General features: G+C 32.5%; 4 protein-coding genes and 1 non-coding gene across 8 annotated transcripts; 1 reads left to right on the plus strand and 4 right to left on the minus strand.

The window, feature by feature from the left end:
• Nucleotides 1-4002: 4002 nt before the first annotated feature.
• Nucleotides 4003-6587, minus strand: MSP2 (microspore-specific promoter 2). The gene is made up of 4 exons (XM_029271519.2): nucleotides 6455-6587; nucleotides 6146-6292; nucleotides 5089-5286; nucleotides 4003-4294 (listed from the first exon to the last, which is right to left on the minus strand). Exons 1-4 carry the CDS (start codon nucleotides 6578-6580, stop codon nucleotides 4136-4138), a joined length of 630 nt encoding a protein of 209 aa, XP_029127352.2. The 5' UTR covers nucleotides 6581-6587; the 3' UTR covers nucleotides 4003-4135.
• A 5011-nt stretch (nucleotides 6588-11598) lies between these two features.
• Nucleotides 11599-11683, minus strand: TRNAM-CAU (transfer RNA methionine (anticodon CAU)). The gene is given in 2 exon segments: nucleotides 11599-11634; nucleotides 11646-11683. It is a non-coding gene; the product is annotated as a tRNA-Met (tRNA).
• A 107-nt stretch (nucleotides 11684-11790) lies between these two features.
• LOC109799861 (FAM50A-like protein) lies at nucleotides 11791-14796 on the plus strand. Of its 4 annotated transcripts, none has more exons than XM_083066591.1 (3): nucleotides 11791-11949; nucleotides 13151-13251; nucleotides 14129-14796. In XM_083066591.1, exon 3 carries the CDS (start codon nucleotides 14149-14151, stop codon nucleotides 14644-14646), a length of 498 nt encoding a protein of 165 aa, XP_082922717.1. In that variant the 5' UTR covers nucleotides 11791-11949; nucleotides 13151-13251; nucleotides 14129-14148; the 3' UTR covers nucleotides 14647-14796. The 4 variants fall into 4 exon arrangements, with proteins under 4 accessions (XP_082922717.1, XP_020216089.1, XP_020216088.1 ...); XM_020360500.3 differs by having other exon boundaries at nucleotides 11792-11949; nucleotides 14083-14796; XM_020360499.3 differs by lacking the exon at nucleotides 13151-13251 and having other exon boundaries at nucleotides 11793-11949; nucleotides 14083-14796.
• A 5841-nt stretch (nucleotides 14797-20637) lies between these two features.
• Nucleotides 20638-21372, minus strand: LOC109801424 (uncharacterized). Its single transcript, XM_020362485.3, has one exon. It carries the CDS (start codon nucleotides 21186-21188, stop codon nucleotides 20850-20852), a length of 339 nt encoding a protein of 112 aa, XP_020218074.1. The 5' UTR covers nucleotides 21189-21372; the 3' UTR covers nucleotides 20638-20849.
• Nucleotides 21373-31164: 9792 nt separating this feature from the next.
• Nucleotides 31165-33737, minus strand: LOC109800173 (transcription factor MYC2). The gene has a single exon (XM_020360905.3). The coding sequence runs from the start codon at nucleotides 33469-33471 to the stop codon at nucleotides 31507-31509; it is 1965 nt and encodes a 654-aa protein (XP_020216494.1). The 5' UTR covers nucleotides 33472-33737; the 3' UTR covers nucleotides 31165-31506.
• Nucleotides 33738-60273: the final 26536 nt, after the last annotated feature.

Consider the following 60273-nt stretch of genomic DNA (forward strand, 5'->3'; position numbering starts at 1 on the left):
TCCAATCCCACAGTGTTGCGCTGTTGCGTTAGGTCAACACAGCAAGTTGCAGAAACTACCCACCTCTCTAAGATTTTATTTTATGTAATTACATTCATGGATCCACATGACTAATATTCACAATAAATAATATTGGTTACACAATAATTTCTATATTTCATTTTATCTCTCTTTTCACTTATTATATCACCTATGTTATTACATATTTTTATCTCCTCTCGTCTAATTATGTCTCTTGCGTATAACATCATTCAAATAATATTATATTAATTGGAGTGTGACATTGATTGTTTAATTTACCAAAAGTAGATTAAAAATACTAAGTAGTTGCTCTAATAATGGATTTGACTACATCATGCAGCCAAAATCAAAGAGAAATTAAGTTGACTAATTAATAAATACACCTATAGAGGTATTAGTGTAGTTATTCTCTGACTCAGTTATTTGAAAGCAATTAGATTAATGTGCTACAGAACAATTCTAGAAGAATCTGATGACAGTATTTTATGAAAAAAAAATAAAAGGTGAAATAATTAAGGGAATATATTATTGGATCAACTGAGGATTATCATTGTTCTGGGTATTAATAATGGTGCTAAAATAATAAAATTTTGTAGACATTGAAACAATTTCATTGGTTGGTGTCTATCCAAAAGATAACTAAAGTCTAAAGATGATGTTCACGGCACAACTAGAAACTGTCTGCTTGTAGCCACCATTTGATTCCATTAATTATTATGAAGTGAACTCTTTAAATTTTTTTAAAGATTTTTATTTTCCATAGCGATAAAAACTTTGCTGTGGCTGTATTATGATTTATGAGGTCATCTGAATTAGACACATTAATTCTCCAAAATTAAGACAAAAGAGGATTGAAGCTGGCGTGGATTCCTCTTTCAAAACTAAAAAAATGGATGTCCCAACCATTCCACGGATTTTCCAGCTAAGCCCAAATTTCGCTCTTGTCACACGTTCATTCCATGACTATCACGCTAATATACCAATATTAATTGTATGGGTGTAGATAATCACATTTGTTAAATATAGTCAAAGGTTTGATTTTTAAGTGTTATATATAAAAATATTTGTTGAGAAAAATTAGTCCTAAAATAAGTATTAGTATTAGTGATAGAATCATGGAATCTGTATTGGGTGTTAAAAAAAACTACAAAAGTAATTAACATTAATAACAAAGTAATTATGTATTTTTAAAATTTCGGCATTAGAGTTTTACACCAATATTAGTGATGAAAAAGCAACTTTCATAACTATCAAGTTAGGTTTTCTTTATTGTAGAGAAAAGAATAATGTAAAATTTTTATTTTTCTTTCCCTTTAACAAATAAAAATATTCTACCACAAAGTGTGTAAATTAATTGACACAAAGTTGTGTCAACTTAATGAATGGTCTTGAATTCAGATGGGAGATAAATACCTTATAAGATATAATTTTTACTAGTTAATCATTATTTATATATTACATATGATAATGTTGAATGATTCTCGAACAAAATTATTTATCATATAAATTATACTAGTCTCTAAATTGAAATGTTTTCCTTATTTTATTTTCATAACTAAATAGGAATAAATTTACATAATGAATAATTTTTTTTTGATAAATCATGTTATAAGTGTGAGATATCTAGGTTAAATTGTATTTTTATTCTCTTATTTTTGTTAATTAATAATTAATTTGAATCTTTTTATTTTAAAATAAAAATATTTAATTTTTTATTTTAAAAATATAAAATTTTAATCTTATCGTCAATTTGATATTTATTAATTATTAAAATTTAATATTATTTAGTGATCTTTTACCACTTAAGCAACTTGATATTTAATGAAATCACATATAAAGATAAAAATTAAAAAATAACAAAAAAAAATTTATTTGTATATATTTTAACTAATAATTAATGTTTTTATTAAAAAATCTTATTTACATATTTTTTTAAATTTTTTTCATCTTTAAATGTCATATTATTGAATGTCACATCATTTAAATATGAATAAATATTAAAATTTAATAATTAATAAATGTTAATTTGATAAAAAGTCTAAAACTCCATATTTTTAAGATTAAAAAAATCAAATGTTTTTATTTTAAATAAAAAGACTAAAATTAAGGATAAAAAATAAAGAGATAAAAAAAATAATTTTGTCAACAAATAATTTCGGTAAAAAAAATGCTTGATTATGCGTAATATTTCTTTTTTCTATTTGTACCCTTTTCTATAAAACTCAATTCTTCAAATCTTATTAAAATATTCAGGTCCAATTCCAAGGAATGAACAATATAATATTTACATCCCTTCTTCTTTAAATGTTTACAAAGTGAGAACATTATTGCATTTATTTGCACGATAAAATTAAATAAAATTTGAACGCAGAGAATATCTATCTCATTTAAATTTCAAGATTCACGAATGATGACCACAAATAAGTATTTAACATTTTAAATTTGGTGGTCATGAAAAGGTCTCCTAGCCGGCATGGCGGCCAGTAATAGCAGGCCTTATATGCTGTTCATCAGTTCCTTTTTCATTAATACCATCAAAAGTTATAAGCACAATGCCAGATATTCGAAACTTTTTAACTTATTATATATATGTCATTGTTGAGGCATGTTCTCTTTAGGCCTTTCATTAGTGGGTGTATCTGATTCCAAGTACTCCTTAACAAATTCATTTTCAATTGCACTTTTCTTTGCCTCTCACTGCTCACTATGATTTGTCCTTCAGTATAGAGTATAGACAGACATCCATAACAAACAACCGTAGTAGCTGTTTTTTTTTTTTTTTCCTCAAAGAAATTGTATTTATTTTATCTTTATAAAAAATAAAAAAATAAAAAAAAAGAAGACATTATGTATCATTTCCCATATTTACTTAAATCAATGCTTAGTGTAACTTTTTGGGTCTATATTTAAAACTGTGGCATGTGATAACAATATTTTAAGGAGTTTTCTTGTTCATTCAAGTCAAAATGAAGTTAAACAATCCCCAAAAAAAAATTGAGAAAAAGTAGTTTAATAAATATTTGTTATCTAATAATAAATCACTGAAAATTTGTTAATTTTTAAAATAAATAATTAAAATTATACTAACAATAACTTTTTATTGATTGATAACATAAAAATATTTTATACTATTGGCGCTTACTTATTAAACACTAAAAATATATTGACATAATTGATTATATAATTTAAGATAATTAGTGAAATTATTTAAGATTTAAATATATTTTAATCTCTTAAATTTAAAATAAATTTATTTTTAATCTCTTAAAATTAACATTCTAAGTTCATGAAAATCTATAAAAAAAAATATTTTAATTTTTTAAGTCACAATAATATATATAAGCGTAAAAATTTATTATAATTATGCATATCAATCTGATTTAATATTATATTTTTACTAATAATGAATTTAGTAAGTAAATTTAATGTAATAATATATGAGAAGTTTATAAACAAAATATAAGATTAAAGATCAAAGTAAAATTTTTCTAATTAGAAAGACTAAAAATGTTAATTTCAAATTTGAGGAATTAAAAAAATTATACAAATTTAAAAGATCAAAGACATTTAAACTTTATTTTTATTACGCCAATCATTTTCTAAGGAGTTATTTAATCTCATTTTTACTTGAAATAAGTTAAACCAACTCATATCTTAAGTAGCAAATAATAACAAACTGTTCGTACAACAAATTTGTTGATTATTCCCTAAACACATCTTTATTTATATCAAACAAACATTTAAAAACTCTAGGTCCGTACAAACGATGAAATCGATGGCATCCATCTTCCAATAATTCGACTTAAACAATTATAAACAGTGGATTGTCTGAATCTGGAACCAAACTTAGTGTTATTACAGTTCATGATTTCACATGGCCTTCTGTCCCTTAAAAATTGTAATGGTTCATTTCCCTAAGCACGCCGAGCACTAGCAATATGTTTACATACATAAGAATTTAAAAGTAGTTGAATATCTATCTACCAAAATCTAATTAACCTCACATACTTTATTATTATTACCACAAAGTTGAAACCCAACGACATAAATGTCTATTAATGCCCAGGGTATAGACAAAAGCAGTAGAAAAAGAAATTAAGCAATGTTAATAGCATCAACAACCAAATAGTTTTAAATGTGGCCAACTAACAGGAGAAATCCGTTTCTTCTCAACTTTGCATTTCTTTTCATTCTTCTTCGGTCTATTGTTCACCACTTGCTGCTTAGGAGGGCCCGAGTTTTTAATTAGTTGCTTTTCACTCTCACATTTTTCCTGCACCAATATATTTGTCAAACATAGATTCTCATGTATATTTGTTCCAATAATAGTATAGGATTCTGTAACCAACAGAAACACCATGTAAATGGCTTGTATGATTCCGTAACCATTAGAAAATATGCTGCATAAGATGTTGCCCAAGGTAATAGTAATATAAAACATAAAGGTTATATACACATTATTGCGTATGATGTTGCCCATAATTGATACTAATTTCTGCTTAATAAACTAATTGCAGGCTCTTTGGACTTTACTGTTTAATTTATTTAGATACAACCAAAAAGGAAAATATAACATACTAGAAGCTCCATTCATGATGCACATGATTGTTTCTTTTATCTGCACGAGCATACACACTATTTAGCAAACAGTTGCACACTAAGTGGTCCTTTCAAATTTTCATGTTAGGTATGCCTTGTACAAATTAAAAGCTCAAATCGAGTATTCTAATCTAATTGGATTGGAATTGGGTTCATTTTTCCTGGTGAAAGAGACATTCTGCTAATATTTTATCTCATATCGAGAAGTTACCATTTTATTTTTTATTCTTGTTATAACAGGACAATATTAAGATCTGGGGCCGAAACTCCAAGCACTGATTGTAACATAAGAATTAAGAAAGAAAAGAAAAAAGTGTATGAAATTTAGTTTGCCCAGTGGATGGTGACAGTTGATAAAAGAATTTACAGGGTTTAGCTGTGAGCCTCTAAACTATAATGTAAACATTTCATTTTTCAACAATCAATTCAACATATAAGAAATTCACAACTCGAAAGTAATGGACTTACCTGTGATATTTCTAGTGTCTGAATATGGTTTTGAGGCACTAATCCTTTCTCTACATTATTTGGGAGATTGTTGAAAGTTGGAAATGAATAACATATTTCTCTCTTGGAACCCTTGCTGGACGAAGACTCCCCAAAAGTTTGTGTGGAATCACGTGACAAAGGGTCAGAACTGCCACTCGAATCCATCTCTACGTAAAGCTAAGGGAACAAGTACATTGGTGTATTAGCTTCCACGGTGGATAAAATATTAAAATGTTAGAATAATTATATTCTTGTACTAATACATAACACATCTCATCGAGAACGTATATAAATCTGATGATATGACAAAGTTTATACACAAAATTAGCGATGATTATATTCTCACCAATATAGGTGTGAGTGTGACCGTATGATGGTGTTGTAAAATAATTGTTGCTCAGTAATTGATGCGTACGTGTGAAAGGGTGTCATTTTCTTAGGCATATTCCAGCTACATGTAGATGAGTTTAAGCATTGTTTTCATGAGCTACTTGAATTGATTCCCTAAATGATAAACTTATTTTTTTGCAAGTGGTTTATGTCATCACAGTTGTGGGCTTCTCACTTTCCTATTTCTATGATTATCTCAGGAAGTATGCTCATCACCAATCAAGATATATTCCCTTTTAATCAAGACAGCATCTGGTGATGTTTGTTGTCTAATTATGGAAAATGATTTTCTTTTAATAAAAAATAATAATAGTGTACAGAAACATATATTTTAAGTGTTATTTTAAATTATAAGTTGTTGACTCATATAAGTAAAGTAGTATTTTTAATTATATATAATTTCTTGTACAAATCAAAACTTGATTGGTAGTTAGTGTATAGGAATTAAAAAAATATAGATGGAATTATTATTGAGAAAACACTTCACAAGAAAAAAAATAATATCAAAAGAGATAGTTTTAATAAAGTTAAAATTTTGAAGGAGACTAATTTTTAACAAAATTGAAAAATACTCTGCTGATACTATGTTATAAAAAAGATAGAAAATAAAAAAAATAAAAACCCTAGACCAAATTTAATTTTTAACCTGAAAAAGTCTGCGTTCAAGAGAGGTCACTCGATCCAACAATGTTCCTTTATAGAAATCCTCTTTCGTGGCAAAATTCAAAGATTGTTTGCCTTTGTCAGCAAGAACATTGCTGCCACATCTTTGTTTCCTTTCTAAATATTTCATCTGTCATGACATCCATAAACATGTGTAAAGAAAAATTGATACATATACACGAGCATATATAAATGTTTGAGAATATAAGGATAAGAAAGATATGTCACAGAACTGATGTGAATATGACAATTTAAGTTAATTAGAAGAAGGTTTGGAGAGTGAAAAGCTCACAATGAACTCCAAATGATCGAGCCTAGCAATGAGAGAGATGGAGGAATCATGAGAGGGTAGTTTGGGGTCATCCATTTGCCACTTTAGGATTGTTTTGTGTTTGATAAAGTAAAATGATGTGTACATATATATCAAGTGCTTTCTTTTCTCACTCAACAAACAAGAGAAGAAAATCAACAGAGCTTTCTACTGCGACATTTACTCGTTCCCTCGTTTTCCTTGGACCGAGATTTTTTGAGGGGTCATACATTAACATTAGTTTGTTATGTTACGTGGCAGCCACAATTTCATGCAGTTTGTTTGTTTCCTTCCTATTATATGTATAATAATAGTTTCATTGGGGTGGATAGAATAAGATAGGAATAGGATTAGGGGTGTGATGTGTTGTGAATAATAGGGTAAGACTTGGTCTTATGAATGAATTCATATTTTTTTATAATCCGTAAATGAATTGATAATTTGATACAGAAGGAATACTTTGTTTTGCAAATTTAAAGGTGGGTTTGCGGGTTTGTCATAACTTTTCACATTAAATTTGTTAATTTTAGGCGTATTTTAGGCTATATTGTAGAATCTTTACTTAAAAGAAGGTTATATGCTCAAAACATGAATACATAATATTTATTGTGTTTTAATGATATAATACGCAGTTGTAAAAAAAAAATGTTACTCCTGTAGAACATTACTTTCATTTTTTTTTGCCTAAAATTCAGATACATAATTAAACTTTGTGCGTAAAATATATCAAATTATTTAAACATTCGATACAACCATACTGTAGCGTGTTTTATAAAAAATAATTAACAAATTTACCAATAACTCGATCCTTTTATGTAGAATATATTAGAGTTATTTAGTTTAGAAGGGTAATTTTATTTACATTATTTTTTGATTTTTTAATTCTTGTGGGACTCTTTTACAAATATTTTATGTAAATAAAATTGTTTTGAAATACATTACGTTTTTAAGATTGTTTTACATAGTGTTACTGTAGTCCACAACAACACTTATAACACTTTTTTTTTTTGAGCCATTAAGCTTGAGCTGCTGCAACCCAAAATGAGTCGTTGTAGTTTATAGTGACTCAATCTGACTTGATTAAGGATTGTTGGAGTTTACAGCGATGTAGTTATATTTTTTTGTGTTTGTGTATTGTTGTAGGTCATAGTTACACTTTTTTTTTATTTTTTGTGTGTTGTTATGTGCCACAATTATACTAATTTTTTTTTATGTCATTGTAGGTTATAGTTACACTATCTTTTTTGTGTTTGTGTGTTGCTGTGAGCAATTGCTATATTTTTTGTTTTTTTTTTTTTTACGTTTGTGTGTCACTGTAGTCTATAGTTACACAATTTTTTATTTAATTTTTTTTAGAACATATATTTTAAAAGAGAAACCAACTAAGGGATGAGATCCTTTTTATAAAGGGGTAAAAAAATTATTTTTTCATTATTTGGAGTCATGTGATCACACATTATGATTGGTAGAATGTGTGATAAAAAAAAAATTTAAGAAAAAAGGTTAACCAGGGTCGTTATAGCTCACAAGGATCCCAAAAAAAATTGAATGTTAGTGTCATGTGACATATTCTAATTGACAAAGTGCATTATGAAAAAAAAAAAAGTTAAACCAAGGCTATAGTGGCTCTCCTACGTGTAAAATAAAAGGACGTTGTAACCCACAGCGACCTAAAAAAATTAATGGGGGTACTATAGCCCACAACGGCCCCCCTAAAAGTAAAAATTAAAAAATAAATTCAAGGAGACATTATAGCCCATAACGACATATGTTGACTTTAACTAAATTTATTGTAATTCATAGCGACTTTTGTTGGCTCAAAAATAAAATGTTACAATGTTATTGTAGCTCATAATGACACTGTTTAAAATAGTTCCAAAGATGTAATATATCTCAAAACAATCTCATTTTGTAAAAAGTTTATAAAAGAGCCTCACAAGGGTCAAAAACTCAATTTCTTATGGTTCTGTTGTGTTCATTACACACAAAAAAACCTATTGATTTACTTATTAGACACATCATCAACTTGTAAGTTTTTACTATCAATCTTTGTCAAAAAAAATTATAATTTTATGAAACAAGTAAATATTGTATCGTTTAACTATTTTTTGTTTATCATTTGCTTTCATAGGTCTCTAAAAGAAAGCTTGAGGTTGTAGGGACTTCCTCTTAAATCTAAGAAGCTTTTAGCATATTACTCCCAAGGTAAGTCAATTATCAACCAAATAGTAATTAGAATTTAATTAAAATATATTCTAAATATAATTTATTTATGTTTTATATTATAGTACCCAAATCAAGTCGATAATCATGAGTGTGACTATTGCATGATGAAACTTACGCTTACCGGCCATCATTACCAATAACATTAGGGGCTTATGTAGAGAAGTAATACATTTTTAATTCAAATTTATTATTTTAAATGATTATATAACAATATAATGATCAACTAATTTTTAATTTATCACTATCTTAAATTAATTGTTTAGATATTTAAAAATTCACATCCATTTTCTCAAGACGGCATGGAAAATATTCACATAAGATGAACATCTTTTTTTAGACTATTCAGGATTGATTTATGTTTTTGTACATTATTTTAGTTTTATTTATATATATTGGCTACATATTTATGTTTTAGTTTTATCCTTTTGGTACATATATATTTGTGTACATTATTTTAATTTTATTGGTGTACATTGTTATTAACTAATGACAATTATTATTATATTTAGGATTGATTGCTATGAAAGTTAATTTATATATTATTTCAATTTAAATGATAGATATTGCATATATTATATAAATTAGTATTAAACTAGACAATAATACGTTGAATTGAATTATTTGGAATGTACTAGAATATTTATCTATTATGCAAGTTTGAAAAAAATTGATAAAATGAACAACACATTAAAAAAACACCCACATCCTATAATAGATAATGTCATATACCTGTGAATATATTAAATTTTCATATTTTGTACTCCTACTATGACACATGTTGACCATCCAATATAGAATATAAATTTCTTATATCACATGTTAACTTGTGATAGAATGTATGAATATATATATTATCGAGATCTATGTTACATCTTGACATGTCCAAAACATTTATTATGAAATATCCATTATACAGTAATTACATTTTACTATCTAATTTTACTCTTAATATAATCATATTACAATGATATTTATTCTAAGTCACGATTTCAATTCAGCAAATTATTTGTGTAAAATCTTTTTATATGATTCTATAATTTATCTAATCTACCACTTTCCTTTGTGATTTACAATATGTCTGGACTTTTCATTCCATACTTTCTCCTTTATTATGTATTATATATTGTTATCATATACTATTGCTTATGTTAGTATTATATACGATTAATACAAGTGCAATGAGTGAATTAATAAATTAAAAGTTGGTATTTAAATCAATCCATTTTGTCATTGTGTTTCAAATGAACCAATTTGAAACATTTTGTCATTGTGTATGAACCAATTTGAAACTATTTGACACTATAAATTTAAGTCTAAATATTTGTTATTATATATTAAGTATTAAAATCGATCTAATATAAAAGATTAGAGTAATATATAAAGATTTTTAAGTTTGAATCTTAATATCATTATTGTAATTTTAATGGATAAAAAAAATCATGCTTATTCTTGACCATTTTGAAAGCAACAAGAAGTGCATGGTTATAGTAGTTCGTTCTATATCAATTTCAAAATGTGTTCCACAATCGCTGTTTGTAGGATTATAATCCACGTGCACTTTATTAGAAGCTGGGTGCTCTTTAGCATATCAAGAAACAAATGCCAATTGTATCTGTCAGGTCTTCAGCCACCTATATTACCCATGTCTCCGATGCATATCTCCTTCCAAGTCAGAATATACACTTTTTTTTTACATTTTTCTTATAAATTCAAATTATCTGCGGCTATCATTTATTCATGGATTATTTTGAACTAATAATAACTTTTCGGTGGAATAGTAATATTATGTATAATATCATCACTTTCAATAGTTGTATACAAGATTATATAACATAGATAACACAGATAAGCAGATGGCCTTACATGTAGTGAACCAAATTCTCATTGGTTTGTAACACATCGCTGAACATAGATTATAGAACCCACATCAACGTTACATGAATTAGGAGGGCCTAAAGGCCCAAAACAACCAAGCAAATCTGGCATGAAAAGGCCCGTAGCTTTTTCCTCCAATGCTGAATAGTTGTTTCAATATTATTGCACCCCTGACCCTGGAGAATGAGATTGACAGCAATCAAAGGAAGTTCATATTATTGGACCAATCCATTTGAGGAGCTGAAAGCATTCCTCAAAGTTCAGCTACAATGGAGTTTGATGATCCAACGTTCCTCTGAAATCCAATTAATTATTGCAGAAGCTGCTTTGGTACACTTATTGTGGATAGATCCATCAGTACTATTCTTTTCACTGTTGCATTTAATCCAACCAAGAGACAAGGAATTTTGAATGAAGGAACTTTCATGAGCATTAAACCTTTGTTTATACTTGGGAGTTGGCAGCTTTGAGCAAGAGTCCCATCTATTAGTTCACAGGACTTTCTTGCTTTATCTTTTTTTGACTTAACTAATTAATTGATTGTTCAATTTTATCTAACATAAAGAATATAAATAAAAATAGTAAACTAAGGGAGCAGTGGTTCTCTTGAGCAATCAACTGATTAATTTTCGACACTACACGAGTTTCTTCTGTTAGTGATGTGTTGTTACATTAAGAAATTTTACATTACACACAAACTTATCATAAGTTTGAGTGTTTGACGTGTAAATGATTTATGTATTTTATACTTTATTTATTTTATTATTGTTGAATTAATTTTATCTAAATTAACTTAATTTTGTATAATATTTTATTTACAAGATAATTAATTTTAAATAAACTAAAATTTTAAAAAAAATTATACAAACAACATTAAATTTAAAAGGAGCTTTAAAACTAAAAAAAAATAAGAAAAAAGAAAACAACAACTTTCAATTTTACTTAAAGATTTTATTTTTAACTCAAAAGTAAAACAATTTGGCACGTCTCAACAGTTTTTTAATTGTGTACAGGTCAAAAATCATTGGGGTGAGAGAGGCTCGAACTCTCGACCTCAGGATTACTCAGAAGCTATGAGACCTACGCGCTAGCCAACTGCGCCACCACCCCATCTTGTCATTCAGGTGACATGTGTAAATAACAAAAGAATGTAAGCGATATTATATTATCACACGTGTGATTTCTTTCTCAGGAAACTGTGTCTGTGTCCTAAGCAAGACCAACTGTGTTAGACTGAGAGTTGTCATAATAATTTGTTTTGTCTTGACGAACCTAAACAAACACAAACATCGTCTCTCACCATTCGTTGCAGTTTCAAACACTTGTTCCTCTTCTCACTTCTCACTTTCTTTCTGTGTGGATCTGCATCTACCAAGGTAGCTAACTCAACACCTTTCTCCTCTGCATTTTCTCCACCTTTCAATCACTCACTTAATATACATCTACATAACCATTTCACCTTGGGAACCTCAAAGCTTGTCTGTTTCGGAGCCACTTTCTCCGTGTTTTAAATCTAATTTGAGGATGAAACCCCTTTCACTTTAAACCCTTTAGGTGGCTAATTTTCAAGGGTTCAATTGCAATCTGTTTGCTGCTTAACCCTATGACAGTATCCGTGTTGTCACAAATTAAAGTTCTCTTTTTTACTTGCATGATTTCTTCCCAGTGCCACATTATAGACTGTTACTAGGATAACTATGTAGTTCATACCCTTTGACTCAGATTCTTTGCTTTTTTATGATCTGGATTTCTGGGATAATTTACTTGTTGATTACTGAAATGTAGGGAATGTATTCTATGATAAACTTTTAAAACCTTTCCCACAGGGGCTGCTTCTCAAATGGCTCTTGGGATTGCCTTTTCCAAATCTCACTGAAGTGTTTTCGCTTGTACTTCTAGTTAACCTCCTTAATAACAGAAAGGGGGAATAATTCTTAGAATTGATCCACGCTATGTCCGCAGATTTCCTTATTGTTTGGAAGGAAATACAGAATGGAACCTACTTGCTCAATTATGATAAAGCATTTGGGTGAATTTGCAGTTAAATGCTTGTGTTTACGTTTGTTACATTTTATGTCCAATGAAGCCTCTACGGATAAGATGAGTGGTTGATGACATAAGATGATCGCACAGGAGTGTATGACCAAATTATCCTTTATAAAATAGCTTGGGCAATTTTCTGTCCTTGAACTATTTTTTTCTGGATGAATTAGTTCTAGTGCATTCCCATCTAATGCAAGCTTTTGAAAGTATCTCAACTTTGGCATCGTTAGACATTAGGTGGGATCATAGGAGCATTGAAATTGAATAATTATTATCAGGCCACATTTGTCTCTAAGACAACTTTGGAGGGATTTAACCTTTTCCTAGACCTTGTCGCTTGCACCTTCTAGTTGTGATATTCTTCTCATCTTATATGTGCTAATATAGTTTCCATCATCCTATGTTGTCGTAAGACTGATTAATCATCAGGGAAAGTTCACCTCTTCTTATTAGTGACTGCCGCTAGCCCGCTAGTCTCTAGAGCAGCTAAATCAGAAGTCTCACTTTAGTATTTCTTTTGCATGGAACTTTCAGAAGGAGGCAGGAAAGAAGTTATTCATAATGTTAACTACATATTAGGGCTTGGCTTAGTTTGATTTGTTGCATCTTCCTTTTGCTGGAGATTACATCTGTCAGTAAGTTTCAATTCTTCAAATCATGCATTTCTTTATTTTCTGATTTTCACTTCTGGTAAATTAAATAGCATTCAATACAAGAAACATTAGGTCTCTCTTTTCTGCCATCTCATTTGGTAATTTCACTTATCTAAAAAGTCAATGAACTCTATAATATATACATGTTCGGCAAGAGTCTATACGATTCCATGTTATGAAATTGCAGTTTCAGATTTGTAAGCATATGATCAGACCAGGTAGTCAAAGGCAAAAGCATCTTTAAGGCACTAGAGGGATTTTAAAACCTTGAAGCAAGGGGTTCCAGAAAGTGCATGCCATACCAATGAAATGCATAAACATTAGAAAAATAAAACAGTAAAATACCTTAGGCCTCGTTTACTTGTGTTTTTTTCATTTTGTGGTTTCATTTTCTGAAGGATATTAATGAAGAGGGAATTGTCATTTTGTATCATTGGCAGGGTAGTTTTTACATTTTGCGGAAGTGCTATAAAATTTTGTTTTCTAATTTTATGGTTGTTTGTGATTTGTTCCATGTTTTCAAGAAACAAATTTGTTATCTGCATCTCTTTGGCTTTTATAACGTGCGTTTGTTTAAAAACTTAACCTATCCGTTTTACCTTGAGGTTGTAGTTGTAGATGATGCCCTGACAGAAAAGTGTCTTCTCAATGAAGTGAAGGCACTTTTGGAGTAGTTTTTCTCAACTGTATTTGCTGGTTATTATATAATATGATTAATTGTGATACTGAAGAGGCTGCTAAAGCCGAAACGGATGCAATATAGACTAAAATGTTAGCTTGCTCTAATGAAATTATCTGATGCCTGCATCACAGGGAATGATTTTCTAGATTCCATCCTTAGGTGACTTGATTACTGCAGATGCTTTCCCTATTCTGAAAATGGAAAATAATCAGAGTGCCGCTGGAACACAAGATGGTTCTATTATGAAGTCTGTTGATCAAAGAGCGCGCAGCAAAGGGCGTAATGACATAATGACTCGACGACTGAAGAATCGAGAGAGACAACGAAGATATAGGGCACGTAAGCGTCTAGAAGCTGAAACAAAGAAGTCTTTTGTTGTGGAAGAGGCAGCACCTGTGCAAGTAGAGTTACAACCAAACGGGAATCACAACAACTTCATGACCCGTGTATATTGTACTCGAGACTGGAAAAAGGATGCAAGACGGGCTCATGTTTTAAAGCGTCAAGAAATGAATGGATCTATTGATCCTCCAACCGTGTCTGAGGTGACATCCTTAGCCATTGGAAATAAGTCAGAAACAGTGCCAGGGAGGGGAATTCTGTCTGTATCTTCTAGCATTGTTAATAATGAAACTCCTAGAGTGGTGCTGAGTCGAAGAGATTGGAAAGCAGAAGCTAGAAGAAAGAAAAACTAGTTGACTCTTCATTTCTTCTTATTAAAAGAGTACTCATCCCAGTGGACTTTCTGTTGTATTATATACATTATATAATGTAAAGAATGCTGGATAACCGATGTTCCATTACTTGCAGGCTTTGAAATTGTAAGCACCGAAGAAAATCTCTCATTTTCCACGTTATTCATTTCATTGCAGAAGTAGAAAGGGCATTAAAGAACATACCTAGCTGACTTGGTCATTGCTTGATCTTTGGCAGAGCTAAATCAGAATGCCATCTCTACAGTGATACGATATTTATAAGACATGCCATTTAAGCATGGACTTTCCTTAGGGCAAAGCATGTTTAAGAGACAAACTACCATCTTAACAATTATAAATCCAATTAGTTCTCCATGTATTTTTTCCACCTAAAACACGTCTATTAAATAACATGAAATAAACCTCCGTTGGGAAATCAATTTCTAACAATTTAACAAATACTTAGGCATGTGTATGCCATTTTTTATGCACTTTTATGCCTATCCATTCTCTCCTGAATATAATATGTATCATTCAATGTCTAACATTCAATTCTCATTTCAAGTAAGAACATGGAAAAACTACCAAAAAATATTTGGGTATAGACTTTCCATCTTTATGGTTATACATATTTTATATAAACAAACTCTTCTAAGATCATATCCAACTTTCATTTTCAATTTGTTGGATCCACTCGACATTATGGGACTCGAAACGTTGGATTGATAGCGCTGCCCGAAAAATAAAGGTCAAGTTAACACATGCTGAGAACCTGACAAACCCCACGTGGGTGTGCTCGAGATAGAGTCGAACAAGAAAGAAGGATTACTCGAGAATAATCGAAGTGTTGAGACTCTCCCAGAACCAGTACGTAATTAAGCCATAGCGGTTACCAAAAAATCAATCGAAGAAACAAAAGACACGTGGGAAGAGTGGTTAAAGGAAGTTACAATTCATGACCACGTAGCAAGCATAATGGATAGCGGTTATGAGTTAGAGGCGTACATGCACAAAAGTAACCACTCTTGATTGTTCTATAAATACAAGGATTACGTACCTTTACAATGGTCGGAAAACTCATACTCTAACCAAATTCTGAAGCATTCTCTGCCTGCACATATGGCTTCCATGCAAGGAATCATCTTTGGGTATGATTACTTCTCGGCCACTTGTCTTTTCTCTTTTTAGGAGTAGGATTAGTGTAGTCTTTCTTTTCTCTTCTCTCCCTTTAATTACGTAGTTATAGACTTTAATCTTGTAATGCTTGAAGATTATGTAATTTGAACATGATTTGTATTGCGAATGTATACATTGTTCATTCTATTCATATTGTTATTTGCATGCGGGAACATTGCTTGTTTGTTTTAATCGAAGAACATTTCGAAACAAGTAGTTGCTAAGACTTTTTCATCCTACTCTTCATTCTCGGTAACACGATAACACAGTAAAGCACCTAAATTGAAATACGTTCGTGTGCTAGTCTAAATAAAAAGAACCCAGGATTTGATGGTTAATTCCACCGTAAACAAATTGGCACGCCCGGTGGGACCCGTTTAATTCAGAACATAATTGGACTAGTTTAGGTGTGTGAATTGCATGAGATTAAGGAGTGGGAGAACTATGTCTACGTCTAATAATCCGAATGCAAGCCATAATAATGCAAATGTAGAACAGCCTAACCCCAACCCTGATAGTGCTACTAATGTGACCGGGGGGGCAAGGTCTCCTCCTGTGTTACTCGAAAACACAACAAGGCCAAATAATGTAACTCAGGAACTGGTAGATGTCACGAGGGAGTATCCTTGGGGTATGCCACCTAATTGGCGAAGTACCCAACCTATACATGCTGATATGCCAGTACCCTTGGGGTAACACGATAACACAGTAAAGCACCTAAATTGAAATACGTTCGTGTGCTAGTCTAAATAAAAAGAACCCAGGATTTGATGGTTAATTCCACCATAAACACAAAATTTTTTAATCTTATCCAACTTTTAAAATAACAATATGTTGCAAGCTTAATAAAATTAATAAATACTTAAAAGACTAAATTTTAAATGAGATTTATTTATATATTATTTTTACTTATAAATCCAAAACTAAATTATAAACTTGAATCATTACGTACACGAGTTTACGATTAAGATAATTTAAGTATAATAGTCTATATAATTGACTAATTATTAATCTAAAGTTTTGAATATTGAGAGTATTTAATTACAAAAATTGAACCGTGTCAAAAAATTAGGATTTAATAGTATTTCATAATTCTATAATTGAGCTAATTATATATTTTAATGTTGAGATTTTCAGTTAAGTGTGCCAAGTATATGTAATATAAAAAATAAATACAGGTTGCCAAACCTCATTGACTTGAAAGATATTGAGAATCTCTATTATCCTTGGTAAAACTTGAAAAAGAAAGATTTGCGTCAACTATAAACATGTTTGTTGTTCATATAATTATTAAATTTGTAAAAGAGAAAACAAGTAGGCAAGTGAAAAATTAGAAGATAACAATTTAGAAAGTTGTTGGGATTAAACTTCACTAATCTCACCTTTATGTGTTTCTAAGACATCTATATATGATTTCTATTATTTAATATCATTGAGTTCATTAAATTCATTCCAAAACAATTCCTAGAGCTTAGAAATTCTAAGGATTCAACTTAACAAATGATTCCTCTATTTATTGAGTTAAAAACCTTGCATTAAATATAAGAACATTTTCAACTAATAGTTCCAAATCGATTCCTAGTCTTTAAAGTTATTGGGTGATTTGATTTAGAACCAAATTTAGAAAATGTTTCCCAACTGAAATCCAAACCAAAAATCAAAGATACGTGATCAAGTTACCTTATCATTAAGAACAAAATCAAAATCATTAATATTGAATAATAGATCATCATATATATAAATCAAAAGGAGTATATGAGAATTTGATGATTTACATTTAATCCCAATAAAAGAAAAGATCAGTCACTCATTATGATGAGAGCCAATCCAAAAATACATGGAGAAAGTGTAAAAGAGAGAAAGAAAGACCCTAGAGCCCTCGTTCCCAACTGATTCTTGGACTCCTTACTTGCTCTATACTTTTCCACAAGTCTCCACTTTATTCCCCTCTGTTTCTCCTCCTTAGTCCTTATATATATGCAACAAATAAAATAGAGTATAGAGAAGAGAGAGTAAACCGTTCAGCCCTTTTTCCAAACAATTGAGTGGTTTGAATAAGTCTCCATGGTAAAGGAACTCCATAAGCTGAGTCCTTGGGAATCCATTGAGCCCCTAGGAGACCAAAATTCTGCATCCCTTGAGAGTCCTTTCCAAACGGCTGAGCAGTTTGGCCTCTGGTTATATCTTGCTTTTGACCTTTGAAGGGTTCAATCCTTTTGAAATAGCTCAATCTTTTCAAAAGGGTCCAATCCCTTTCCAAACACCTTAGCAAATTGGAGGATTTTATGACTTTGGATCTTCATTGAATCCTACAAGACATAAAACAAGAGTTTAAGTAAAATTTTCATCAACTCTTTATAAACTAACTAATTTACACAACTCTTTTAAATTTTGTAATAGTTTAGGGGTTATATAACACAAATTTCTTTCAAAACTAGTTAAATAAATGTAAAAAAAAATTTAAGTCATTTCAATAAAATTGACACTTATCACTTCACTTCAACTTTAATTATAGAATTTAAATCGTCTATACAATTATTAAAATAATCATTAGTTTTGAATATTTTCTACTTTAATTATAGAATTTGAGCCGTTTACATATCTTAACCAGTAAAGATATCTTTGAGCTCTTTTTTTTTAAGTAGAATCAATTCTCTCTTTTTTATTATTCAAGGAGTTATCATTTGGTCCCCCCCCCCCCCCCCCCAAAAAAAAGTTGAAAGTTACTAAAACTATTATGTCATTTCCAATGGCATTTGATAACGGTCAAAACATGTAATATGATTTATGATTTTTAACATATTAGCTAATGGCACGCCTTCATTAATGAAGAGTTGTTGTTTTAAATTTTAAATGCCTTTTTAAACTTCACATGTTTTTGGCATATATAATCATGTTCTGTATGATATTTTTACGGCTCGTACCAGTGTGAAAATAGAAACAACATATTTGATTTTTAATGTGGTTACTAGAAGGATAGAATGGAAACTAAAAGTACGAATAATTTTGCTCTAACATTTACCCGAGCACAACAATCTAAATGAAGTCAAAAGTATTGAGATGTTGCTTCTAGATGAAAAGGTATATATTTTATTTGTCAAAATCATTTTATTTATGCTTTCATTGAAATCCATAAGACCATTTCTTAACTATGTGAATATTATTTTAATAGTATGTCAAAATTCATGCTTCCGTGAAAAAGAAGTTGATACCTAAGTTCAAGTCAATTTTAGAAGAAGGAACTATCTTATTTATTGAAAATTTGTCGATAGGCAAAAATGATATCAAATTCAAGACTACAAATCATAAGTACAAACCTAGTTTTATTGCCAACACAAAGGTGACTAAAGAGGAAGCTGATCATATCCCAAAACTTCATTTGGATTTTATGTCTTTCATTGACATACTGGTTACAATTAAGGAAGACATATTACTTGATTAGTGTTAATGAATTTTTAATAATTGGTCGTATTTTATATTATATATAACTATAATTATATATTATGCTTACAACATTTAAATGATGGTTTGATTATTTATGCTTAGCAGATGTTATTGGTATTGTAATCAAGAAAGATGACATTAATAAAAAAAATGGTAAAAAAAGCAAACTAATAGATGTTGTGTTGTAAGATTTAGAGTAAGTCTTCATTTTGAACTAATAGTATGTATTGTTAAACAACTCAAATACTCAAATATGTATAATATTTTTTTAAACGAATTTTTGCGGTTGCAATAAAGTTAACTGTATATTGTGGGGAGATTATGTTGATAAGATGAAAGAACATTTATAACCATGATGTTGGAGGTCCTGTAATCGTTATTATAAACAACTTTGCGAGTTAAAAAAAATATCATGGTAAGGATGATAACTTATTATCAAATATGTGTTTAGTGTTTCCTTGCAATGACATATAAAAAATCATTTTGATTATAATTTCACAATATTAGAGGGACAATGGGAATTTCAAATGCCTTTTTTGGGACGAAATAATTCTTTGATGTTGACATGGATGTTGTTAAGGAATATAGAGACAAGTAAAACATATTTTTGTTTAATTTTTTTCTTTTTTATTAAAATGTTAGTTTAACTTTTTAATTTATTTCATCATTATATGTAGAATGGATGGTGACCAAGTTCAGGTTAACTAATATGTCAGCCAAATAACTCCTTATTCCTCCATATCTATGTTTGATGACATGTTGCAAACTCCAATGATGACTATATCCAATCTCATTGATGCTAATGAAGTATGCCATTTTTGTTAGTTTTTTTTTTCTTTGAACTAAGTCCAAATCAAGCATTAGCATGGTTAAATTGTATGTGTTCTTTAATAGAGTTGTGTTAGATCAATACTTGCTAAGGTGATTGAAATAGAATTTGGGAATAATTGGAATTATCTGTCATGCAACAAATGTATAAGAAAGGTTTTTGCTGTTGGAACAAAGTTTTATTGTGAAATGTATCAACAAAAAAAAAGTTTTATTGTGAAATGTATCAAAAAAAAAAAAAGTTACTGCAGACCTATGTAGGTTAATACAAATTTTTGCTTTTAATTTTTAATTAAAATTATTATATTTTATTATCTCTAACACTTTTTCCAGTTTTTATAGATTCAAGCTAGATCTTAAAGATATGTATAACATTGACTCTATTTCTTTTATTTTGTTTGATCAGGTCATTTCATTGTAACTTTGTATTAGATACATATAACATGTTATTCAATGATAGGATGTAGTATTCTAACAGGCAGCAGAAGGATTGATTATAAATTGAATGAAATAACAGAGTTAGAATGACTTAAAAGTAGAAAATGAAAAACAAAAACTACAGGGGATATGAATCAAATATGGTGCAAAAAAAGGCTCATACAAGAATGTGCTTGAAACACCATACTTAAATAATGTACAACCCACTCTACCCCCTTGTCGAATCTTTACATTCCCCACAAAGAAAGTATATTGTATACACAATGCAGAAAAGGAGCAAATGCAACACACAACACATGAAAGTAAAGAATCTGATCTCAGTGGCAACCTAGTCTCTGCCCTTTAGTCTCAGGCAGATCCTCAAAACTCCAGTTTCTTCTCATTCCACTGCTGCGCTTCAACTTTGGCCCTTGGCTGCCAGGCGAATAAGGGACATCTCCGGTGCTATAGTTGCGGCGGTGCTCCGCCTTGATCTTGGTCACAGCCGCACTTTTGGGAAAGTCACGTTTGGGCGGTGATGATGCCATGTTCTCTGGCCAACGTCTATCAACTTGAACCTGTTTGCATATGTCTTTGTATTCCTTTTCTGCAAATAACTCTCCAAATGAGTCTGTCCTTTGAAGCAGTTGGCTGCAGGTGAGGCAATTGAGACTCATTCTCTTCTTTCTTGTGTCCCAAACAACCTAACCCACCTCTTTCTTCTGTTGCTGCCATGGGATTATATAAACTAAAACATGCTTCATGGTTGCAACTTGCAACATAGGATTTGGAAATGGAACTGTTGAGAACAACCTGTTCCTATGGATTTCTCACCCGTCAAAACAGCTCAACCATTCGTTTCTTTCCCTTGGATAGCCTTTTACTATAAGGGAATCATTTCCCCATTTATGACTCACTTGACTTGGATAATACGTCACATTATTCATCCTTGTTACTTTTTTCATCTTTCCCTTACTTGAGATTGTTTCGGTTTTCTTCATCACGTGATTTCCGGGATGTTGGACCAATTTAAGATCTTTTACATTTGTCAAGTTTGGAATTAGATTGTTACCACCAACTCAATAATTGGTCTATAGATAGAATTCACGTGTGCTGGTGCTGCCCCTAATTGGGACTCTTGCCATAGCTCCCTCTATTTTAGCTGCTTTAAAAATATAGCAACTATGAATGTTTGTCTAATTGGTAAAGAGTAAACAGATCAATATAGTAACTATGGTGACAAAAATGATTTTATTCCTTTTAAAATGAGAATGAAGAAAATAAATATATGGTTATAAACGTACACTTTACTAAAGCAAATAAAACTATTAAGACAGATCCAATTAGATGGGCAATCAATGAATGGTAGGTGGCCTTTTTTTTTTAATTGGCAGGACTTGAATACATCCCATCATGCCCATAAATTCTTAAAAATGGGCTACCAACCATTGATACATGCGTCATAGGCATGAGGGTGTGTATTGAGAAAAAAAATTTAAGTCCCGTCAATCCTAGATCATTAAAAATGGTCACTTACCATTTATCCACGTACCAAGTTCAATAGTGCTGGACGTGAGGGGGTGTATTGAGAAAAACTCAAGTTTCACATCGACTAGAGATAAGGCAATTGAATAGTATATAAGTGGAAAGCAACTCTCTCATCTTACAAGCTGGTTTTGTAGGGTTGAGTTAGGCTTAATCCACTATTATAAGAAAAACAAAACCTTTTTCTTTTATAAAAATCTATTATGCTACCTTTATAATGGAGAAAAGAAGGAGAGAAAAAAAAAAAAAGAAAAAAAAAAGTCTCATTTTGGAGGCAAGTTACAATTTACAAGCAATGTGCAAAGACATGAAGTTTGAATGAAAGAAAAGAGAAAAAATAGAGAAGTTTATCTCTTTGTGAAACACTACCAAAAATAGAGAACAAGAGAAGTTCAACACGACTGATATATGTGAAACAATTCAGAAAGAGAGGGTATTTCAGAAAAGTGAAGTTTATCTAAAATCATTTCTAGAAATTTAATAAAATTTTAATGCTTTTAACATTTAATTCCCATAAATATGTGAAATTTTTATATTTTTAGAATTTAATTTTTTTTACTGCAAAAAAGAAAGAAAAGAAAAAAAAAAAACAGATGTGGTTCTTGGGCTTGGTTGTTTAATCCTAATTATATATTTAGGCTAATTCAAACATAAAATGATGAACCTTTCTATTATGTGGTAGAGTACAATTTTTCCCCCTTCAAGGTTTTTCCGCACCCGTTTGAAAATGAGACTAATAATTGTCAAAGGCACTGAGGTTTTTTCTTCCTGAAACTGTTATTGTACAGGCTTCAACCCAATGAAATCGTAAATATTTTATTATCTGCTGAACTTAAAGTTATTTTTTTATTACTTAAATTACCATATTAAGTATACGTGCATATTACGTATATGAAAAATGCTAGCAATAATTCTCTCTCACACTTTTTTAAATATATATATATATATATATATATATATAATATCAGTTAAAATTTATTAAAAAAATATAAAATAAAAATAAAAATAATCAATTTTACACATATTAAGAAAATTAGTTATTTGTATTAAATTTTGTTGTTTTCATAAATTTTTCTTAAATTATTTGTGTTATAAATGTCAAAAAGAAGTAGTGCAATTGAAAGATTATATATTAAAGGAAGGGTATTTTAGAAGAAAAATATATATATCATGATACAAAAGTAATTAATTTTACTTATATTAAAGAGAGAGAAAAATTACTTATAATAATAAAGAATAGATGGAATACATAATAACACATGATTTTCAAGTTTTAGATATGAAATCCTTTAGGCTTAAAAAAATCACCTTTAGCAACATTTTAGAAGTTAAATTTCATAGCTTCTCTTATTTCCGAAACCAATAAAGATGCCTATAGGCATAATACAAAGGTTAATTTTTTAAAATTAAAATTAAAAACTAAAAATAACATATAGCAAATTAAATGAATACATAAATCATTAGAATTAAATATTTATAATTTCATTAGAAAATTTATTAAATATTATATGTATTACACAAATTATGTTAAATGTGACATTCTAAACATAGAAGAAGGATCTAAAGATTATATAACTGGGAGTGTCTTAAAATAAATAAATTTATATCACTTATACTAACAAGATACAATAAATTCATAAATAAATGAAAAAATTAATTAAAATATATTATAAACTAATTGTAGTTAGTTATTTAATTGTATATTACCATATGATAAGACTTAAATTTTTTTAGAATAATTAATTTTTTTATCTATATAAATCTAACATAGATATCAAGAAAGTTTACAATACTCAATCAACTAATAAGTTATATTTTTTAATAGAATAATTAATTTAAATACTATATTTAGAACTATTAATAATTTGTTTTTTTATAAGAGACTGATTATTAAATAATTAATAATTAGTATTTTAACTTATACAATAGAAAAAACATGTTTATTATGTATAAATATATAAATTATATTTAAATTTGTATAAATAGATATTTTTAAACACACAAACTATATTTTAAATGTATGATAAGTAATTTATATTATTGAACAATTTTTTATTTATTAATAATTTATTTTAAAATATTAATATTTAATTTATAAATAATTATTAAAAAAAACTAAATTTAGTAAGAAGTTAAAAAAAATTTAACAAATTTTCTAATAAAAAAATTCTTAAAAATATTCTACGCAAAAATAGCACTTTATACAAAGGATTGATATAGAAAGAAAAAAAATTATACGTAAAAGTTGTGAAAAATAAACTCATAAATGATTAGAACTTTATATATCCTTAAAAACAAAATGTATAGTTTGAAGTAATTTATTTAGGGAGTTGCTACGGTACTTTCTAAAATTGAGAGGTTTTAATACATTTTTTTATGTAAACTTATAAAAGATTTAAAAAATTAATTTAATTATAAAATAAATAATCTAAATTATACTTATAAAATAAAAAGTAAGATAAAATTATAGAGATTAAAATTATAAGATTTTAATAATATTATAAAATATTAAAAAAGGAAAAAATTAATAAATAGTAAAAATAAAAAGTTATTAAAATTACAATATAGAAATTCAAAAATTTAAGACAAAAAAATTAAAAATATACTTAAAAAATTATTAAAATTAAAACATAGAAATTCAAAAATTTTAAGTGAAAAGATAAAAATATACTTAAAAATTATTAAAATTAAACTATTTAAATATATAATAATATTATTACAAATAAATTAGAATATATAAAATAAAAATAAAATAACTGAATAATTTAAAAATTGAAAGAATAAAATATCATAAATATTATTTAAATAAATTATTAAAAATATAAAATATAAAAGACTGTACCGGTATCCTCTCAAATAAGATGGGTACCATAGAATTTCTCATTTATTTATTTATTTATTCAAAGTGCCTCAATGATTAGCGAGATATGTATCCTACTGTCGTCATAACTCATAATCCTACCTGCCTTTGATTTGCCTATAAGCAACTATCATGCTTTCCTCTTAAACAACGAATTTCATCACAATAACTTCAGATTCAGGGAATTTCGCGAAGTCTTAGAATCTTTAGATTCATCATGTGTCGTTTTTAATGTGTGAATCTTAATAAACCACCAAGCAAATGGACGCTAGCTTTCTCTTTCGAATAACATTTTCCAAGCTTGAAATTTTGATAATTGAAAAGATAGAAGATTTTTCTTTGTACAAAACTTACTTAGAATATCATATGTATTATTAACGTTGTTCTATAATTAGAATTGCAATTTTATTTAAATAATATTGAGGTGATTCTAATCAAAGAATAACATTAATAATATATATTTATAATATTGTATCTAATTTATATCTTTTTTTCATTTTTTTATTGAATAAATATTTTCTTATATACATGTAATTTAGGATCGACACAATAATTATAAAACAAATCTTAAAGTGAGATTTTTAAAGTTAATAATAATATCTTTTGAAAAAGGTATTTTAGAGATGAGTTTTATCTTTTAAAAATAAATCTTTAATAATAGATTTTTAAGAATGTTAAGTAATTTTCAAAATTATAAAATCTAAAAAAATAATATAAATATATTTTTTAAGGGACCTAAAATGAAAATTTTATTGATTTCGTCCTTAGGCTGATCTTAACATAGTCAAAAGTTTAACTTTTAATCATATACTTAAAAAGTAAAATTATTGATCCATGAAGTATCAATTTTTCATGTCATTTTTTTTAAGTTATTGTGTCCAATATCTTTGTATATATTAAATGTAATAATTCAATCTTCGAGTATTTTTATATTATTTCAATGATAATAATATTAAATTTGAGATAAATTGAATATGTATAGGTATGTAATAATATAGTTATCATATATTTATATTTTAAAATATATCATAATTAAATTAAAAATATGTATTTAATAAAATATCAAATAATTATAAAAATATATTTTTTTGTCACGTTATAATGTAAAATATTTATCAATTTTATTAAAATTAACCTTCATTTATATGTATGATTAAGCTTAATAGATTCTTTTATCATAATAATTTTTTTACAAAATAAAATAAAATGTTCAAGAAAAGCTTCTAAATTTAATATTAATATTTGGATTGTTAAAACTTAATCCGTATGAATTATAGTTTTTAATAATATATATATATATATATATATATATGACAGTAAGAATTAGTATATAATTTATCTTGTATGTGTAAGGATTCACATGAATCGTACGTTTTACTCTCTTGAATGCAATTAATAAATAACCTGAAGAGTGATGACTGGTTGTCGCGATCATTGACCTGTTGTATAATCCTTCTGCCATCATTACTTCAATTACACACTGTCATTTCCTTCTTTCTCCGTAAGTAATTGGATTTTATTCACTTTTTTTGTAAATTGAAAAACTTTCCGTCACCCTTTTATAAAGTTATTGCGTTTTGACAAGACAAGTTCATATATTATATATATATATATATATATATATATATATACAAATCTTTAGTGCTTAACTATGATTATGCGTCAGTGTCCAGAATAGTTTCTGGGTAAACTGTACACAGTACACACATTTGAATCGTGCATTTATTGCTTACTTTATACACTCGTCAAGATGTATGTTTTCACATAAGTTTTACATTTTTAAAATTTGACAACAATTTAGATTAATGGGAGAAGCTTAGAACAATATTTATATACTCTTATATTTGAATTTTGTTATCCCAAAATCCTGACATGTGGAATTGGTTCAGCCCAGTTATTGAATTTCTTGTGCATTTAACTTGGTTCTAAAGTCATTAAACCGGTCTCAATTCTAATTAAATTAAATTAACAAAAAGTTTATCAATTCTAATTAAATATAGTCATTAAAAAATAAAATTGAAAAATGAAATTATAAAGTAAAAGTTAGTTTTGATTTAAAAATTTTAAAACTCAAAACTATTCTAAACATACCCAAAATCTTTATTTTATACGTCAAAATTTAAACAAAACAGATGCCAAATTTTTTTTCTAAAAAATATGAGTGTTTAAGTCAAAATTTTGTGAATAATTCAAAATTTGACAATCCTTATAATATTCAAATTTAAATTTTATTTAAAAATAAGAATAATAAATTAATAATGGTTACGTTCCGTAAATGGTTAGTCATAAAAGTTTTGATAGCATAACTAAATAGTATCTCCTAATATTAGATATTATATAATTTTATAATCATAAATTAAGAGTGTAATTTTACAATATCAACCATTTGATATTAACAAAATTGATATGACTTTTTACTTATAAAAAAAAGATTTTAATTTATTATAAAAGTAAATAAGTTACCATAAAAGATAATTTGTAATTGAATAAGTGTGTGAAACTATTTAACACTATTAATGTATTACTTATTTTCTCTATTACATATTTATTGTAAATTATGAATATTTGAACTATTAGCGTTGGATAAATGTATATATATAATCTTAAATTTAAAATTTTAAATCATATTATCATCATTGTAATTTTAATGAATTAAAAAAATATTTATAAATATATTAAACGTTAGTATTTGTATTAACGATTAAAATGACTTATTTTATCTTTATTTTTCTTAAATAAATTAAAAGGCCAAATCTTTGGAGTTTATAATTTATATATACTAGATTGAGCTTCATGACGTGGAAAGTAATACTAATATGTTAATTATTTTATAGCCAACTCCAAAATCATCATATTATTCAGAAACATGTGCCTAATACTTAAGTTTCTTATTAAAGAAATCCATCACAACTGTATCTAGAATACATGAACAGGTATGAATCACTTTCATTGGGTCCACTGGATAACAGTATTCTATTGATAAAACCAAATTGACGTGGATTTTCTTGAGTTGTAGTTAAAGGAAATATTTAATTAAGTGCTACATATGGTGCCATATGCTTCGGTCCACTTCTTTAATTTAGAATCAATTCTTGTCCAATAAACGGTTTACTTTAAAATCAATCATTCATTATATAAAAGTATCTTCGATGTGATGTTAATTACACAAATATATACGGAGACTTACCGTTAAAGCTTATGAAATTACATTTAGAATCATTTTTAAAAATATAAATTTAAATATATAAAAATTCATATGATTTAAAAGTTATTTGATAATTCATCATGTTACTTTATATTAATGTTAAAATTTGAAATATAAGTAAATATACATTCTTAAATAACATATATAAAATAAATAAATTATATAAAATTTGATATACATATTACATAATTCAATATTTCCGGTTAAATTTATATTTTATAAAAAATATATTTAAGAAGTGATTTAACAAATTTTGAAGCGTAATATTGGATGAAATAGAATGCATTACATTCACTTCCATTACTTCATTCCACTTCATCCTATTTAAATATATATATATATATAATAGAAATTATTATCATTCAATTCAACTTTACTTCACTTCATTTCAAGAGTAGTCTCATTGTTACAACTAAAAAAATAAGGATCTGTCTGTACTATTTGATAAATTAGTAATGAATCAATTTAACTTGGCCAAATTGTCTCATTTAACCACATCTTCTAACCTCTTAATCGCTACATATAAATAAGATTTTGTTTACAAAAACAAAACTAATTCAGTAAATTTTACGTTTCAAAATAAATTAGTATTTCAACCATTAATCAGAGATTTTTTTAGTGTAGGCAAAAAGGAAATAGGAATTTTTTTATATGTGATTATTAATTTTATTACAATTGGCAAGGCACTATAACGAGGGAAGATCTTTACCTATTCGTTGCATTGACTCGACGGACTTAAAAATGATATTAGCAAACATTTTCTTGAAGCCATTATAATACAAAGATTTCATCCATGGCGATGTATTGTAATCCAACAATAGCCTTTGTGCAAAGCCCTCTGATTTGAAGGTGATAAACACACTGAAAAACAATGTACATTAATTTCGGTCATAGGATATTTGGTCGTATTTTGTCTTTTAATCATGTTTTATATATTTTTAATATTATATTTTGTGACCACTTTGTTTATTTTATATAATAAATACTACGTAACATCATCTGGAGTGCGGCTTTTACCAGTTCAACTAACTAAAAGAATTAAAAACGTTTTCATTTTAAGCTTGGATGAACATGAAGCAAAAATGAACCCCACATAAAATTAAATATAATAGACCACAATCTCATCATATTAAATGAACAAAGAGAAGGGGAGAAAATGAACTAATGAAGTACCCCACTTTTCTCCGGAGCACGCAATCTTTTGCATCAGCGTTAGATTTCCCGTTGCGACAATGGCATCTACTCATCTATAATCCTGAAAGACTAAATAATTTACTAAGCATGAGGGCATTTTGTATTTTTGTATGAATTACACTGAACATTGATGAGGATCGCTTATCTTTCTATTCTTCTACCGATAGCTACGGCTATCTACTACAACTCTTCCTTGGTCACGTATTTGTTCTACAATTACAAGCAAGGGGGCTTCAATTAAAACATTAAAGTTTGTTAAAACTCATAATGGAGTATATAAGAATTTTGTTTAAAAAAATAATAAGAAGGGGGAACAGACAAAAAATCATCATTTGCTGAGTTGCTATTCCACCTATTCATACCAACTGCACTGTTCCGTCTTCAGATGGAATTGTATCATGCATCTTGCGCCTGTTTTGTCAAAGCCAGATGGATTCCTTTTGCTTCAACGTTTTCTATAATTGTGGTCATGCACTATGCTGCCACTGCAAAGCATTCAACACTTTTGCCTTTGCTACTAGAAAATGGAATTTATAGCTGACCCCCAATATGATGAGGAAAAAGGAACCAATCACTTTTGGCAACAAATCCTAAGATTATTGCTTAAGGCAGTTAACAACATCCACATGGGGAAAACTTATAAGATCATTAAATAACAGACAGTAAAGGCCTCTTATTAATCGTGACAATGTCATCTTCCGTTTTTCGTAACGAAATTATTTCTTTATTTAAGTGAAGAATTCCATAATTACAACACATACAACTGAATGGAACAATAACGTGTTTTATAGCAATTGTGCATCGTTAAAGGTTTTAGTATATTTAGGAGTAGTATATTTTGCTTAAAAACATTTTTTATCCAATTCTGCTCATATATCCCAGGATTCCTAAAATGCCACAAAGACCATCTGTGTAGCTATTAAAGTACACGGAACCGTATTGCAACAAACTCCATTTTTGACAATTTAAGTTTAACATAGCAGAGCGAATTGGTAAGGCGTCAAAATCGGCATCAAATTCCTTCTTGATTTTAATGTAGCTTATGAGAAAGAACCAGCCTTTTGGGTCTCATTCTAATGGTGAACTGCTGATTATTCCCGTGCATGTTGCTGCAATAGCACTGATTCAGATTCCACAAACACATACATACCATAGCCTCGTACTTGACAAATGGGGACGAAAGTTGTATACCATACCCGGTTTTTTCCCTTAATCCTACCATGCATGTCGGAAGACATTTTCATTGCCAAAGTTGGTAGGGTCAGAACGTTGGTGGTTAGCAGAGTACCTGAACAGGAAATTTGCTTGACAGAAGGGAAAAAATATGCGAGAGGTCCTAATAAGGCGAGCAAGTCAAAAACTTGAAAACGTAGCAAAGATGTAGACGCTCAAAAAGAATTCCCATTAACATAAAGACAGAAGAAGGACGTGTTTTCAGTTGTTGTTGGTAAGCATTTTTCACATGGTTTAAAAGGAACATCAACTCAAAGCAGCAAGGAAATTTTGGTTCCCAACGACAACCAAGCCATCAACTCAATCACACAAAAAAACACACTTTTCCCATGATAGATCAAACAACCGAAACACCTAAAAAACGCCATCATATCAACAAAGATTCAAAAACTGCTCACTTCCATGGTTGAGACTTGAGAGTAACAATAAATCCTGTAAGAAGGTGCACAGTGCATGCTGCAACCAAAACTAACCCAGCAGCATTTTCATTAATAATATTCTTTTATAACTTCTTAAAAGAACTATAGAAAAATGTTTAAAAAGAAGAAGCAGGAGAAATGGTTTGATTGGCATAACTGGAAAGCTAGTAAATCACTGGGAATGATGAGCTCAAGAATAATACTGAGAACTTCCATGGTGCTCACATTTATGATTATTGATATATATACACAATCTAAACATGTAAAAATACCCCTATTTTTACTTATAAGCTATCTGCACTCCACCCACAGATTAGATGAAAACTGTCCCTAGCTAGTTCTACAACTCCATGGAGCTTCCCAACTTGATTGCCTCAAAATTCATACTACGCTGCTACCCAAAAAGAAAGATTATTATTTTACAGAAACAGCTACCGGGAAGGCTTAAAATATCCCAGAGCACCACCACAACTTACAAAGCTAGCTAACAGGACACAAACACACATATAATCCCAACACTGCAGAGTGCAAAGCTATTATTATCGTACATCCCCAACCTTAGCCGACAGCGCCGTACGAAGTTGCTCCTGCGTGTAAAACCGACTTCCCATCTTCACCGTCGCTTGTTGAATCATCAAATCGTTCACCACAGACACACTCGCGTGGTGCACGTCCAAGTCCAACTCCATCAGCGCCGCCATCAACCTCGCCGCGGGGTGGTTCTTCTTGCTGCATTGGATCCTTATCATCGCGTCCCACCCAATAATCTTCACATCAATATCCAAGTCAATTAAAGCCTGATTCGAGGACGACTTGTTATTACTATTAACTGCGTGATTAAGAGAAACACTTTCAGTGGCTTTCTCGAGTTCTTTCTTCACACCATCGAGTTGCTTCTGCAAACCATCTTTATCCGATTCAAGGGTTTGGAGCTTCGACTTCAGCTCCGTGATGTAAGATATGGCGTCACCCAAAAGCGACGCTTTGTCCATCTTCGAAACATTGGGAACCACAGCACGAAGCGCGTAGAATCTCTGATTCAGCTTCTCCCTCCTCTGTCTCTCAGCTTCCACATGGTTCAACGGTTCCTCTCTTCCGTTCGCCGGCTTCCTCCCTCTCTTCCGTGGCCGCTTCTCCGGCTCCACCACAGGGTCCTTCACCACGGAAGCCTCCAGATCGGAGTGGTCGGAATCGCCGCCGCCGGTGGCGGAGGACTTCAAATTGGTGGCCGGGAGAATCACAGCGGAGGTGAAGGAAAGCATTCCGTCGTCGTTGCTCCCGCGTGAATTCGGAGACCTTCTCTTCCCATTGTTGTTGTTGGTGGTGGTGGTGGTGTTGTTCTCATCCGCAGCAGCAACAAACGGTGAGTGACCGGAGAAAAAATGGGAATTTGAATTGGAATTGGAATTCCCATTGACGCCGGCAGCGTAAGAGGTCCTCTTGCTTTCTCCAAAGCTGAGAATCTCGCCGGATTCGGGCTTCAGGGAATGGTGGTTGTGGTTGCTACCAGTCTTGGGGTCAAAGGCGTACTCAGAGAAGTTGAGTTCCCTGGAGAAAACGCTCTGGTTGTGCGGAATCGCGTGGATAGAGCTTGGGGTTTCAGTTAAAGTACTGGAACCCGGGGTTTGAATAGAAGTTTCCAATTGAATGGTCTTGGAGATTCCCTGAGTATTAACAGGAAGGGAAACCGAAGGGGTGGGTGCAACCGTGTTGATAGAATCCCTAACCTCGGGATCGTTGAGCCAGAGAGAGGAAGGGTCGTTCTCTCCTTGATCGGCGCTGGTAGTGGTAGCAGGCCAAGAAGAAGCAACATCCAAGTTGTTATTACTAAAATTGAAAAGAACCTTCACCTTGTTCGTCAGATCCGGGTTCTGGTAAATTAACTCAGTGGAGCCCAGCTCAACGACGCCGTTTTGCGACGGTATGCAAACTAGGGTTTGGAGCCCGAACACCTGTCCCTGACGCGCCCTCTCGCACGGCGAGGCCGAGAGGCGGTCGCCGCCGGAGACCCAAACGGGGGCGGAGTTGAAGAAGGCTTGCCCGGGCAAGCCAGCGCCGTTCACGAAGGACTGAGTCATGGAGACGAGGAAGAACCACTCGGTGTCGGTGACCTCTTCGTCGACGTCGTCTCCTGCGGCGGAGGAGGAGCCGGAGATGAGGGAGTTGAGTTCGCGGAGGACCTTCTTGCGGTGGTCCTGCTCGGCGGCGGAGGTGGCCTTGGCTTTGGCCTTGGCCTTGGCCTTGTCGTCGTCGCCCTTGTAGTAACCGTCGCCCCAGCCGAGGAGGGAGGAGCCGGAGTAGTCGTAGGAGGACTGCCAGAAGATGGCGTAGGTCCAGCTCTCTCTGGCGCCCTCGATGAGCGCCTGGAGGCGGTGCTGGAGCGTGTCCTGGTTGAAGGCCGCCGTGGACTGTGGCGGCGCCGGCGGCGGCCATATGGGGGAGAGATCGGAGGCGGACATGAAAGCCTCCATGACCGAAGAGTTCTCGTCCGTCCACAGGTTCATTCACAGAGTGAGTGGGGAAGGATTATTATTATTAGTGTTACCGAGGAAATTGAATTGGATTAAAGGTTTTGGTGTGGTGCGAGTGGGAGTGGAGAAAAGGGGATAAAACAGAAAATGAAAGGGGACTTACAACTTACAACACAACACCGAATGCATTTGGGTTTCGAATTTATTTCGACTGCATTTAGGGTGAATTTTTATTTTAGGTCTGGGAGCAAGAAAGAAGAGAGAGTGTGTGAGTGTGAGTGCGAGCCTTCCGCGAAAACCCAAATGTCCACGCCGAGTAACCCGTAAATACGCGGCCTTTTGAGTTACCAACCCAACCTGCTTTCATTCTCTTTCTTTTTTTTTTTCCTCCTTCGCTAAAAGGATAAATAACTTAAGACAATATTTTAAATTTTATCCACTCAAATAAATGTTTATAATCAAATATTCTGAGCTTCGAATGCACATTTTATTCCGCCTGTAAATTAAATTTTAGATTTTTGTTTATAAGAAAAATCAGCATAATTATTTAATTAAAGTAAAGAAATAAAATATTATTATAATGACGCATCATAATCTTTATATTTAACTGTTTATCTATTCATAATATAATAAAATAAAATAATATTCATCTATCTAAGATTAATATATATATATATATATATATATATATATATATATATATATAATACTTGGATATATGTACAATGATATGTACATGTAAAATTTTTAAATAATAATTAAAAGTATATAATAACTACATAAGTATATAAAATATGGACAATTATCTAATAATAAAATAATAATTATAAGTTGTTGGTCAAGCAACAATTAAATCAACCAGCTATATCATAATAAACTAAGAAACAATGATAAGTCATTCATTAACATGACTTCACTACATATATCTTGTATTCAGCTTATCTATACTCTACTCTCATGTAAATATGATTATCGTAATTCAATCACAAGAAAACATACAAGAATTAGTTAGTATTCAAAAGAATAATTAGGCAACAAGTATAGGAGTAAGGACCACTATATTATCAACACAAACTACATAAACTAAGAAGTTTAATAATTTTATCAAGGTAGAACAACTTTAGTGTAAGTCTACCATAACAATCCGTCATGATTACTACACTAAACGGATTAACTACTAGCAGTGAAAAAGCATACTACAACTACCTAGGATTAATATCTTTACACCACATCATATGCATAAACCTTAACTAATTTGTCATCATGCATTCACCTACGAAGATCTCTTACAACACTTAGCAGTCTTAGTGGTTTGACCTTACTGAACCAATCAATCATTTTCACGCCTTACACATCTACTAGGTCAACAGCTAAATTGAAATACCAATCCCTATCACATGATTTCTCAAGTGTCAGCACTTAAATGATAAAAGTCTAATACCATTGTTAGGTATAGCATAACTTGGATATGGTCTTACCATGACCTTGACATACATTAACCAAGTCCCTTATGGATTACAACCTAACTAACTATCCATGTGATACTATGCACCTCTATAGTAATTAGTTAAGAATTGTAGCCACCAACTTCATACACTACTCTAACATTGACTAAGGATCTAGATGAGACTCACCAATTCACTCCAAGAGTTTAACACCTACTCAAGGAGGATTTTTCAACAACTAGCGTGCTAGAGTGTCACACCAATGTCCTCACAATGGGATATCCAACTTTCAAAAATATTCGCTCCTCTAATCCTAGGTCAATCAATACGCCTAAATGTCAATAGCACTCTTAGCATCAACACTTCAATGGGCAAACAAATCATGTCTAAATGCTTGTAGCACTCTCAACATCACACCTCAACAACATACATCTATATGCATTACCACAGGTTAATGGATATAGAACTTTCAACATAATTTAGTTTATAGCATACTAATGCATCTCAACAATTTAACCATACAATCATCTATATATATTATCTCTGGTCAACAAACATAGAATAATTATCACCAATCAACATATAACATATAATAAATTCACCTAACATATTCATGTTCACCATTTAATCAATCATATAACAAGAATTTTCAAAATTAACTGTGCCTAATTCCATTGAGTCAAGGAGCTCTCTACCTCACCCACGTTCAATGCCATACACCCTATGCCTAATGTGGATTAGGTAGAGATCCCTAAACCCTTACACTTGTCATGGAAATGTTCCACGTTCGACCCTAATCCTACCCGAGACGATTTTTTCTCCTCTCATCCAATGTTACTCCTTTGGCACCTAACACCAACCCAATTCGAGGCAATTCTCTCACCTCATGCCCGAGGCCTTTCAAACCTTGCCTAATATGATTTCAACCCATGATGATTATCTTTCCTCATGTCCGACACCACCAATCTCGTGTTTGCACGAGCAAGACATAGGTCCCTGGTTGAATCCACACCCAGTGCAACAGTGACTTTTGTACATAATAGATCACGAATTTGGCTCAAAGCCACCTGAAAACCAAAAGATACCATCATCTAATGTAACACAATATACATATGCAGCATCCACAACTCATTTTCATCAAGAAACAATACATGCAACCACATCCATAATAAAATCATCAAGATTTTCTTCAACAAGTTTCAAACATTCAAGAGAAAAAAAAACCCACCTTTCATCATGCAATCTAAAATTCAACTTACACAACCACACTTTGATTGAAATTAATTGACATGTAACTCAACAAAACAATCTTATTTTCCCATACCTCAACTCCAAGCAAAGAGATGAAGAAGATCGGTTCCAAGCTTTAAGTAAACACGAGCTCTACAACTACACTACCTTGATTCTCAACTACCAAGCTTTGATTCAATAGCTAACAACAATCCATATGCATCAAGGAGGCCTAGAGAGTAAAAGAAGTATTAAACTCTAGAGTTCCTCTCTATAGTTTATCTCTCTAAGAATCTTGAGAATGAACTTATAAAGCTCAATATTCAAAATAAATTTTATATACTCTTCATCTCAGGGTCAAACTATATTTTTGTCCAAAGAAACCCTCTAAGTCTAAACATCCAAAACTCTTTATGATTTCATCAACTCTTAGAGTCTCTCAACAACTATTCCAAAAATAACATGTAATCAACATAACTCACAATTATTGATAAAATACAATAATTGAAAAAAAATGTACATTGTTATACGTACCATAACATTAGTATGCATAACTAAACCCCTTATGGAATTAATCTATCGACTACCCTTCAAATACCATGCCTTTTTAGTACTCAATTAGGGATTAAGCCTTCAACCTTATATCTTACTCGATTGATAACATTATACATGTATACCTAAACCTTACCCACATGTGGATCAACATTGGTCACTTGTAGTTGGTATTCCTTGACCTAGCCTACATATTTCATCAATTAAGGTCCTAGAGGAGACTCAACTATTCATTTCTATAGTTAATTACTCAATAAGGATTTTTAAACAATTGGACTCGTAGAGCAACACACCAATATTTTCATAATGGAATATCCAACTTTATAAAACACAATTTCTTCTAGTCCTAAGTTGATTAACACAACACACCTTGATACCTAAATGCATTGCGCATTCTCAACATTAGCACCTCAACTTCCAAAAACTAATCAACATAATATGCCTAAATACCCAAAGCATCTCAACATCTTAGCAGGAATGCCTTAATAGTTCAACAACTATTCATTTATATGAATTATCCTAGATCGATGTATATGGAACCAACACCATTCAACAACACACAATAATTGAATCATCAATATACATTATCCCAAGTCAATGTATAAAAGAACTAAAACCATATGTCAAATGCAACATGTAACAGTTTCAACTAACCTACACATGGTGACCATTTTATCAATTAAACAACAACTTTTCATAAGGCAACTTACGCTTGGCACCATCCACTTTGCATCTAACATCATTGAAATAGGGAGTTACATGTATTGCCTATGACTGAAGCCATTTCACCCACGCCCAGTGTGGAGGAGATCAAAGATCCCCTAAGACAATCACACCTAATATGGCTAAACCCCCATCTGACCCAATTCAGGCAAAGACAACTCTTTCTCCTCAACCCAACGTTACTTTATTGGCGGCCAACATTAATCAAGTAGAGAGCTCTATCTTTGTCATGTTGGGTGTCACAAAACCCACAACCTGGTGTCACCAAGTCAAAGATAATTCTTTTACCTCACACCTAATGTCATTCAACTCACGTTTGATGTGACCTAGTTAAAGGCTTTTTTCTCTCCTCGCATTTAACACCATCAATCTTGCGCTCGACATGAGTGAAACAGAAGACTCTGATTTGAGCCACAGCCAAAGCCATGCATGCCCAATGTGATGGTGAAATTTGCATATAGTAGATTAACGGGTTTGGTCGAATCCACTTAAAACTCTGAAAAACCAAACATCTAATGATAAAAACAACATCTATGGATCATTACTAGCTCATAAATGCTACAAAATTCAAAATGCAATTACCAATGAGTAAATTCACCAAATTCACCTCATAAACTCCATAAACCACAAAACTCAACGCATGCACCATCAAATCCAAAATCAACCAACACCACCACATATTGATGGAAATCAATTAACATGAAACTAAAACAATTGAACATAATTTGAGTTTTAACTTCCCTTACTTCGAAATAAAAAGGAAACAAGGAAGAAGAATAAAAACTCCAAGCAATCTCGAAATCTTCGTACCACCCAACTCCGATGATGACCCTAAGCTAAGGGCCTCAAATCACGACTTTATCACCCAACAACAATCTCCTACAACTCCTAGGAGGCTAAAAAGAAGAAATGAATTTATGAAACTCAAGTCTTAAAAGAAATCTTATGTACCCTTTCTCAAAATTTAACTGGTCCTACAAAAAAATCCTCTAAATACCTAAAACTTGCAAGAATTTATTAATTTTCATAATTTCTCAACAATTAATCCCAACATCACCATAACTTAAATGTTGTTAAAAATCAACAATAATTAGCAAATATATAGTGTTATAATTATAAAAATTAAAATAACAAAAAAATTAATTTTGAATATGAATTATGTATTAGTTTAATGTTTAAATAAATGTTATATTTAAAAAAAATTAGTAAATGTATTTTTTATGACTTAAAAAACAATCTAACTGATTCATAATACTCGTTCTAATTGTAATTACATATTAGTGTATAATACTCTATCAAGATTAACTAATTATTGTAAGGACTAAAAATTTAGTTAATAAAATTAATTTGTCATGAATATACGTGTGTTCTTTTTTTCAAAATCATTTAGTGACTTTAAATCTTTTAATATGTATTTATTGTTTTAACTTTTATTGGTTACCCTTAAGTATGGGTCATTTATTTAATTTTGATAATTTTTTGTCAAACCAGTAACTTGTAAGATCCTTCAATACAGTTTACAAAGTTTAACTTTCAAACAATCGAAGACATTATCACCATAACTAAGATTATTTTCTAAATAAAATAATTAATATAAAATACATTTTAAAGTACTTCATCTAAGATACAATTAGAAGAAATTGTTTGTCCTTTTTAGGTAACATTTTACGATTTCTATAGAATATTTTACAATTTAATTTTACTTTCCATTTTTTTATCTATATTAAGGTTTGTGAGAATACGTGTTTCTCTCTTATACACACATTTTAGAGTCTTCAATTATTATTTATTATTTTTTTTAGTATTGGTGCGATAAGCCTTTATATAGGATAATATTTTCACCTCTCACAAAAATTTAATATCAATTAAGAAGGGTAAAATTCATAATTCATTATTTTATTTTATAAATTCAATAAAATTAATTAACATAATTATTTGTCGATATACGTGATTCGTTAAAAATGTCATGTAATAAATATTAGAGGGAGTAACTTTTATAATTCATTTAATTGATAACGTGAGTGTTATAAATTTCTTTGTTATTGTATTTGATTTATAAAAAAAAAACTATTGTAATTGACAAAAAAAAAAAAAAAGATGAACAAATCAAACTTTTAATTCAATTCATATAAAAAATATTGAAGAAATATTTTGTATTAAATATTTATTTATTTATTTTAATAAATAATATTTCAATGTGAATATAAAAAAATTAGATAATTAAACATGTTATTCGTATGAAGTATTCATCTACTTTATCAATAATTGATATAAAAATACGAGGAGGGATCCGTTTTACTTCTAAAATAATTATACCTAGACTTACTTCGTTTAATAACTCACACTTTATATTAAATTTCAACGATTTAATTGTTGAGTTTAAAGTTTTTAATACATATAACAAATATGTAAATTTAAAAAAATTAAAAATTATTTAATACTTCTTTTCATTAATTCAAATCAACGTATAAAATATTATTATTATTATCCGTCAATATTAATTAATAAAATGAAGTATTAAATGATTTATTTTTTTTTTAAAATTTACAGATTTGATCCCTGTATTAAAAAATTTAAATTCATCGGTTGAATCGCTAAGATTGAATGTAAAACATGAGTTATTAAATAAAGTACGTCTGTAGACTTATTCTTAAAATAAGCAAAAATTCCTCTTCTAATAATATTTGTCGAGAAACTTGATTAGTCAATGAGCATCTTTAATGAAATTTTTCCCTCTCAATCATAGTTTTTTTATATGTAAAATTCAAATTTTAAACTTTACATAAAAAAAATTGAGTTTAATATCACTCAAACTAACTACTTATTAGTGAATATAAATTTATTATAGTTTTATAATAATTTTGATTTTTAAAATAAGAACTTGTTAATAAAATATCTTCTCTGAATCGTATTTTTTTTCCATATATAAAAATCGAAGTTAAAATCTTATTTTAAAAAAAATGATTTCAGTATCGATCGGATAAACTAGTTGTTAGTTATTATAGATTTATAAGAAAATTGAATTTAAATTATGAATAACTATACTGCTAAAAAAAATGATCTGGTCGTAAAAAATAAAGCTGGGAACTGGGACCTTCATTTAATTTAAATATAAATTTAGTTATAATTTGGTGGAGGAGAGAAAAAAGTATGGAGCGGGTGCGGCGTGGGATAATTATTGTAGCCCACATATCAAATGTATTCAAATTAAAAGGCTGCGCTTTACGTATTGTTCCTACAAACTCAGGACCACCCCACTTTTTATACGGCTAAATATCAGTAACTACGTCTTGTATTATTTTCACCACTACTATGCTCTGTGATACCTGCAAATGAATATTCACTCACATCTATAAGTAGTAGAATTATAACTATTATTTAAAATTATATATTCACGATATCATTAGCGTGTGTAACTAAAATAACTATACAAATATATGTGGGGTTGGAGCTACTTATGTAGCTAGAGGTTATGAACCCCTGAATTTTTAAAATTTAATTTTATATATATATATATATATATATATATATATATATATATATATTAAGAATATAATATTATTATTTATTTTTTTATTTGAAATTTCTTTATTATCTTTTTATAATTTTTATTGTAAATAGTTTTATAGACAAATATTCTTTTTTTAATGATCTTAGATTAAAAAAAATCTTTTTTTAAGAAAATTATTTACTATATAAATTGATTTTTTTAATTTTTTATTTTCTTTATATGATTTTATAATAATTTTAAAAGTTATAAATAATGATATTTTTAATAAAATGAATTTGTTTTCATTCCTTTTATATGAATTTGATTATAAATTGATTTGAGAATTAAAAATTGTTATTATTATTTTTTGATAAGACAAACATTTAACATTATATAAGAGATTGACATATTAAACTTTGAGTACCATTAATAGCATTTCTTTTATATTTTACAAAAAAAATCTTATATTCTTTTTATTTCATCTTTATGGCTAAATATAATATTTTATTATCTTCGATTCTAATTGACTATTATTATCTTGTTAAATAATTTGGTAAAATTATTATTTTTATTGATAATTATTATTGTCCAAAAACAATTTATTGAGTAATATAATTTATTTTGATTTAATAGATTCTTATAATAAAATTAATAATACTTGTTTACTGTTAAACATATTCTCTAAAAATATTTGTGACATATTTTGAAAATAAGTAATTATAAATATTTTATATAAATTATTTATTTATATATTTATTAAATAAATTTTTCTTATATTTGGCCCCTACTATAATTTAGTTCTAGCTTGCCCCTGAGTATATAGTAATATGATAAGTACATAATATAAAATTCTAAGTTGTCGGTCAAACAATGTTTATACAAACCAACAAAAATAGTTATCAATTACATCACAATCCAAATAATGATCATCGTAATTCAAAACACATAGAAAACACGTAAAAATAAGTTATGTTTCAAAAATTTACAAATATAAAAAGGAAGTTTTATACTACTCATCAACATGTATACTAACCAAAACACATCATATGGTTTACAATATTCACCAAACCACATAACATTAACATGCTTGAAAGCTAAAACCCTTAAGCAATCAAACATCCACCACAACAGTATGTTCATTCGATGCATATGTACTGTAATAACAAATCATACCACATCATATGCATACAACATACTCAATCACTAATGTCTCACATTCATCTACGAAGATCTTCTATTAACTATAGTAGTCTAAGTTGTTTAATCCTACTGAAGCAATTTGATCACTTTCACGTCCAATGTGCTCGTTAGATCAACAACTAAAATAGGACACTAATCCTTACCTCTATTTCTCGAGTGTTTCAAAATTCAAGCTTGATAATGATTTTTTTTTTAAATTGTCTGATTAGATTAGAAAAAATGTAGTTACTAATGATTTTCTATCTAATGTATTTATTTCCTCCTCCAATTCTGAACAATTATTATTTTTTATAAATATTATTATAAAGAAGGATACCATAAATTTAATTTTTCAAAATGTGATTTTTTTTGTAAGTTTTATCATGTTGGATTGAAGGTGAAAAACCATTTAAAATTCGCCCACGAAAGGGTTTGTTCAAGAAAGGATCGTATATTTTAGTTAAGTATTTTGTTTTAGTTTCATCATTACATAATCTAATTCGGTTTTTAAATATATTTAGAGAAAAAAACTCCTTATCTATAACTTTTGCTTTATTTATAAATTCATTACTCAGTTTATTTTTTATTTATTTTTTCATTAGTATAGCTCCAATAATTATATAATTCCTCATAATAAATTTGCCATTTATAATAAGAAAGTCCATTATTGTCAAGAATACTATAGTTAGATATAGACATATCACGGTCTTGACATATATTACCAAGTTACATATAAAGTTAGTCCACTAAATTTTACCATTGGATCAACTCAAATAATTACTTATGAGGTAGGTTTGGAGCCGAAAAGATATTTGGTTATCATTTTCGGTTGTTCTGTTAGTTTCATTTTAATAAATTTAACATAAAATCTTATTTTATCTTTAATTTTTTTTGTAATTTTTTTTATCTCATTACTTAGCAAAAAAAATAACTATTTTTAAATTTAAAATTTTTTTTGAGGGGAAAATTTTAAAATATTAATCCATGACACCCTTGAAATTAAACGTAAACAAAAATAAAATATCATAATACCATAAAAGTATAAATCAATCGTCATATTTCATTTCAAAAATATTAGACATGTCCTTGAAAAAAAAAAGACTATAAATTACAAAATAATTTTAAATAAATTAATAATTAGACAAACCGATGAATTTACCCGTCACATTCTGCCATTTTGTCCGGTGGATTAACTCACGAACTATGACTACTATTATAAAAGTGTCATTTTCTTGAGAATTTTTCTGCAAAAAAATATTTGCAGAATTTTTTTGCAAATTTTTTTACAAAAAATAATTTACAGATATTTCTTACAATTTTTTTATGAAAAATAATCAACAAGAAATTTTTGCAAATTTTGCTACAATTTTAATGATCATAGAATTTTTTTCCATGATAAAAATTTGCAGAAAATATTGTAAGAATTTTATTTTGTTTTTTATATATTTTCTTACAAAAATAAATTCGTAAGTAAAATGTTTACTAAATGGTAAAGAAAATTGCAGGTAACTTTTCCTGCAGATTTTCCCGCCAAATTTAATTCACAAGAAAAAAAAATTTAAATTTATAAGTTTAATATTTAAAAAAAACTTCAAGTCCCACGTCGATTGAAATTAAAACAATTAAAGAGTATATAAGTTGGGACAACACTTACCTTACAAGTTAATTTGTATGGTTGAGTGTTAAACTTATAATCTACAATCTTAGAATTTAAAAGATTATGTATCACATGTTTGAGACATGGAAACAAATGTTTTGAATGAATTCATTGTGAGCATTTGAAAGTTGAAGAATTATTGATAGAATTTATAGTAATTTCTTTAATTTTTTTACAAAAAATATTCCTGCAGAATTTATTGCAAAAAAATTCGCAGGAAAGTTTCTTGCGATTTTCTTTTGCAAGAAACTTTTTTGCGATTTTTTTTTAGGAATCTTTCCTGCGAATTTTTTTTGCAAGAAATTTTCGCCGGAAAATTTCTTGCGAATTTTAAAATTCACAAAAACATATTATTCACGAATGTATTACCTTCAGATAAAATTTCACAGAAAAATTTGTAAGAACAACATTATCTTTATGTTCTATCTGATATAATGGAAATTTATGTTCTATTTGATATAATGGAAATGGTGACTAAATAGTAAAGTCAGTCAATAAATACGTAAAAAATAAAGAAATAAATAAAATTATTCAAGTGTTACAAAAATAAGTGAGAGAGGTAATAAAAAAAATAAAAAATTGATAATCGATTATCAAACTTTTGATACGTGAAAACATTGAATTCCTTGTTTTAATAAATTCAAATTTTGATCCAATCAAATAAATTAATAATAGAAATCATAATATTATGTTTAGTTAATTAAATAAAGTTAATTATTAAATTTAAAATTCAGTTTTAAAATATTTACTATTTACTTATCGCTTTCTTAATTCTATTTATTTCTCTAAAGTTGAAATTTCTATTTCTTTTTTATTTTTATTAATTTTATTTAGTGTATTTTTCTTAATTGTATTGTCTTCTACTGTATTTTGACGTATTTTGCTTCTGTGTGCAGAAGAGACGTTAAGCATATGAAGGTAGGAAATAATTAATTAGTTGTGTCTGCGAGTGAATAGTGATGATGAAGATGGCCATGCTCACGGTCACGGTCATGGTCCTTCTGATTTATTTTTGTGACAGCGAAATCCCCCTCATTTTTCTTTTTCTTGACGTGGCCTATTTCTATTTCTTAAAATATTATCATCCATTTAATTATTGGGTCACGTTTTACTTGTTGCGTGTCATGTATATCTATATAATCATATCTTCTTTTTCTATTTCTTTCTCCTCCTTTTCAAAACCACCCGCACTCTCCTGTTTCTGACTTGCTTTCATTTTACACTCCTCATTAATTAATTTTACAGTATTTAAAACAGTTATCTTATACTTCATCACCTATTGTTGATACACGTATAACATTCTCATTTTTTATAATAAAATAAATTATCTTTAATAGAAAATTTATATTATAAGTTTAATTAATTAATTAATCAATTAAATTTATAATGTTAATAATATTTTATTAATAAAAAATAAAAATAGAGAAAATGAAATTTGTTATACATCATTTAAAAACTTAGAACACTCGCAAAAAGAAATCTAGAGCTACGAGAAGCATATTGAACCGTAAGGTTATCACTCTAGATAAGGAGAGTGAGATTACCACATCCATGGAAATATAAGAGGCATAAGGGTAGAGATGTAATAATCACTAAGCCTCTTAGATTATTGATTTGACTTTTATGGATGATTAAGTGCATGCTCTGAGTTTGAATCTTATATTGTCCTTGTAATTTTGATGATGAATTGTCCTATTTTAAGGTTAAGAATATGAGATTTGGGAGTTTTGAATTTATTGAATGTATGATTTTAGGAATTTTTGTGTGATTTGTTTAATTCTAAAAGTTTTGTTATGAACACGTCTCCATATTTAGATGATTGTTCTCTTTTTGATTAACCAAATAAAGTTTCATTTGTTAGGTTAGAAAGTGTAACACTATGAATTTTTGTTAATTATTATGATTTTTTTTAATAATTATATGTTGTGGTACTTTTGTGTGTTTATTATTGAGAAATCTCTCAAAATTTAGGAATTCTCATAAAATTGTATTACTACTTATATTTTATGGCTTTTGTCTATAAATCCTATAAGGTTGAAAATATCTTAATTTTTTTTATTTTGGCAAGAGAAAATATCTTAAATTAATCACCATTAAATTTAGACCACATATAAAAATTCATTTATTTTAAATTTTACTTTATGATTTTATATATTTTTATGTCATTTTTTTAATTGGTATGAAACTTCATTTTTGAAAGAAAAAAATTAAAAAATACATAAATATATTTTTTATATGTCATTCTTTTATTTAATGTGAAACTTAATTTTTAAAAATAATTAAAAACAACAATATTGAAATAAAAAAAATGTTACTCTATATATAATGATATTTTCTAATAAAAAAAATACTATAAAAAATTATTAACTCAATTTATAATAATATTTTAATAAATATAAGTAAACAATGCCATTGAAGATGTTAAATGTAGTAATCATGATGCATGGAGGAATTAAGGATTAGGATCCTCTTCTGCAGTCATTGTCTCCATTCCTCTGCATCATTTTTATTTCTCTCCATTTTTCTTTTCTTTGTTTATCATTTGTGATTCATTTTTCATTATACCTTTCATTCTCCTTTTGGTTCATGTTTGCTGGAGAGGCAAGAGAGTTGAAGGGGATCCACTTTCGGGAATTAGGGGTGCACATAACCCACTCAAACAAGTTAAATTAAGTTAGGTTGCATTTTTCAACGTTTACAAAACTCATATAACTAAATTTTTTTTTGCCAACTTAGTGAGTTAAATGAGGAGTTAGTTTTATTTTATTTATAAGATTCACTCGTTGGATTAGCCTATGTTTTTACTTAACTTTTGCTCTCTATGGGCACATATATAAACAATAATGTTTAATTTTTTTAGACAAAAATATAAACAAATTTTAATTAAGTTAATTTTATTAATTTTTTTAATCCAAAAAAATTCCTAAAACAAAAAATAGGAGCACTGTGTAAGGATATTTAGGAAATGTAATTTTTATTTTATTTGAAATTGTGAATATTAAATACATTTAATTAATAAATATGCTATATATATATATATATATATATATATATATATATAAAGTCTAGAGAGGGTACATATTAACATTAACTTAAGATACTTTATTTGAAGTTCATTTATTTATTAAAATTTATTTATGATCATGTCACTACAAAAAATATTATATATAGTGACATACAAAAAATGTCATTATAGGTACAATATATGTAGGTATATGTCTATTTAATATATAGTTACGCACAATTTTAGTGTTAATTTTATATGAGATTTAACAACATATTTTGTATGTCACTATAGTTTATACCTACACTTTTTAATAATATACCAACATATATTATAGTTATTGTGTGAGTAAAAATAATTTTTAGTGACATATGTAGTGTCACTATAGGATGTGTGTCACTATATGACAATTTTGTTGTAATGTTATAACTTATTTTATTGTTACCGATAGACTTATCAAATACAAATATTATTATAAAAACTTCAATGACACTTACAATCTACTACAAGTTGAAACTTTCAATCTACTATAAAACAAATTTAACTCGATTCAATATATTTTTCAATATATTGAAGTTGAACCAACTCTAAACATATTTGGACTTACATTAATTTTAAACGGAGGTAAATCAATAAAACTAACTATTAATTAATTTTTTATTAATTTTATTATAATTTTTATCTATTGATAGATGATGATATACCAATAAATCATTGAATTAATTTAACACTTGTTGGGAATGTGGTGAAGGAAGCATGTTACAATAGAGATAATGAAAAGAAAAATGGCTTTTTATTTTAGTCAAAAGAGGTCATTATACAAACATATTAAAAAATATATATAAGCTAGTTCTCCATTTAAAAATAATAACTTCATATATTAAAAATAAATAAATAAATAATTTGATCTCCATTAAAAATAGTGACACTAAATTTTTTATTTATAAAAGTTGGTTACCTTTTGGGGAAAAATAACACCATATATAAAATAATAATAATAAAATTGATATCCAATGAAGACAATAATATTACAAGAAAAAAAAAAACCAAAGCCAATATCCCATTAGGGGATAGCAGCAATAGTTGTGAAAAAAAAAAAAATTTGATCTTCCATTTGAGAGAAACAACACTTATTTTTAATTATTTATCATAGATGTGGTTAGAGTCGCATGCAAAATTATTATTTGTTCATGCGACTCTGATTCTACTTTTCAATTATTTTATAAATAGGTGACACATGTACAAGATCACATTCCCTTAACCAATGACATCCGATTAACACCTCAAAATGATAAAATGTTTTGAAAGTATGAGTGTTATGTGTTTGATGATCCTTGGTAAAAAGGCAAAGAAGAGATCTGAGGCGTTAAAATTTGAGAAGTGACGTATATTGGTGGACATTGATTGATGAATATTGAAAGTAGCATAAGCGTGACGCACAGTGTCAGTATCTTAAAGTGGCCAATCATTTCCTGGTTTTAAACGCAGAAAACAAAGGTGTAGCTTAGCTAAGGTGCACGTGAATCATATTTTGATGTTCAATTCTCCTCTTTTTTTATATGTTTATTATAGCCGCCGCGTGTGATCCACTTCCGCGGCTAAAAGTCAAACCATTCCAACTTGCCGGTGCTGTGACCAATGAATCTGGACTTCTCCTCTGTTTCTATTTACCTTTCTAATTTCTTCACCGCACACGCATCTTTCGCCCTAATGTCTTTCACGCCACTCAATCCAACGCTTATTGCACATTAGCCACAATAACTAAGAATATCATACAAGACAAAATATTCAGACAGATTTCCATACTTTCCTTCCTTTTATTCACCTTAATTATTATATCTCCGATTCATTGTCTCTCCTTACACTTTCATCTATTAAATGGGAATAATTTCACATCCAAACATTTCATTTTATAACTATATCATCTTTTAATTTACCTTTTCTTTTTAGTATCAGGCCCACTGTCAGTGCTAAGCATCGGTGCTTATATAAGCACTTTGTGCTTAACAAAAGAAAATGTCTCCGATAATAGTTGCACCAAATAATAGCACATGTGTTATTCAGATTAGGACAGTGGAAAGTGGGGGTTAGAGATGGCCTTATGCAATATAACATTAATAGCTTTAAAGTAGTTTCGTTAATCATTATATTAAAAACAATTGTATCAAGAAGATGTACCTGTCTGAAGGGCACACTAAGTCTTCTTGTAGTTCGAAGGCCGAACGAGACTCCCGATCCGATAATCTGATACGCTGAAGAGGGGGTTGGTACCTGCAAAAGGCACTCCAACGCTCAAGTTAGGACAAGCTCGAATCTCTAGGATAATTAATGAACAGTCACGTTACCTTTTGTCCTGAGCTATTTATACTGTCATTTATGGGCCCGGACCCCATGGGCCTCGTAGCATACTTACCGTATTAGGTAATACACCCTAATCAACTAATTAATCCCTAATTACTTGATTAAAGGTAATAAGTGACGATAGGCCGATCCAGGTGGCCGATTGGCATTCGGCTGCCTGGTTCTGCCATTCAATGGCCGACAGGGTGGTGGCCGACCTCCCTACCCGTACACTGCCCCCCAGCCTTGAAGAAAGATGAAGCTTTCTTTAAGGGTAAAATGGAGATAGTGGCCCTGGTAAGGTGAACGGTTGCACAATTGTAACCGTTGGATCGTGTGGATCGAACGGTTACACAAATTCAAAAGTTGCATTTTCCCGCCCATTTGATGAGCCTATAAATAGGCGAGTGGTAGGGCCATTCGCACGTATTGCTCTCAACCGAATTGGGGTAGCCGAAGATCTCCGAAGCCAATCTGACCAGGAACTGTTCTGCAAAGAAATTGGTAAGCTTTTATAATCATGGTTGATAGTTCTACAAGCTCTTCGGCCGACAGCTCTCGGTCGTCGTCATCCGAGGGGACATTGTCCAGTGAGTCAAGTCATCGAAGTACCGTTCGGCTGCCGATTGATGCCGATGGACCGAATGAGGGCACTTCTTCTTCGGGGGAAACCTCTACTAGCGGGAGTGAAGAGGTTCAGGAAAAGACGAAGCGTGTCTCGAATCGGCAACGATACGGTCCCTCTGATGTGCCCGGTTACGAGTGGGTCAATGGGGAGGTAACTTCCTACTATTCACGTTACCGGGACATAGCTATGATTACAAACCTGCTGGATTATACCAAATGTTTAAATTTTGACGCTAAGGAGGAGCCGTATCCGATTGGAGTTCGGTCTTGCCGAAATAACGCCTTCCCGAACCCAGACATTGTTTGCTTAGATCAAAGTGGCGCAAAGATGGAGTCATTTTATATGTACGACCGCCTCGTTCGGGACCTGAAGGTAAAACTGCCGTTTGATGAGTTTACCATGGGGGTGCTGAAGGTGTTGAACGTTGCTCCTACTCAATTGCATCCGAATAGCTGGGCGCAATTGCAAGGTTTTAAGCACTTGTGTAAGTGTATCCATATCAAGCCTTCTTCACTCCTTTTTCTATATTTTTACTCTTCCCGACCTACTATACTGGCGAAGTGGCTTTCATTGAGCCGAGTGGGCGATCGGTTACTGTTGGACAGTTTTACCTCGTCATATAAGAATTTCAAGGCGGGATTTTTCCGAGTGACTATCAGGCCGAATGGACGGCGCTTCTTCTTTGGGGAAGATGATAAAAGTCTGGTCCCGTTGTACTGGACTCGTGCCCCTCGGCCTTACGACGTGGTGCCGAAGAAGATGCTGACGGCCGAAGAGCGGAATGACCTGAAGTTGTTACTTCGTCTTCCTCGGCGCTTGCCGACTAGGTCTTTAATTAACTTGGTTGAATCTTCACGTTGGTGGAATGACCTGATAGGTATGTTATCTGTCCTATTTCGACTGTCAATTAAATTCCTATTGATGTTTCCCTAACCCTTTTTGCAGGAATCATGGTTACCAGCGGCGCCGATGAGCTGAACATTCGCAACTTGCTTGCCGCTCGGGCGAAGCAAGTCAGACAAGCCGAGGGTGTAGGCACTTCGGAAGTTGCGCGTACCCCCCGACCAGATAATGATGACCGAGCGCCTCCTTCTCCCGAACGCAAAAAGAAGAAGGGAAGAAAGGGAAAAGAGACCAGTCGAGAACGTCCGAAAAGGAAAGGCGCTGAGGAAAATCCAGAACGCGCTAAGAAGGCCAAGTCAGTGCCCGAGGCATCACCCAATCGGACTGTGATTGTGGTGCCACCTCAGCTAATGTCTCGTGCCTTTCTTGGTGACGATGTGTTGGCCGAGGCGTTGATTCGGCCTGACATTGTGTCTCCTTTCGGGCAGGAGTTCTTGGCTAGCCTGGATGCAAGAGCCAAGTGGAGACTTTACTGCGAGGTGCAAACTCGCTCATTGGCCTTAGCCCATCACCTAGCCATGGAACCCATCGGTGAGGTGGTGCATTTGAAACAAAGTTTAGAGGAGGCCGAGAGGACTGTCGCCGAAGCTATCGCGGTGAATGAAGAAGTGACAGCCAAAAATCGGGAGCTGTCGGCCGAATTGGATGCTGTTCGGCGTGACAATGATACTCTTCGTCTGAACCTTCAAAAAGCAGCTAATGAGGAGCGACACCGACTGGAGGAGGCTCATGCCGAGTACAACCGCCTAAAGGAGCAGGCGAAAGAGAAGATTGTTGCTCAACATGAAGCCGGGTTTAAACACGCTGTTCGGCAAGCTAAACATTTCGGCCGCTTTGAAGAGGGCTTCGAGTTTGATATGACCCAAGATTTTTATCAAGGGTCATTGATTTCTTTTGCTGATATGCCTGAAGGGGCAAATCCCGATGGGGAAGAGCCAGAGGATGCCCCCCAGGCGGAAGGTGCCGAAACCTCTTCCGAGGAAAACACCATGGATGAGGGAAACCCGGAACCTGAGAATGAGACTGAAGGAAACCCCGAATCCGCCATTCAAGCCGCTGCAGCCGGAACTCCGGAAGAATAGTTTAGTGTTTGATAGGTCTTTATGTAATTTTAAACTTTTGCTTAAACAAGTGTAGATCGGGGGCCGATAGAGCCTCCTTTTTTTTTTTAGAATATAATGATATTGTCTCGTTCGGATTTGTGTCTTTAATATGTCTTCTTCAATCGAAGTACTTGTCAAATTTGCGCGTAAGACTCAAGTAATAAGTAGCCGAATCGGTATTATTGTTTGTAAAAATCAAAAGAAACACTTGTATGCTGGAGCAAGATCGAGTGGAGGTCAATCGGTCCTACCTTGATTTTCTGGCAAGACCGAGTGAAGGTCACTCGGAATTGCTTGTCTTACTAGCAAAACCGAGTGGGGTCACTTGGAATTGCCTTGCTTGCTAGCAAAACCGAGTGGAGGTCACTCGAGATTGCTAGTCTTGCTAGCAAAACCGAGTGGAGTCACTCGGAATTGCCTTGCTTCTTGAGCAAGACCGAGTGGAGTCACTCGGAATTGCCTTGATTTGCTGGCAAGACCGAGTGGAAGTCACTCGAAATTGCTTGTATTGCTAGCAAAACCGAGTGGAGTCACTCGGAATTGCCTTGTTTCTTGAGCAAGACCGAGTGGAGGTCACTCGGAATTGCTTGTCTTGCTAGCAAAACCGAGTGGAGTCACTCGGAATTGCTTGTCTTGCTAGCAAAACCGAGTGGAGTCACTCGGAATTGCTTATCTTGCTAGCAAAACCGAGTGGAGTCACTCGGAATTGCCTGTCTTGCTAGCAAAACCGAGTGGAGTCACTCGGAATTGCTTGTCTTGCTAGCAAAACCGAGTGGAGTCACTCGGAATTGCCTTGCTTCTTGAGCAAGACCGAGTGGAGTCACTCGGAATTGCCTTGATTTGCTGGCAAGACCGAGTGGAGGTCATTCGGAATTGCTTGTATTGCTAGCAAAACCGAGTGGAGTCACTCGGAATTGCCTTGTTTCTTGAGCAAGATCGAGTGGAGGTCACTCGGAATTACGCTACTTATGAGCAAAACCGAGAGAGTCACTCGGAATTGCCTTGCTTTTTGAGCGAAACCGAGTGGATTCATTCGGACTTGGGTGGCTTTTTGAGTAAGACCGAGTGGAATCAATCGGAATTGCGTGATTTTGAGGCACATCCTTGGCCGAGTTGATCAACTCGGGAGGGAATCCTTTTACGTGATTTTGAGGCACATCCTTGGCCGAGTTGATCAACTCGGGAGGGAAGCCTTTTACGTGATTTTCCGAGGGACATCCTTGGCCGAGTTGATCAACTCGGGAGGGAAGCCTTTTACGTGATTTTCCGAGGCACATCCTTGGCCGAGCTGATCAACTCGGGAGGGAAGCCTTTTGCGTGATTTTGAGGCACATCCTTGGCCGAGTTGATCAACTCGGGAGGGAAGCCTTTTACGTGATTTTGAGGCACATCCTTGGCCGAGCTGATCAACTCGGGAAGGAAGCCTTTTGCGAAATTTTGAGGCACATCCTTGGCCGAGTTGATCAACTCGGGAGGGAAGCCTTTTACGTGATTTTGAGGCACATCCTTGGCCGAGTTGATCAACTCGAGAGGGAAGCCTTTTGCGCGAATTTCCGAGAGGGCAAAAACAAACAATGAGATAAAGCGTACTTTATTGATGTGTGCCTCGTTAAAAACCTTGTCGGCCAAAACCCCTTTTCACTTTTTTACAAGGGGAGAAAAGACCGATCAAGGAAAAGAGTGCAACTTGGAATTACATTATGATCAGATTACAACGATTAGCTGTAGTATGTCTTCAGGTGAGATGAATTCCATGTTCTGGGGATGATCTTGCCAGAAAGCTCTTCAAGTTTGTAGGCACCGTTATCAAGGCTATGTCGGATCCGAAACGGGCCATCCCAATTTGCTGCCAACTTGCCTTCCCGTGGATTACGTCTTGCCGGTCCCAGAACTCTCCAGACTAAGTCTCCATCCTTGAAGCTTCTCTTGGTGAGATTGGAATTAAATCTACGAGCCATTCGTTGCTTGCAAGCTTCGGCTATGATCTGAGCTTTGGTTCGTACTTCGTCAATCATATCGACTTCGGCTCGGAGCGATGCTTCATTGGTTGTCTCATCAAAATGTTGCCGCCGAAAGGAAGGTTCCCCGACTTCAACAGGGATCATGGCATCGGTGCCATATGTTAGCCTAAAAGGTGTTTCTTGAGTTGTGGACTGAGGCGTGCACCGATAGGCCCACAGGACTTCTAACAATTCTTCGGCCCAAGCTCCCTTAGCGTCCCCCAATCGTTTCTTTAATTCAGTAAGTATCACCTTATTAGCTGCTTCGGCTTGTCCATTGGACTGCGGATGTTCGACCGATGTAAATCTGTGTTGAATGCCAAGATCTTGGATAAATCGATTGAGTTTCTGGTCGGTGAATTGCAAACCATTGTCGGTTATGAGAGCATGAGGAATGCCGAAACGAGTAATGATGTTCTTCCACAAGAACTTCTGAACATTAGCGGCTGTGATGCTGGCGAGTGGTTCGGCCTCGACCCATTTCGTGAAATAATCCACAGCAACCAATAAAAACTTGCATTGGCCTTTAGCTATCGGGAATGGTCCGAGTATATCCATTCCCCATATTGCAAACGGCCATGGCGAGCTTATGCTGTGCAGTTCTTCGGCCGAGGCATGGATAAGATTGCCATGTTTTTGGCATGAAAGACAACGCTTGACGAACTGCATGCAATCACTTTTGAGGGTTGGCCAGTAAAAACCTGCTCTCAGTACTTTCATAGCTAGCGTCCTCCCTCCCGAATGAGATCCACATATGCCCTCGTGAACTTCTCTCAAGACATAATCCGCCTGTGCCGTATTGATGCATTTCAAAAGAGGCACCGAGAAACCCCTGCGATACAACTGTCCCCTAACAACCGAATACCTGGCCGCCTGAGCTCGGATTTTTTTGGCAGCTGCCTGGTCAGATGGTTCTTTGCCAAGCTCCAGGTAGTCTATTATTTCCGTTGTCCAAGTGTGTGTGGGCTCTTCGCTCGTCATACATTCGATCGGTTTTACACTTGGAGTGGCCAGATTAAGGTGAAGTGTGGTTCGTAGCTGACCGGGCTTCCGATTACTACTTGCCAATCGAGCTAACTGATCGGCCCTTTCGTTATGTTCTCTCAGCGTGTTTTTCACTTGGACATCCTCAAAAGTGCTGCGCATTCTGTGAAACAAGTGGTAATATTTCAGCAGGCCTGAATCTTTCACCTGGAAATTGTTGTTCACTTGTTCTGATACGACTTTCGAGTCGGTCCAACATATCAATCGTGTAGCCCCGATTTCTTGTGCGAGTCTCAATCCTGCCAATAGTGCCTCGTATTCGGCCTGGTTATTTGACGCTTTAAACGCGAATCGTAGAGACTGTTCCAGGGTTACTCCTGTCGGTCCCTCAAGAATTATACCTGCGCCACTGCCTTGACTGTTTGACGAGCCATCCACGTGTATGGTCCACACGTCATTCTCGAAACGGCCTTTCGGTTGCAATTCATTAACAAAATCAGCCAAGTATTGAGACTTGACCGGACCTCGTGGTTCAAAGCTGATATCAAACTCTGATAGCTCAACAGACCATGCCATCATCCGTCCTGCTAGTTCTGGCTTTCGCAACACCTTGGCGATCGGGCAATCAGTTCGGATATTGACACGATGGCTCTGAAAATATTGCCTGAGGCGCCGAGCGGTATGAATGAGCCCCAGCACCATCTTCTCCAGAAGCTGATACCTGGTCTCGGCCTCTTGTAACATACGACTGACGAAGTAGATAGGTTATTGCTCCACCTTTTCCTGAATCAAAACGGCGCTGATTGCGTCGTTTGATACGCACAAATACACCACCATTGGTACCGCGGGATCGGGCTTGGAAAGAATAGGTGGCGAGCCGAGGCGCTCCTTCAAAGTCTTGAAAGCCTCCACACAATTCTCAGACCATTCGAACTTCTTGATCTTCTTCAACAATCCTACAATGGGTTTGGCTGCTTCGGCCAAACAGGGGATGAATCTTGATAGCGCAGTAAGGCGTCCTGCTAACTTCTGGACTTCCTTAAGGTTTTTGGGACTTACCATGTTGACGATTGCCATGCATTTATCAGGGTTGGCTTCTATACTCCTTACCGACAGCATAAACCCGAGGAATTTTCCACTTGATACCCCAAACACACACTTTTCAGGGTTCAAATGCATGTCATACCGGCGCAATTGTTGAAATACTTCAGCAAGATCAACTACATGGCTGGCAATGTTGTGGGATTTAACAACCATTTCGTCAACATACACCTCCATGCTTCGACCGATTTGGTGCCGGAAGACTTTATTCATCAATCTCTGATAAGTTGCACCTGCATTTTTTAATCCGAAGGGCATAACCTGATAGCAATAATTGGACGAATCAGTTATGAAAGCTGTTTTTTCTTCGTCGCGGGGATGCATGGGGATTTGATTGTATCCCGAATAAGCATCGAGAAAGGTGAGGATTCTGTGTCCGGAGGCACCGTCAACTAACCGATCTATGTTCGGGAGTGGGTAAGCATCCTTGGGACATGCTTTATTGAGATTAGTGTAATCAGTACACATTCTCCATTTTCCGTTCGGCTTTTTCACCATTACCACATTTGCTAACCAAGTGGTGTAGTGAACTTCCCGAATGAATCTCGCTGCTAGTAACTTGGACACCTCTGCCTCTACTGCTTGCTTCCGTTCGGTTCCCATTTTCCTTTTACGCTGGGCAACCGGTCTCGCTTCGGCACAAATTGATAATTTATGACACATGATATTGGGATCTATGTCGGGCATGTCGGAAGCTGTCCATGCAAAAAGATCTTTGTTTTTCATTATCGCCCGGCGCAAGATAGAACAGTCTTCTTCAGATGTGTCGGCACCGATGTATGTGACTTGAGCCGAATTCGAGCCGATCTGCAGCTCTCTTTTTGACTCAACCAGCTCTACGCGTTCTTCATCATTCATTCTTGGATCAAGATCCCAAACTCGTTCTTCAACTGATGCCGAAGAGTTGACGACATGAACCCTTTTGGACTTTGATTTTCTTTCGATGGGAGCTACTTGCAAGCTAGCAAAATAACATTCCCGAGCAGCTTTTTGGTCGGCGTGGATGGTGATGATTTTCCCCTTATCAGAAGGGAACTTCATTGCTAGGTGCGGAGTTGACACAACAGCGCCCAGCATATTCAACGATGGTCGTCCCAAGAGGATGTTGTAAGATGTGTGAGCGTCTACCACGATGTATTTTATCTGAATTTCCCTGCTTTCCTGTTCGTCAACACAAAAACGAGTGAAAAGCTTAATATACCCTTTGGTGTTCACCCTCTCCCCTGCAAAACCGACCAAAGGGTCGTCATATGGGACCAACTCTCTTTCCGAAATACCCAACTGCTTAAAGGTATTCCAATACAAAATATCTGCCGAACTGCCTTGATCCACCAGCGTTTTCTTTACTATACAGTTGTGGATTTCGACGCTAATCACCATTGGATCATCTTGCTCAGGATCGATGCCTTGAAAATCAGCATCAGTGAAAGTTATTGTTGGTAATCGTCGGGGAGATTGCCTATCCACATTATTGACCGAACGAATAGCTCTAAGGTGTCTCTTTCGGGCAGAAGATGTCGAGCCGCCACCCGCAAATCCACCTGCGATTGTGTTTATGACCCTCCGACGTGAAGGTGCCGGATCATCTCTCTTTTCTTGCGACCTACTTCGCTCGCGCCGAGGTCTATCAGACCGATCCTGCGCATGCCGATCGTTGTGTCGATACTGGGACGAGGAGCGGGGACGATATGAAGCTGGCCGATCCACGAAATTGTGCAACTTGCCTTGCTTGACCAAATCTTCAATTTTATCTTTTAAGGCGGCACACTCTTCAGTTGAGTGTCCGCGATTTCGGTGATACCTGCAGGTTTTACTGGTATCGGCGCGTGGCGGAGTGGAAGCTCTCTTTGGAACCGCCAACACTTCTGCTGCCAAAGCCTGCTCCAGTATCGCTGCCCGGCTTGCATTAAGAGGGGTGTAATTGGAGTATTTGGGACCTCGCACGGGCCGGTCCCGAAGAGCTATTTCTTTGCCTCGCCCCCTGTATGTCTGTTCGATTGGCTTCTCGGGTTTGGCCGGCTGGTCAGCCCGAGCTTGACTTCGAAATTCGGCCAACTCCTCCATTTGCATATATTTATCCGCTCTTCTGCGCAGATCATTCATATCTGAAGGAGGCTTCTTGCATAGGCTATTGACGAATGGCCCTGGTTTTAAAGCCGTCGTCAGGTGATGAAGTGCTACCGCCGGGTTAAGATCTCAGATTTCCAAGGCTGCCTTGTTGAACCGATCCATGAACGTCCGCAGCGATTCTTTCTTATCTTGCCGAAGGCTAACCAACGACAAAGATGTCAGGCTATGAGGACGGCTAGTTGCGAACTGAACTGTGAATTGAGATGACAGAGTATTGAATGAGTCGATCGAGTTAGGGGGTAGCCGAGTGAACCAGCTCAACGCCCTACCCTTAAGGGATGTGGGGAAAATGCGACACAATGCAGCATCATCCGTAGTACTCAGGGTTACCTGCGTAAGAAAAACATCAAGATGTTCATCAGGATCAGTGGTACCATCATATTTATCAATGGGTAAAGATTTCCAATTGTCCAGAAGAGAGAGTTGCATTATGGAGGGGGTGAAAGGGTGTCGGTGTGAGCCGATGGTTGTCAAATCTGCAGGCCGACCGACAGTGGGTAAGGCCGAGGGGTGCTTTTCAGGTGCTACTGCTGAGGCACGAGGGACCGATGCATGGATCGTATGGGACTGGTGCGACCCTTGAGTTTGCGTATTGGTGACCTGAGTAGGTTTCCATGAGGTGTCTTGATTCCTTAGTGCCTCATTCTCAGCTTTCAAGGCCGAAAGCTCCCTAGCATCTTTTTCTCGCTGTTGTTTCATAGCCTCCATCTCTTGTTTCAATAGACGGACGGTTTCGGAAAGGTTGGTTTCATCCACCACCTCGACATGTTCTTCTTCGTGTTGCTGATCTACCGTGTTCGTCCTCCTTGTTATCGTCATTGTCTTGCTCGATTAATCTTCTAAGATCGTCTCGGTTCGGCCCCACGGTGGGCGCCAAATGTACCTGTCTGAAGGGCACACTAAGTCTTCTTGTAGTTCGAAGGCCGAACGAGACTCCCGATCCGATAATCCGATACGCTGAAGAGGGGGTTGGTACCTGCAAAAGGCACTCCAACGCTCAAGTTAGGACAAGCTCGAATCTCTAGGATAATTAATGAACAGTCACGTTACCTTTTGTCCTGAGCTATTTATACTGTCATTTATGGGCCCGGACCCCATGGGCCTCGCAGCATACTTACCGTATTAGGTAATACACCCTAATCAACTAATTAATCCCTAATTACTTGATTAAAGGTAATAAGTGACGATAGACCGATCCAGGTGGCCGATTGGCATTCGGCTGCCTGGTTCTGCCATTCAATGGCCGACAGGGTGGTGGCCGACCTCCCTACCCGTACAGAAGAAATGTATATAATTGGTCTTATACGCAACGCGAGGAACATAAAGATTAATTGGCAGCGGTAAGAAGCTAAATAAATACAAAGTTCTAAGGATTATCTTAATTACTGGGTTTGATATGCCTGAATACAACTCCCACTGTCATCAGACACCGTTGTATTGTATGCATATGGCATCATTAATGAACATTGCTACTGATTTTTATTTTTATTTTTTCTATCGGTAACAATCGCTATTGAATATTGATTATGCAAGGCCTAGGATATGTCATTATATATATATATATAAAATGATACGGAAAATGTTGATCCCATATCATATTTGTCTTATTTTGATGGATAAATTTAAAGTTATTCAGAAGCGATGTTGCGCCAGTTATGTAAAACATTATTCAAAGTTGTTCAGGAATTGCTGTCCGAAGGTTTGTCCTCTATCTCCACTTTCATGTTCCAGTCTCTGAATTAATTGGCTTAGTTGTGTCTGTTGTTGCTACAGCATGGTTAAGTAAATGTCTGAAATTTTATGTTTTTTATTTCATTTGTTTTTATATATAGTAATTAAGACCGAAAAAAAAAGTTAATAAAGATAACAAGTACTAGCTAGACTTTTTGGTTGAAATAGTGTTTGCAAGTGGACGGTGGGTTAGAAATTGTTAGAGAAGTGTGATAATATTGGATGTCGATGTCCCCCATGTTTATGTTACTAGCAAAATTGGGCGAGAGAGAGAAATACTAGATAGTACGCAACTACTGTACAAGGATGAAGTTAAAAAGAGAAAGTAACAAGAAAATTTGGGACAAAGGGTCAAGTCAACCACGTGAAGGGTGTTTATGATTCGCTACAGTGTCTTCAAAATGCGCGCAACAAAATACTCCGACCAAGCTGGACGGACACGAGCCCACGTAAGACTGAGTGCATGTGAGTTGAAAACATAAAGAGAATATATTGTATGATATTGCAATTTTAGAATTCACATGCCTATCACAAAAAAATAATAAAAAATGCATGTTTTGTTAATCATTATAATTCACATGCCTACCACTACAATAACACATACAAAAAATGTTATTATGCAGGTATATATTTAT

This window comes from Cajanus cajan, chromosome 11, assembly GCF_000230855.2.
Source record: "Cajanus cajan strain Asha chromosome 11, NIPB_CcT2T_4, whole genome shotgun sequence".
Classification (NCBI taxonomy): Eukaryota; Viridiplantae; Streptophyta; class Magnoliopsida; order Fabales; family Fabaceae; genus Cajanus; species Cajanus cajan.

Excerpts from the sequence above, each read along its gene's own strand:
- MSP2 (XM_029271519.2), bottom strand. The coding sequence starts at position 6,580 with ATGTACACATCATTTTACTTTATCAAACACAAAACAATCCTAAAGTGG. Across the intron at positions 5,287-6,145 it reads TTGAACGCAGACTTTTTCAG|CTTTACGTAGAGATGGATTC; the intron begins GTTAAAAATTAA and ends TTGTTCCCTTAG. Across the intron at positions 4,295-5,088 it reads AGACACTAGAAATATCACAG|GAAAAATGTGAGAGTGAAAA; the intron begins GTAAGTCCATTA and ends ATATTGGTGCAG.
- LOC109799861 (XM_083066591.1), top strand. The coding sequence starts at position 14,149 with ATGGAAAATAATCAGAGTGCCGCTGGAACACAAGATGGTTCTATTATG.
- LOC109801424 (XM_020362485.3), bottom strand. The coding sequence starts at position 21,188 with ATGAGTCTCAATTGCCTCACCTGCAGCCAACTGCTTCAAAGGACAGAC.
- LOC109800173 (XM_020360905.3), bottom strand. The coding sequence starts at position 33,471 with ATGAACCTGTGGACGGACGAGAACTCTTCGGTCATGGAGGCTTTCATG.